The following is a 70532-nucleotide window of genomic DNA, read 5'->3' as shown; positions in this document are numbered from 1 at the left end:
GCCTCAATGATTGGGGGTAGGGGTGAGTTATTTCAGCAAACAAAACCCTCAATTAGGGGTTTAAATGAAGACTTGGCATAAGACTTCTAAAAGATGGCTGACCCCTGCCCCGTAAATATATTTTTTTTTCTGCAGCAGCCCTTGCCACCACTCCTTCCCTCTCTTCCCTTCCTTTTCCTTCCCCTTCTTCCAGACTCTTCTCTTAATTGTACCATCCTGCCACTCCCTTGTCCCCATCCCCACCCCCAAGCCCACACCCACTCTTTAACTGTTTAGTATAAAATCCAGCCCACCAGACTGAGGTTTTCTTCGACCCAAATGTTATTTTCAGAAGGAGCCATTGAGGTTGGGGTGTAATTGCAGCGTTGGGCCTCTGCAAGCCAAGCTGAAAATAATCAGCGAGGCAGATGGGGTGGGAAGAGTGTGCGGTGGCCACTTCCACCAAAGAGCAAGAGAAACCCAGTGGGGTGAGTCAGAGAGAGGCGAGTGCCAGGCTGGGCCTCCTGGGCTTACAGCCGGGAGTTGAGTTAAGGAGAAACTGCCCAAGGTGTTGGGCCTTTGACTGAGACCAATCCAAGGTGGTTCCTGGCTGCACATCACAAGTCCACATTTCTTGTGACAGCTACTAAGCTTCTCTTGCTCTTCCTCAGTTGGGCCATAGAAGCCAGTACTCCAAATGGGCGCTTGGCCATCCAGTTGGCTCACCCATCTCTAGAGCAGGGTTTCTCAACTTGGGCACTACTGGCATGTCAGCTTGGATACTCCTTTTGTTGTGGGGAGCCATCTTGTGCGTTGTGTAGGATGTTTAGCAACATCCCTGGCCTCTACCCACTGGACGCAGTAGCACACACACACACACTTACACAAGTCAGGACTACCCGAAATGCCTCCAGACACGCCAAATGTCTTTGTCTGAGAGAATCACCCCTGGTTGAAAACCACTGGTCTAGAGTGATCCAGGCCTATTAAAGGGTCATGTCACCTGTCCCCACGGTGGCCTCATTGCTTTGCATTACATCTGAATGAGCGCTGATAGAAACTATTGGCCAATTCCTAGTTCCATTGACAACTGTTGAATACCTCAAACCCAGCACAAGTGCCCAGGCACTGGACAAGGTGTTGAGGATGAAGTGGCAAGCAAGACAGATGTGGTCCCTCATGGAAGTGACTGAGTGATTAAACAAGCCTGAGTTAGAGGCTTGTGAAGAAAAGCCCTGGGGCACTACAGGAAAATCGAAGAGGGCTTCTCACCTAAGTTGGAGGAGGTTGTCAAGAAAGGCTCTTAGAGGAAATGAGGAATTAGCCAGCTGGAGATTTGAGGGTGAGGCAGTGTTCCATGGAGTAGGCACAGAGTGTTCAGAAGCGCTGAGTTAAGAGAGAACGTCATACATTCAAGGGACCCAGAGAAGTCTGTCATGGACCAGGCTGAGGACAGTGGGTAGTTGTTTTCTCCTCTCACCCCCAAAACTTGCTTTCCTTGTACTCCTTCTCCAGATTTCTAGCACAAGCAAATAAACTTAGGATCATATTTAACTCCCCCCTCTTCCTTGGTGTTGCTCAACCCCCCTCAGTCACCCAGTTACCAAGTTCTGTCGGTTCTGCCACCAAAATCTCTCTGCAGACTATCTCCTTGTCTCCTTTCCCACCACCACAGCCCTGATGCAGGCTCTCTTCATTACTCAGCCGAATTTGTGAAATAGCTTCCTAACGAGTCATCCTCCAGTCTCTACCTCAGAGAAAGACACAGATCTGCCCATGTCTCTGCTGGCTTAGAAACCCTGCATGGCTTCCAGAGGCTTGTCAGACGGGCTTCTGCCTCCCCCACCCCCACCCCCACCCCCGGCTCTCAGGTGCCCTTTGTTAACTGCTTCCAAGATCACTCCCGCCCTCCCACTCCCTAGCCACACCAGACCACTAGCCACACCCTGTAGGCCTTCACGCCTCTGTGATTTTGCTGTTCTCTTTATCTGAAAGGCTCTTTCCCAACCAAAATCATTTGGGGGAATTCCCACATATCCTTTAAGACCCAGACAAAATGAACTCATGATATCCTTTATCGCTTCTTAGAAGCCTTCTCTTAATTCTTCCCTCTGTTTTCACTGGGATTTATATATTGCTGCTAGTTTACCATTTGTTATGTTGACCCATAGTGACGTATTTAAATCTGTCCCTCTCCTAGAGTCAGAGGGCCTCAAAGGCAGGCAATGCAGTGGACCCTGCTGGTTGATTACCCAAGACCCATTCACCCCACTTCCAGCTTCCTAAGGAGTATACAAGGCACAGTGTATTATTTAGCAGACAAGCTAAGTTGCCGTAACAAACAGACCCAGAGTACAGAGGCTGAAGCAAGCCCATATGCCTCAAGGGAAGCTGACCCCTTGCCCAGCTCCAGGGGTGGGCCCACCACCCTTCTCAGGAATTGGTTCGGGAACCTGGGCCTGAACTAATCAGTGTGTGGTAGAGACTTCTCTGGTTCCCTAATATCCGCTCTCCCCTTCTTTAGTAACATTACTCCCAGTTTGGGGCCGAGCGGATAGCTGCCTGGTAAGGACTGCATTTCCCAGCCTCCCTTGCAGCTTGATGTAGCCACAAGTCTAAGTTCTCACCAAAGGACTGTGAGCAGACACGATTGTACCACTTCTAAGCTATGCCTTCGCAAAGAATGTGCGTGTGCTCCCTTGTCCTTCCCCTGCCCTTCCCCCCCTTTCTGAGAGGTAATAGAAATTGGAACAGTCTCCCTGGACCTAGAGAGGGAAGCCACATTTGGAGGATGGTGGAGCCCACCTATCAGTCTTGAATGGCTTTTTTTTCCTAACTCTTCTATGATATGAAAGAGACATAAACTTCTGTTTTGCTTACACTTCTGTTTGGAGTCTTTTAGGCCTGTGACCTAAGGGCCAGTGAGATACAAGGAAAGGTTTAATAGGGGTTTCAGGGAAAGATCTCTCTTGTTTTTATGAGGGAACATCGTGGAGCAACCTTCTCTCTTTCTCTTCCTCTGCACATTGCTGGGCCTGGAACTATCACAGTGCTCTTGCTACCAGCCTAATACATGGGCTACAAACAAGGAGGGCAGAGCTGAGAGAACCGCAGGGAAATGGAGCCAGAGTTTCTGGACTAAACAACTCTGAGGTCCACTGTCTTGTCTGCTTGGGTCGTCATAACAAAACACTACAGACTGGTGGGCTTAAACAATAGAAATTTACTTTCTCATCATTCTAGAGGGCTAAAAGTCCAGGGTTGGTTTCTGGTGAGGCCTCTGTTCGTGGCTTGCAGACAGCCACCTTGTCATCGTGTCCTCATATGGCCTCCTTCCTGTGTGCTTGCAGAGAGAGAGAGCAGTCTGTTGTCTCTTCCTCTTCTTATAAAGACACCAGACCCATCGGATTAGGGTTCCATCCTATGACCTCTTTTAACCTTAATTATCCCTGTCCCCAGATATAGTCCCATTGAGGTTAAGGCTTCGACATATGAGTTTGGGAGGAGGTCACAATTCAGTCCATGACACCCACTCTACCTCTGGGCTTCCAGTTTTGTGAGCCAATAAATGTCCTTTTGTTGAAACCAGCTCACATTACTTTTCTGCCACTTCTAACCTTACGTTGTTTCACTCCTCTTGGGCCTAGCACAGAAGAGGTCTATAAATATTGGTGGAATAAATGCCCAGTCACTATTCTTCTTCTCTTAACCTGAAATGACAACATCACAGATAAACTATAAACATTTGTCTTTCTCTCTGCCGCAGCCTAAACACCTAAAGCAGTAGCATGGACCTCATCTCTAGAAAATTCTTCACAGACCCAGCTATAAAATCAGAAAGTTGAATTAAACACACTCTAGCCTACCTTCCAGCAGAAACACCCCAAGTCCCCTCCAGCTGTAATGTCCCATGGCTCTGCCCGAGGCTCTCTGTGTCATTCTGTGTCCACACTGAGGACCTTTCTAGCACTAACAATGTACAGTCTACCAAGAGGGCCCTCTGGGCTCCTGCCCCCACCCTCTTACGGTCTAGGGTTCTGTTTGATGCCTTCTCGAGCTCTGGAGTCCCAAGATTCTGTAACACTACGCTGAACACAAGGAAGTTTTTGAGTGGCTACTAGACCTCTTGCCCCGCAGCACAGAAGAGAAAGCCCAGAGGAGGGCCTGGACTGTCACAGCCTTGTCCTTCCAGAAGAAATCAGAGGCTGACTCTGCTGAGAAGCAGGCAGGTAGGGGCCTCACAGTGCTCAGACCTACATACAGTAGATCCTGCAGCAAGGACACTCGAGTTCCTTGTGCCCATCGCTCAGCCATCCAGACTGCCATCAGTGGTGCCCAAAACAGGGCACGTGCCAGTTCCAGGCAACACACTTTCTTCTTTCAGCCATGAGAACTCCACTCGTACAGACTGGGGAAAGGGCAGCCTCATTACTCAGCCAACTGGAATGTGGGAAAATTAGACCTCCGGGAAAATGACCAGTGAATGGACCCTGGTCAGCCAGGACCTTGAAGGTCCAGAGGTGCTTCAGCAGCAACTCCAATCCTTTCTTCCCACTCCTTTTGAAGTTACCATCTATAGGACACTCACCATGTGCTGAGCACATATATTAGCTCATTTTCTCTTCACAAGGACTCTGTAGGATGCATCATTGCTAGCCCCATTTTATAGATAAGTGAATTAAGGCTTAGAGAGGTGAAATGGCTTGCTTGGAGTGACAGAGAGGGATTTGACCTCAGGTTCTTAACCAGATGCTTGCTGGGAGACCTTTGTAATTTGACGGCATCTTCTCTGGTTTTATAACTTAGGCGGGCCTGGGGGAAAGGCATGGTGAGACCCCAGACCTGTGAGGTCAGTGCCAATGGGGAAGAAGTTAAGACCAGAGAGAAACACAGTCACTGGAGTAAAGGAGAAGACTGGCAAAGACCAGCAGGCAGTCAGAGTCAAGTACAAAGAGTGTGGCCAGCTCCGTCAGTTAGGGTCTACTGGACCCAACCAGGGTGGTCAGGATCTCCCTGGGCAGAGCGGTGATGTCTTAGTCTGTTCGAGCCGCTATCACAAAATACCGTAAACTGGGTGGCTAATAAAAAACAGGAGTTTATTTCTTTCCGTTCTGGAAGCCGGACATCCCAGATCAGGGTGCCAGCATGGTCGGATTCAGGTGAGAGCCCTCTTCCAGAAGGGGCCAGGGAGCTCTGTGGGGTCTCTTCTAAGAACGCTAATCCCATTCATGAGGCTCCATCCTCATGAGCAACTCCCAAAAGCCCCACTCCTAAAACCATCACAGCGGGCATAGGATTTCGACATATGAACTTGGAGGAGACACAAACATTCAGACCATAGCAGACAGGAAACTCCCAAGCATGAGGGTGGGCAGAAGCTCCATCCTACAGCCAGGCCTCTAGGGTGCCCCTTGGGTGCCAGGTAAGGTGACCATGAACAGAATGGAGCGGCCTCCAGCAGGACCTCACGGACCCCAGACCAAGAGCCCTGGCAACTGGCAGGTCTGAGTCTACAGGATGTCTTCCTGCCCAGCGAGATCCATTCTGCCCCTCATGTTCTCCCAGCCTCAATACGATCTCAGCTGGGCCACTTCCTCCCCGTGTGGCCAAGTCACCTAATCCCTCTGGACCTCAGTGCCCTCCTCCATATTTTGCGGGAAATAGAGTACCCCCTCTTGGGTTGTCATGACAACGAAATAACGCCTAGTGCCATGCCTGGCACAGAGCCAGTGGTCAGTGACTGGGAGTAGCAGTCATAACTGTTGTTAATAATAATAATAACCTGGGCAGCAATAGAGGAATTGGTGACCTGTCTGTGAGGGTCTTCAGAGAGCAGGGGCAGAAGAGATAAGGTGGGGCCCTGTTTGGAGCAGTCAAGCCGGAAAGCAGCAGCATCTGGGGTTCTGCATCCAGGGGCCACCTGCTGGTCTCCCCCCTTGGAGGACTGGCACCCATTTCCCTGACACCTCAGACTCAGTCACAATTCTTCCTCCAGCTGGTCCTCGGACACTCCAGCTGCCACGGTCCTAGCAGGGGAATATTCAATGCCTGAGAAGGGGATGGAGGTTTTGTCCCTCCCCTGCCGCTTCCAGGTAAAGGCCGGATGCCAACAAAGGGCTGGGGGGTGGGAGAGGCGGAGGACGATGCAAGCATCAGGTGCCTCCACTGGGTGTTTGCTATATGCCAGGCTCTGTGTGAAACACATAGACACTTCCTGTGTCCTCTCGGGTTTAATCCTCCAGCCACTAGAAGAGGAGGTATGTGTCTGTTGTCATCATCATCATCAACAGAAACATCCCCATTTGATAAAGGCATTGAGCCTCAGAGAGGTTAAGGAACTGCCAAGATCCCATAGCCAGAATTCAGCAGAGCCAACATTTCGACCAACTCCACCTGATAGAAGACTTCAGCCTCCCAAGGAGGAGTTAATGTGTCTCTCTCGGCCCATGGCTCTGGCATCAAGAGGGCACTGGTCCTGGCATTTGAGTCAAGGAAGTAGGCGGCCCACTGGGAAATGGATCGCTCACAGAGCTCATCCATGACTCAGCCTGGGCCTCCAGGCCTGTTGCACCTTCGTGATGTTTGCCAGATGTTGCAGGCTTGAAAATGGTGGTCCACCAGGAGGTGGCTACTGCTGCCTGGCGGGGGGTGACCCCATACACACAGACGCGTGTGGACACACCGGCCTGACCCCCACCTTGGCCCAGGAGAGGACAGTGAAGGGATGTTCGTTTGGCAGGTGAGTGGGAAGGGCTGGGTGGTTCCACTCTCATCCCCCTCCCAGTTCTGGGGAGATGCTCTGATGTTTTCCTGCAGAGCTGGCTATGGGCCTGGAGGCTTTTACTCTCCGTAAAGTCAAGAAGAAAGGACACTGGGAAACTCCTTCTCCAAAATCCGTTCAGACTCGACCAGCCTCTCTGAGCCTCCGAGCCAGACGGTGGCTGATGCCCTTGTGGACTCACACTGAGTAAGGACAGGCTGCCTCAGAAACCTCATCTCCAGATCCCACCACCTCCTGGAAATCAACCTCCCAATGACCCCAAGCCTTGCTCCAGGCTCTGAGTCATGCAGAATGGCTCCCTCCTAACAGCCCCATGCCGTAGCCTGGTGTGGCTGCAGGAGCATGAGCCTTGGGGTCATCTGAGTCTCAGTCCAGACTGATAGGAGCTGTGAGAGCTGGGGCAAGTGAGCCAACACTTCTGAGCCTCAGTTGCCTCTTCTATAACATGGAGGTAATAACTATACCCACAAAAGGTCTAGTAAATGGGAGTGCCCCTGCCTCTTCCCTTTATTCCTCCTCCTCCTGGACCTCCTTACCTCCACTGACCACATAAGCACCTAGCTGCAGGCCCTCATTTCCCAGCATCCTCCCAGCCTCTGAGCTTCTCAGGAGACAGCGGTTTTGCCACCCTTTGCTTGTGGCCTGCTGTGGGCCAGCTCCCCCTGAGAGCAAAGGCCTCAGAGCTGGGCGACTGGGGCCGCACCCTCTTTGTAAACACTAGCTGGGCACCAACTGACCTCAGGAGGGAAGTGCTCGGCTGGGACCCTCCTCCTTCGGCCCTGCCTGCCACTGTATGTTCCAGGGGAAGCGCCAGGCCAATCTGGCACCCTTGTACCCAGGCCGCCTCTGTCCTGGAAATAGGCATTTGGAGCCAAACCCTTGGTTGAAGGTGGAAGGAAGTTAACAGGCCTGAGTGCTTCCCTCCTGCCCTCCCTCAGCCCCACCCTGGCCGTCCCAGACAGAGCAAGTTCTCTCTAATTTAAGTGTTTTTAATGATCATGACAGACATACATAAAGAAGACTTTACTGTTCCTTTTTGTTTCTTAAAAATAAAGACAGGAATTAAGTATAACAAAATATTAATCATTTTAACTCTGGGCAGTGAGGATGTGCGTGTGTTATTGCTCTTTGTAACATTCTTTTCTGGATTGTTTAAATTTCTCTAAATAAATAAGATTCATACAGGTTTATTGGAAAAAAATTCAAAAATGCCAAACAGTATAAAGAGAAAAATAAGAATCACCAAAATCTCTACTTTGGAATCAGACCATTATATATTGGCTTATCGTCTCCTGGTCTTTTTTCTAGCATGTATTTGTATCTTTTTTTTTTAACTGAGATATAATTGGCACATAACATTGTATTCATTTAGGTTCACTTTATTCTTTTTACAAAAAAAAAAAACTCTAGAATTATACTGTTTAATAACGTTTTTCCCTCAACAATATATTTTGAACAGTTTCCCATGCCCTTGAATATTAATATTTACTTAATATTAGTAAATTCTAATTTCAGTCTTCTTTTCAGTCTTTTTTCCATGTAATCATGAATAAGGTATATTTTTTAGGATTTGGACCCATATGGATCATACATTGGGTCATTTATACCTTTTATTATTTTTCTTTATCCTAAAAGTACTACTTCTGTTGTAGATCGGTACAAAATACAGATAAGCAAACAAAAGTACATGTGAAATACTTGTAGCTTCACCATCCTGAAATAACCTCTGCTAACATTTTAGTTTTTAACCTTCCTGTCCACTTTTCTACGTACATATGTAAATATATGTAAACACACATTTGAAAATAAAATTGGAATCATACAATTCATATTATTTTGAACCTGCATATTTTGTTTACTTAACAACATACCTTATATTGATTGTAATTGTTTCAGCTACAAATGACAGAAAACCCAAATTTACAGTGGCTTAAACATGTTCATTTCTCTCTCTAGTAAATGACATCCAAAGGGAAGGAGCCCAGGCTGGTACAGAAGCTCTGTGACCATTAGGGACCTAGGTAGGCTTCTTCTAACTGGGGGTCCCCATCCTCAACAGGTGCCCCCCCACTCGGGACCCAAGACGGCTGCACCGGGAGGAAGAAGCAAAGAAGGAGTTGCCTCTCCTCAGAGGACACTCCCTGGAATTCACATGCATCACTTCTGCTTATACCCCACCCACCAGAACTCAGCCCCATGGCCCCTGGGAAATAGGATCTTTTCTAAGTAGGCGTTCTATTACTACAGCAGAAGGGGAGAGTGGATGCTGGGGGAGCACTGGCCTCTCTGCCACATTTCACAAACATCTTTCCAGTGCATATAGCTTTGTATTCTGTATTTTTCTCTTATGTTTTTGGTGAACACTTTACCACATCATTAAATATTCTTCAAAATTCTTCATTTTTAATGGCTGCTTAATAGTCCCTAATATGCATATAGCATTGCTTATAGATCCAGTGCCTTGTTACTTGATACTTGGGTGTTTTGCTCTGATAAATAAGCCTCTTCTACGGTTAAAACTTGTCGGAGGAAGAGCTCCCAAGCTTTCCTCTGTACCCTGTGGGTGCCCACCCAAGGCATTTGGCTGGGGGCGTCAGGGTAGTATCTGCCTTAAAAGCTGACTTATGGGCCTGAGTTTGTTTCTACCCCCAAAAATGGAGCTTTTTGGCAACTGCTGTATCCCGCTGTTCCCACTGCAAGGGAAGTCACCGGAGTGGGCAGAGCCAAGTGGGCAGCTCTGCTCAGGGTGGGGGTGCGGGCATGGGGGATGGGTGGGGGTAGGGAGTGAGTAGGACGAAACCAGTGGACTCTCAGAGCCAAGGGAGGACCTGGCCCTGACGAGGCTTGGGGGTTCTCAATGGGGCCTGTTTCATTTTTCATTCAAGTCCAACAAATGCTTTCCGAGCTTCTACTCAGGGCCGTGCCCTGCGCAGGCCCTGGGGATGTCTCAGAGAACACGTGGTCCCTGCTCTCCAGGAACTTAGTCTACTTTAAATTCTCCAGTGTTAGAGTTCAACATGGAGAGTTGCCTAAAACACAGAATCCTAGGGCCCACACCCAAAAATCTGATGCAATAGATGTTGGTGGGCCTAGAATCTGCATTTCTTTCAGTCTCCCCAGTTGACCCTGATGAGGGTGACCAGGAACCATTTTGGGGGAAAAATGTCAATCAAGGCTCTTGGAGAAAATCTCTTATACCAGGCGAACCTGGAGCCTCTCTCTGCTCAGTATGTAGTTTGTGCCTTGACTAAGCCTCAGGAGATAATAAAATAATGAGGGTGACTGCCAGACACAACTGAACCCAAACCCTAGTTCTATCCTTTGGTAGCTGAGTGACCTCAGACAAATTCTTTAACCTCTCTAAGCTTCAGTTTTCCCATCTGTAAAATGGGGATAATCATAGCGCTTCCCATGGGAAAATAAACATTAGTGCTTAGCAGTGTCTGACACTCAACAAATTCTAGATATTATTATTTAACTAATTTAAATTAATTTATTAATTAAAATTGCCTCTAGAAAAGTAATTACAGCGAGGGAGACAAGGTATATAAAGCTTCTTATACGCTGCCTGACTCATGGTGGAGGCGCTCAATAAATGGTTATTATTATTATTAACATCCTCACATTCATTTTAATTCTAGGTTTTATCATCTCTGCAGCTGTACCCACCACACAATTTTGTCCTCCCAACAGAAATCATGGACAAAGCCGTGGATTCATGGCTTTAAAATGTGGACTTCATGTCTGCCCCTAGTGCCCCAGCATGAAAGAGACTTTTTCAGGTCCTTCTGGAAGGATGTCCAAGAGGCAGATAGGTAAGCATGAGTGGGAACCTCAGGTCCCTACTTTCAACTGCCTGCTTTTGGGGAAGCCCAGGCCTAGAGCTGGGCCATTCACCCAGCCCCAAGGGTCAGGACTGTGGAAGCCCAGGGCTGCTGTGAGGTAAGAAGGAAGAGGCAGGTTGCTATTGATAACTTCCTTTTCAAGTGCTCATGGATGACGTGGTTACCATGGTGATGCTGGTGACTGAGCACCAGAGCCTCCCTTGAGTTGTGAGTCAGGTTCAGCTTTATTTATTAAAAAGGAAAAGCAGCACCCTGACCTGTGAAGGACAAAGCAAAGCTCTACACGGAGGCCAAAGGGTTTCCCACTGGGGGTGAATCGGCAGCCCTGCTCAGGGTCCACCAGCCTCCTGACATCAGCTGACCCAGCCGGCTGCAAGGCCTGGAAAAGGCCACAGAGGTAAATGGGGAGGCCAGCATCTCAAACTGTGGCCCAGGAGGGGAAGCACAAACAGAACCCACACTGCCACTTGGAAACCTCTTACTAGGGAGCAGATGCCATCTTCCCAGCTCTGAACAAAAAGCCAGACTCTTTCAGGGGACTCTGCCCCACTCTGGTATGGGAGTCCACAGGGCCCAAGGAAATGGGTCTCCAAGTGGAGACCAGGACCTGGTCCAGAGACGACCAGTGTTGGCTCACCCACCCACCAGTGTGCACACACTAGTAGTGCCCTCTGTGAGGGGCACGGTCCTGGAAGGACAGGGGAGGCCGCAAAAATTTTCTCCCACAGCCTGAACTGGGAGGTGGGGCTCCTTTTCCCAGAACTCCTGCAGGAAAAGCGGTAAAGGCAGTGATGACTCCAGCTGCAACAGAGATGCCTGGTGGAGCGCCCGGCCTCGTGTCAACATGCCATGGGGAGGTCCATGGTAAGAGCACCAGAGACATACTGGAATTTTCCTGAGCTTGGACACTGTCCCAGAATCCCAGACCTATAGCGGCAGGGTTCTTCAAACCTGCTCGTTTGTTTGGGTTCACTGCTGATCCCATTGACCGATGTCCTGGTGGTCCCACCTGCTACCCAGCTCTGGACTCCAAGCCCTTGTCTCCACCCACTGCCCTCATCAGTGAGCAGAATGTTGGGGGCTGAAGTCAGGGTGGATGGATGTAAGTCTTCTTCTGCCCCTTATTAGCCTTGTGACTGAGCCTCTGTGCCGCCAGCTATAATACACAGGTGATAATCATAATAACATGTAATCCCAGGGTAGCTATGAGGATGAAATGCAATAATATTTGCAAACATTTATCACAGCGCATGGCTGGCACACTGTAAACACTGGAGAACCGTTAGCCATTGTTGACTTTGCGCGGGACCATATCACATCCGCCTGGATAACAGCAGCAGCCTCATAATTCCACTTGCTGATCCTACCTAGTCTTGCTGGCCTCCAATCTGTTGTCCACACCACAGCAGAGTGGTTTATGGAAAATGCAATCCTGGTCATGCCATCTTCCTCTGTAAAATCTGCCAGTGGCTCCCATTTGCCTTCAGAATGGCTCTTAGCATCCTTTAGGGGCCCTACGAGGCCCTGCAGGAAATAGCACTGGGCTACCCTCTCCAATCCTACCCCCTCACCATGCCTTCACTGCCTTGAAAAGTTTTAGCCATTCCCAACTGTTAGCAGTGCCCCAAAGGTGCCAGGCTCTGCCATACCTTCAGGATTTTGGCATGCTATTCCCTTTGCCCAGAATGCCCTTTTCTCTTTTTGTTTATCTAACAAACACCTACTCATCCTTCAAGACCCACATTAAGAACCCTCTATAGTGTGAAATGTTCCTGTCCTTCCCTCAATGCAGAGCGGACCACTCCCTCCTCTGAGCCACTCTGGTTCTCTCCATAAAGACATTTATCACTTTACATTGCAATCGTTGCAGTTTCTGCCTGTGACACCTTTCAGCTTCTTGAGGGCAGCACTGATTCTAATTAGTGTCTGTTTCCCTAGAACGTACCATGGTACCGTAACAGTCACAAGAGATGACGGACTGAATGAAGACAAAAACCCTGTTTGTAGAAGAGGAAACTGAGGCCCACCTAGGAGTAGTGACATTGCTAAAGTAGAGTCCAGAAGCCCTGTAACTCCAGGCCCTTCTGATGGCAGGGACTATGGACCATTCATCCATCCATCCATCACTTATGAAGCACCCATCATACACCAGACACTGTGTTGCTTCCTCGGGTACAAAGAACAAGGTGCAGTCCTGGCCGTCAGGAGCCCACAGGCAGGTGGGATAGAATGACAGGTGTACAGACAATCCCCACACCTTCCACTGTGAGTTGGGACAGAGGCTATAGAAGGAGCTATGGGAATTCCAGGGGCCCCCATATGGATGAGGGGGAGAGAAGCCCCTGTTTCTACGTCTTCCACTCCCTCTCCCCAAAGTCTGGAGGTCAAGTTCCCATAGACCACCAGGCCAAGGCAGCAACCCTCTAGGTGCTGTCACCACAGGTAAACAGACATACACACAGGCTCACACGTACCGAAGGCAGGTAACACGGGCATGCCTTGCCCCATGGGGCAGGACAGCCACGAGGACACATTTGTGCCCCTAAGCAGTGATGTCAAGAGCTGTCCTGGGAGTGAGGAGAAATGAAATCAGACAGCAGAGCGTTTCCTGACACTTCCCACCGCACAAAGTCCTTCCGGATATCAGGTCTCACTGGCCCCCCACCAGGTGGGGTCCTACAGGCAAGGCAGATGTTGTTTTCTCCCCCATTTCCAGATGGATAAACTGAGACTCAGAGAGATCTCAACGACTTGCCCGACCTCACTGCCTGGCCAGTGGAAGTGCCAGAACCGATCCCCAAGCCTTTGCTGGACCTTCAGTCTGTGCCAGGCCCTCTGCTGGGCAAGGGGACACAGAGGCCAGTGGGACACAGTCCCTGTCCCTTGTGGAAGACAGCAGCATAGCTGCCATCCTCAAGTCAGACCGCACCTGTGTTTAAATCTCCATTTCTAGCCATGTGAGTGGAGCTGGTTGTCAGTCTCTGCCACTTACGTTCTGAGTCCGTCTCATGCTCAACCCCTCCAATCGCTCCCATCACACGCAGAATGAGCTCCAAACTCCTCAGCAGACCCCGCAAGGCCAGCTCCTGCCCTCTTACCCAGCTCGCTTCCTCTCACTGTCCACCCCTCATCCTACGGGCCTCCTGGCTGTGCCTGGAGCAAAACAAGATCCCTCCAACCTCTGACCTTTGCCCCTTCTCCTCCTTAGTCACGTGACTAACTCCTTCCCTCCCCTCAGGTCTCTGTTTCCTCACAGAAGAGGACACCACTGAGTCCAAAACGATGGCCCTGACTCGAGACGATACTTTTATTCGAGGCCGTATCTTTACACTATAGAACATGATACTACGTGTATTTGACCATTTGTTGATGGCCTGTCTCCCCTTCAGTACAGATGGGTAGGAAAGTGCCCACTTTGTTCACTGCTACTTTCTCAGCGCCTAGAGCAGTGCCTGGCACATAGTAGGAGCTCAGTAAATCTTTATGAACATGAATGAATCAATAACCCTCAGTTTCCTCCCCTTTGAAATGATACCCATGGCACACAGTTATAAGGACTGAATGGTGTTATAAATGGAAGACGCTCAGCCTCGTGTCTGGTGCTAGGTTGGCACGCAAGAACGCTGCTGCTGCTGTCGTTATTGTGCTCACAGCCTCGTGGGGGAGACAGGTATAAAAATAAATTACACAATGTGCTAACAAAACTCTTACTTCGGAGCCGTCTCCTCCCCTTTGGGGCGGCAGCCCCTCCATCTGCCTGAAGGTCAAGGCCCAGAGCTCTCGCCCTGGCTGCTGAGGTCACCCTGGGGGTCTGTCTGGCCTTGATGGCTGGGAGACCTCTGGGCCCCGCCTGGGCTGGGGGCAGTGGGCAGAGTCCAGACTGGCCCTCAGAAACCCTTGATTTCTCCCCTGGGAGCAGGCCCCACATCAAAGCCGATCTCACAGGGGCGAGGCCTCGAGATAAATGGAAGATTAAAGAAGGCGAGGTCTCCACAGGCCACAGGGAGAGGCGGCCGGCTGCCGACCACAGAGAGGAGGCCCTGACACAGCCCTGGTGGCAGCCATCGTGGGGGGCAAAGGCAAGAATGGAGCCCAGGCCTGGGCAAGTAGAGTTGGGGAGGGGTACCTTAGCCCGAGCCTGGCCCCTCACTATTTCCCTTTGGCCTGTCCCTCCAATGCATGCCTACTTCTTAACCCTTTCCCAGCCAGGCAGCAGCAGCGATATACGGAGGAACCCCTGAGTCTCTCTTCAAGAGAGTTTGTTTGGTCATTGAGTTCAGTCATTGGGGTTTGCTCCCTCCAGTGAGCGAGCCTGTAATGAGGACCTCCGGGCCCTGGTCTCCCTCCCTAGGGAAGGTCTGTAATTAGTGCAGGAGGCGAGGCTGGGGAAGCTCAGACAATGTCATTTGAACCAGGATGAGACAGGGCTCAATTGCTAGTCTGTATTTTTTTCCCCCCGGTGCCATTTCATATACAAAACTCTGGCAAGCTTAACCCTTTCTTGGCTGGCCTCTGATGCTGGGGCTGGCTTACCATCTTTTCCCGTGCTTAATGGGCCATCCCCACCTCCCCGACATACACACCCCAATTCAGGTGAGCCATGGTTTCCAACTTCCCTAACATCCAAGCCACCTGACGATCAATCATCCAACAAGCCTTCACTGAGCGTCACCGGATACTAAGCACCAAGGGGAGGGGACCCAGAGGAAAGTCTCCCATCATACCATCAAAGAGATTACAATCCTTTGAGCAGTGGAGGCACGGACACCCCCAAACAGGTGGCAAGAAATGCACGACAGAGACTTCCCTGGTGGTCCAGTGGCTAAGACTCTGCACCGCCAATGCAGGGGGCCTGGGTTCGATCCCTGGTCAGGGAACTAGATCCCACATGCTGCAACTAAGAGTTCGCATGCCATAACTAAAGATCCCACATGCCGCAACTAAGATCCCACGTGCCACAACTAAGACCCAGGGCGTGCAAATAAATAAATACTTTTAAAAAAGAAGAAAAAGTAAAAAGAAATGCATGACAGGTTAGAATCAGGCGGTGAGGATCAGCGCAGGCCAGGGAAGGAGGCCACGTGGAGGCAGAGCCGACAGGATGAGCTCAGGGAAGACTGGTGTGTGGTAAGCACTCTGTAAATATGTACTGAGGGAGCCATCTTCCTGGAGCAGAGCATTTCTGCAATCAGAGTCTGAGGGCTGAACCCACAGGGAGAGGGGAGGCAGGCAGAGCCTCGGCAGCCCCAGGTGGACACAGGTGACAGGTGTCAGAGTCTACTGGGATAGGCAGAGGCTATTGCTTCTTCCCACAGGCTCCTGAAGCACTCATTCTGAACCCCTGAACTACAGTTCATCTCACACTGGACCACCACCTGTCTGATTACCCCACCGAACTTCCAGCAACCTGAGAACTTTGTCTATTCACCTCTGGTTTCAGGTGCCTAAGCACTGAGCCTGGCACTCAAGAGATACTCAATGAATGCTCCTTGAATCAATGGCTGGGCTTGGATGAGAGGGTGGAGATGTGGGCAAGAATCCACCTCCACAGCCTTTCCCAGAGGGGAGGCCAATTTTGGCCCCACTGCTGCTGCAAATCACATCACAATCTCCCTAACATATAAAGAGCTTCTAGAAATCAATAAGATAAGACCAACCACCAATTTTTTAAAAGTCAGAGAATGAAAAGCGTCTACAGAAAAGGAAACATAAATTGTTCGAGGACATCTAAAGAGACTCTCAACCTCACTAATGATAAGAGAAATGCAAACGAAGCCACTCAGAAGTTTGATAATATCCACTGTTTGAGAGACTGTAGAGAAACCAACAGCTTCATATACTGCTGGTGAGGGGGTAAGTCGATATGAAATATTTGACAATATCTGTCAACATTACATATGCACATTCTCTTTGACCCAGCAATACCACTTCCGAGATTTTATCCTACATATATACAGTGCCTGAACAAGGCTATCATTATAGCATTATTTGTTAACAGTAAAAAACTGGAAACAATCTAAATGTTCATCAGTTGGGGACAGGTAAATAAATTATGGTACAGTCACACAATTGGTAGCTACGCACCTACTTAAAAAAAAAAAAAGAGTGAGGAAGTTCTCTATGTACTAATGTGGAAGATTTCCAAAACAGATAAAATGGTGTGGGGGGGAGATGTAGAACAGTGTATTTAATGTAAATTTATTTATTTTATTTTTGGCTGTGTTGGGTCTTCGTTGCTGTGCACAGGTTTTCTCTAGTTGTGGTGAGCAGGGCTACTTTTCATTGTGGTGTGTGGGTTTCTCATTGCGGTGGCTTCTCTTGTTGCGGAGCACGGGCTCTAGGCACGTGGGCTTCTGTAGTTGTGGCTCGCGGGCTCTAGAGCGCAGGCTCAGTAGTTGTGGTGCACGGGCTTAGTTGCTCCTCGGCATGTGGGATCTTCCGGGACCAGGGCTCAAACCCGTGTCTCCTGCACTGGCAGGTGGATTCTTAACCACTGCACCATCAGGGAAATCCCTAGAACAGTGTATTTAATATGCTCCTTTTTGGTTAAATAAAAAAGAGAGAAAAGATGTATATACATATGAATACACATACACACACACACACACACACACACACATACCCCACTGAAGGATGCCCAAGAAAGTAATAAAATTAATCATATGCTGGTTGAAGTGTGGGAACTTAGTGGTTAGGACATAGGATGTAGGGATGAGAGGATTAATTTTCATTATTTTATATATATATATATATATATATATATATATATATATATGTATAGTTTTTTTTGCAGTACGCGGGCCTCTCACTGTTGTGGCCTCTCCCGTTGCGGAGCACAGGCTCCGGACGCGCAGGCTCAGCGGCCATGGCTCACGGGCCCAGCCGCTCCGCGGCATGTGGGATCCTCCCGGACCGGGGCACGAACCCATGTCCCCTGCATCGGCATGCAGACTCCCAACCACTGCGCCACCAGGGAAGCCCCATTATATATATATATTTTTTGAGTCATGTGATGCATTATCTATTCAGCAAATTTAAAAAGACAAAACAAAACCCAAAACCCTCTCCCTAGGTATTGGGGGTTCCAGGTTTCTTCCCAAGTTGCTGAGTAGACAGGATTTCACTTCAGCTGGCTGACCCTCCATCACTGTCCCTCCCCAGTGCCTGCCAGGTTTTCCTGAGGCCTTGGGTCCCCATAAATGGTGACTCTCATCCCAACTCGTACCTTAAGAACACAGACTATGAAGTCAGACCAAGTCACTGTGTGACGTTGAGCAAGTGTCTTCACCTCTCTGAGCCTCAGGAAAACAGAGTAATCATGTTATCTATCTCCAAGCCTTGTGGTAAGGCTTAAATGAGAAAATGCAGAGGAAGGGCTTAGATAGATCCTGGGACATGATAAATAGTACTGTATAAATGTACCAGACTCACTGTTCATATTCTCTGTCCATATTTTTATTGGATTGTTGGCCTTTGTCTCATTGATTTATAGGAGCTCTTTATAGATTCAGAAGATTGAGATGCGCACTGCAAACTGGCGGAGCACTGAAGGGCAACGGGTCCACAACAAATGGCAGTTTGTGAAAACCATTATTTCTATGATTATTTCTCCTCCAGGCCATGCAGGCTGTGTCTGAAGGCATCGCACACAGGAGACCTCAGGGCTTATCTGGAAATGAGTCTTTACTCATTGGCTCTGTGTCACTGTCAGTGTGACGGTGTCCCCTGGGTTGACCGACATTGTCATTCTCCGCTACGGCTTTCAGAATAACCACACCCCTTTCCCCTAGATTAGGCTCATCCTTTGTGCCTTCCCCAGGGGTCCCCAGGTTTGGGCAGCACAAGCGTGATCCCCTGTAAGGAATGAATTCACTAACAGGTAAGTATAAGGCCTCCCTGGGGAATCCCAAAGTCATCATCCAGGGGCTCCCCACGGGAGACAGACTCTAGGTGGGCAGGTCTGAAGGGATATAGCGAGGAACAGAGGTGCGGAATATGCAGCACTGGAGCTCCTTGCCCTGATCCTTGGACCCTTGGTGCTTGCTTGCCATAGAGCTGAGAAAAAATGTGGCTCCCCTGGGCCCAAATCCATTCCTTTCCTCCGGGGAATTGGTCCGCCCTTCAGTTCTGGAGGCTCCAGAAACGTTCCTCAGAGCATCTGGAATATATATTCACTTTAACTGGTGATTGCCAAGACCAGCTCTGCTGGTTTTCTGTTTGTTCTGCTTAGCTATGGGGCCTAGGACTGGTCCTTGAAGACTGGGGATGCCCAGGACCCCCAGTGCCCCCTCTTTGTGCATGACCTGGGATGGGAATCCCCACCTGGACCTGCTCTTCAAGAAGCGGAGACTGGGGCTTCCTTGGTGGCGCAGTGGTTAAGAATCCACCTGCCAATGCAGGGGACGCGGGTTCGAGCCCTGGTCCGGGAAGATCCCACATGCCATGGAGCAACTAAGCCCGTGCACCACAGCTGCTGAGCCTGTGCTCTAGAGCCCGCAAGCCACAACTACTGAGCGCACGTGCCACATCTACTGAAGCCCACGCACCTAGAGCCCGTGCTCTGCAACAAGAGAAGCCACGACAATGAGAAGCCCGCGCACAGCAATGACAAGTAGTCCCCCTCACCGCAACTAGAGAAAGCCCGCATGCGGCAACGAAGACTCAATGCAGCCAAAAATAAAAATAAATAAAATAAATAAATTTATTAAAAAAAAGAAGCAGAGACTGGATGAGGGCCAGTGAGAGTTAAAGGCTCCTCCCAACTCCTCAAAGCCTCCTGCTTGCTGTGCATCTTGTCCACTCCTAGAGTCTGGCACAGTGAAAATATGGTCAAACTGATCCAAGCTCAGATTCCCAACTCTCTTGCTTAATACCTGTGTGACCTTGGACAAATAACATAACCTCTCTGAGCCTCACCTTCTTTCTTTTTATGGTTAATTGTTTTTATTTTTTTAAATGTTTATTTATTTATTTGGCTGTGCCGGGTCTTAGCTGCGGCATGAGGGATCTAGTTCCCTGACCGAGGATGGAACCTGGGCCCCCTGCCTTGGGAGCGTGGAGTCTGAGGCACTGGACCACCAGGGAAGTCCCCTCACCTTCTTCACCTATAAAAGTAAAAATATTTTTGTATTTATACCTGTCTCACTTCAGGGTGTATTAAAGTTTCTTGAGAAACCCTACAGACAATGGAATTAAATGGCTATTAATAGAGGGAAAAGGATATGGAGAAGGGGGATTAAAAAGCTAAGATGAAGCCAGGGATGCAGTTAGTTTGTGAAATGCACCCCCATGAGACCCTGTTGCAAGAGGTGGGCCCCAGCAAACTCATCTCTGAGCTTCCTGACAGCCCAAGTAAAGAAGGAAAGGCAGTGAGCTATAAAATCCAGAGTGTCCATTAGATAGAAAATAGATAGAAATTCCACCTCTGGGAATTCCCTGGCGGTCCAGTGGTTAAGGCTCCATGCTTCCACTGCAGGGGGCACAGGTTCGATCCCTGGTGGGGGAACTAAGATCCTGCATGCTGCCCGGCACAGGCAAAAAAAAATAGACCCACCTCTCGGAAGCAGCCAGCGTTTCTGGGCCCTGAAGTCAAAGAAAAAGTTCTCACCTGGGCCTTCCAAAAAAGGGCAAGTGGGGAGGGGAGGGTGTGTGCAGCAAGGGTGATACTATCTCCTAGGCCTTTCTGTGTTTGAAATAAAATAAAATGCCTGACGGTGACCCTCAGAGTGGGCTGCTATGGTAGGTGCTTCAAATGCGCCCACTTCCTTTTTCCTACTCAGTCCTCCATCTTCTCCCAGGTAAGAGTATCTGTGAGATCTCTCATGCACTCGAGCAGTCAGCTATTTAATCATTCAGCAAACACTTACTGAACACCTACTATGTGCCGGGCTCCGGATCAGGCAAACATCCGAATCACCCTAAACCTAGCTAGTATCTTCCCCGCTGTCCCCAGATTCTTAGTCTCAGAAGCCCTCTCCCTCCCCCTGCCACCCACCCTTTTGGGTCTCAGGGCTCTGCCTCCTCCCAAGTGTGCCCGTAAACCCCAGGGCACCCCGCTCCTGTGGCTTCCCCCTCATTCCCCACATAGCTTCAGGCTGTTCCCTCCGACCACCACATTCATGGAGCTCAGCCACGTGCAAAAGCACAATTAATATTCCACTCAGTCTCCCCCAGCCCAGCTGCCTATTGGAAGAAGATGGAAACCAGATTTGCAGCCGCACGCTCTGGCATGGATGTGCACAGGGGGGTGGGCCTGCTCTTCGGTGTGAACCGGCACTCTCTCCTCCAGAGGATTGTACATGTGCACGGATGGCAGGAGCCCCACATGTAGGTCCACACCTCCAGACACGGGATCATCCACCCAGCGGCATGTGTGCGCACAGTCACACCACCACAGGCAGCACACTCAGTTCCTGGCCAAATCGATGCCCAGAGAACACATGGGCTCCTCACACACAAGGCCTATATTTGCTTTCTGGGCAGAGGGAGACAGAATCATAGCGGTTCAGAGCTGGTAGGATGGAATTTCAGAGACTATGCTATCCAAAACCCTCCTTTGACTGGGAAGAATCTGAGGCCCTGGCTTAACCTGGGTGGCGATCAGTCCCCGCTGAAGTGAACCGTGCCTGGTTGCATTTTAGCAAAGCCTTTGATTTAAACGCCTGATGCTGCCTCTCCGCTTCCTGGTGACGGGCTGTTCAGCCTCACCAGCCTTGGAGGTTGGGGAAACCGAGGCTACGGGGTAGGGTGGGGGTAGATCTACAGTGCAGTAGATCACAGGCAGAGTCAAGCCTCTGACTTTCCATGCTCCTGCCCTTCCCACAGTTCCAGCTCTGCAGCCCTAAGTGAAGCAGGATTGGCAGGGGAGTGTCCCCGAAAACATGGGGGCTCACTGAGGCAAGAGGAAAGACTAGCCTTATTGACTTTCCTCCCTTGACTGTAGACTCAGAGAGCGAGGGAGATGGAGGACATAGTATGCCTGAGTGTATGTCTTAGGGGTTGGAGCCAGCAGCCTGGGTTATAGAGGCATCTAGAAGCAGAGTTGGTGCAGGTGATTCGAGGTGGAAGAAAGAAGGGTGAGATCAGAGCAGGTCCGAGAGCAAAGCAGGAAGCGGGTGGAGCTGTTCCCCAGGCAGCAGGCAGACCAAGGGCCAAGGGGTGGGCCTGCCTCCAGTCCAAAGATGGGACAGTAGAGCAGAAATTCAGGGAAAGAGAAGCTAAAATAATTACCAGGAAAAGGAGCTGGAAGGGAAACAAGTGTTTTTTTAGTCCTTAAGGAACTTCAGTCTTCAGAGAATTTGGAGAGGGAAAAAAAATCTATCTTTAAGGCCCTTCTCCAAGGCAGAGTGGCTGGTGATTCACTCGCTGCTGAGGAAGGCCCTGGAAGGCCCTCCCCTCAGCGCCTGCCTCTCCCTAGTGAGCAAACCCAGTTCATCTGGGGTGAGTGGAAAGGGCCCTGGGTGAGGAGCCTGGAGGCCCGGATTTCAGTCCTATCTCTGTCTCATTGAAGCTGGCTGACCTGAGGAAAGCCTCTCATGGCTCGAGGCCTCGGTTTCCTGCAAAATAAAGGAGTGGTAAGTCATATAAACTCTCTGAGGCTCGGTTTTCTCCTCTGCAGACCGGGGATGATAATAATATCATGTTTCATCGAATCTAAGATGTCATCAATTGTACGCTACACCATTTTTTTTGTACTGTACGCTAAGAAGGAAGAAACACTGTCCATTCAAGTATAACATACTACCGATTATAAGACACATTCTGATTTCAGAGGTGTAAGTGTGCATCTCAGAATCAGTGAGTATGATATTTATCTCACAAGCTTGTTCCAAGCGTTAAACGAGGTAATATAAGTCAAGTATTTAGCGCCTGGCACAAAGCAAGTTCTCAATAAATGTCAGGTATTTTTATGGTTCCGGGGGGAGCAGGGAAGGAACCACAGGCCAAGGGGATGGAGAAGAGTGAGAGCTTGGGGCCTGAGGCCCACCCCCGCCCTCTTGGCAGGGTGCAACCCCAGGGACTCCACTTCTAGCCCTGTGGGGGGTACAGGGAGAGCAGCCATGAGGCCCATTTTAGGGAGCCACAAGAGAACAAAGGGCCCCCTTCTGTGCCCCGGAAGTCAGCCTAATCTCCAGGATGAATATGTTTTCATTTCTCAGAAGTTCCTGTTAGAGTGTGCCAAAGCGTTTTTTCCTTTACAATCCAGGCAAACAAGGCAGGTTTACTTTGGGCGACCTTCTCACCACCACCCAGAGCCTGCCTGCCAAGTGTAAACACCCAGCCTTGCACCCTCCTGGAGGCTCCAGGATGGAAGCCTGGAAAATCGGAGCTCCAGGCTTCCTAAAGAGGCAGGTCCTTCACCCTACCTCCCCCTATTCCCTGCGCCTCTCTCTCCACCTGACCTCCAGTGTCTGGGACAGGCAGGAAGCTTACCTCTGTCCCTTCCCTCCTGTGCGTCGCTGTGTGGGTTGGAGCATCTTTATGCGTTATGCTTCACAGCTGGAGCCACTGCTGAGCGCACCAACCAGAGTTTCCTGAGGCCACAATCAGAGGGGCTACAGTCTGTGAGCTTTTCTTGACCTGGTGTATTTCGGGGTGTTTGCAGCACCAATCTGGGCCTCCTTCCCCCGCCCCTTCAGATGTAGAGAAGGGGCCTGAGGCATCTGGGCCTCAAGCTCAGGACTGGCCTGGGGGAAGTAGACCCTCCCTGTTGGGTCAGAACCCAGACTGCAGACCCGGTGAGCTGTCTACTTTCCTCTGCTGGAAAATCTTTAAGAGATATAGATACCGAAGGGATGACTGCTACAGAAGGCTTCAGGTGGGCCCTCTAATCTGAACAGGCACAATTCTTTTCACTACTTGAATAGAATCAGTGAGACCATAGCGACTGTGTATAGGGCCTTGGGGTTTCACATTCATCCTCTCTCTCCCATGTCACTGCCTGCCCCTCCCAGTCTTTCTCTTGCTTTCTCCTCTACTTGCTGTTCCCTCTATCTGGAATGCTTTTCCCTCCATTTTTGCCCCATAAATGACTCCAGCTCTCAGATCACACATCACCTCTTTAGAGAGGGCTTCCTTACCTACTCAATCATATCACACTATTTTATTTCCTTCATAGTCCTATTACTATTTGAAATTATCTTCGTAACATTTTTTTTTTTTTTTTTTTGCCCATTCTTTCCTCATTCACTCTAGAACTTAAGTACTTAATCACGACTGTATCCCCAGGGCCTGGTCTAGGGACTGTTCACAGGTGCTCAATAATACTTGTAGAATGTGTGAACAAACCCCCTGCCATCCTTCTCTACTGTACGTGCCAGGCTCCACACTGCCCATTCCTCTTCTCTCCTCTCCCCGTCCCTTCCCCCCAGGATTTCTCTTGGGACCTCCTGCCTCTCAGACTCCACAGGAGGTGCTGGAACCAGAGTGTCTCCCCAGGATTATTTTCAATGGTTTCCTGGGGTGTTCACCTGGGTAAGAATCAGGAAAGAGAGGACACGCTAATCTTATTTATCTAAAACTGTATAATCTTCCCCAGTCACTTAAGTGGTGCTTATGTCTCTAATTACAGAGCAGGCTGGGAGGAACACAGGCACAATTTCCAGCCAACCTCAGGCAGAGGGGCACTTTTGTTCCTTCTGGGGACCTGCAGGGACTCCAGCTCGGGAGCCAGGACTCCAGACACCTGCAGTCGCAAGCTCACCCACCATGGACTGACTTGTCTGCCCAGCCAGAGATGGCAACCCCCCACGCCCACAAAGGATCAGCTACATTCTCAGTATCTGACTGCTCCCCAGTTGGCCAGAGGTGACACACTTGGGGAAAACTCCCATGGTCTCAGCACCCTAATTCTACCTGGCACTGTTTAGAGAGTGAACTGATTTCTTTTTGGCCCTGCCTAACTTCTCAGAGTTACATTGCTGGTGAACTGGTCCCCAGAGCATGGGCTGTATTCCCAGCTTCTCAAGAGCAAACTCTCCGGGAGGCCCAGGAGCTAATAGTCATATGACAATGTGGAGGGTCAGAACGTCATTCTCCAGAACTATGTCAACTGGATCAGGAGATGGGGGAAAGCCACATGCCTGCCCCCCCGCCCCAGGCAAACAGCTGCTATCTCAGCCTAGCTGTGTGCCCTTTCCCCACCTTGGCACTGAGAGAGCAATTTGGGTGACATCCCTGGCTTAACTGCGATGACATCTCTGCTTCTTAAAGGCTTTTGGTTCCTGAGCTAATTAAAAGCTCCAGACAGGGAGGACACACTTAATCCTATTAATGACTTCTGGGCAGGAACAGTGTGCCCAGCCCGCGGAGGGAGTGACTTTCTGGCCACTTGCATTTGTTCAGGTGCCTGGTGATTGTTTATCAGCCCTTTCAAGAGATTAAGCTGTACTCTGGAGCGGGCCACTTAGGTAATGGATCCAGGGGGCCTGGGAGTGTCCTGTGACCAGGGAGCATGCAGCCAGCCTACATCTTGGCTCACGCAGAGCCCATGACTACTGTTCTCCAACTTCTTGCTCTTCAGAAACACTAGGGGTACTCGATGATTGATGAGAAGAGGGGTCCTTACCTCATCTCTCCTGTCCCCCCCAGCACTTTCACACACAGGAAAGCTGGATACAGTCCTCGCCCTGAGGGATCTCAGAGTCCAGTGGGTTTATAGACACATGAGCAAACAATGACAATACTGTATTAGACTCAGCACATGGAGGTAAGCACACCATGCCCTGTGGGTGTATAGTGATGGTAACTGCTTCAGCCTGGGGGTCAGGGAAGGCTTCCTGGAGGAGGAGACCTGAAAATCTTCCCATTGAAAGGAGATTTGTTGAGGGGCCCAAGAGATGGAATTCCCTGACTTTGGATTTGGTTCAGGCCCTAGCATAAGCCTGGAAGAATAGAAATAACTCAGCTCCCTCGTGAGCTTATGGGAGTGTGGTTGGCAAAGCCTTAAGATGCTGAGGTTCAAGGAACACAGTTATTGGCTCTAGAACAATTTTGCTTCAAGCCCCTATCTTTTCAGAGAAAAAAGATTGGCAAGACTAGCTCGCAGCTGTCTCTTTAAAAGAGGAGGGACGATTCCTCAGGCCGCTCCTTCTCCTCATTAATATGAAATTATCGTGAATATTGATGTGGAGGAGTGGCGCCTCAGCCAGCTGGGCTAACCAGCCAAGGGGTTCCCGGTTTCACAGAGAGGAAAAGTGACAGAAGCCGTGCAGAGGGAGACGCAGAGAGAGCGGAGCGCCCGGCAGTCACCCAGTCTCGGGGGAGCGCTCAGCTCCCCCGCCCCCGGCTCCCACCCAGTCCGGGGGGCTCCTCAAGCCCTCAGCCCCACTCCCGGGCTCCCCATGGAAGCCAGCTGTGCCCCCGGAGGAGCGGGAGGAGGAGGAGTCGGCTAAATGCCCGCGGTGCGCCCGGGGCCCCTGAGCCCAGCCAGCTCTGCGCCGCTGCCCTAAGGCCTCCGCGCCCCCCGCGCCCCCTACCCGGGGCCGCGCAGCCTCTGCCCGCCCCTCCCCCGGGGCTCTGCCCGGGACCTGCCCCCCGCCCGCTTGCCAGCGCTCGGGCCGGAGCTCTGGGCCGGGCGCGCCGCCGCCCTGGAGTGAGGGAAGCCCAGCCGAAGGGGGTCTCCGGAGCCTGCCGCGATGGACGCCGTCTTGGAGCCCTTCCCGGCCGACAGGCTGTTCCCCGGATCCAGCTTCCTGGACTTGGGGGATCTGAACGAGTCTGATTTCCTCAACAATGCGGTAAGATGAAGAGTCTGTGTTTTCCTTCCACCACTCCTTACTCCTCTTCGCGGTGCACCTGGGGCCCCCTGAAGGACTGGACTACACAGCACTGGGCCGAAGTGGGGGAGGGGGCTCGGTGCAGGGTCCCCTTGAGAGACACGTGCTTAGAGCTCTGAGATTTGGTGACTAGATCCCTCGACACCTCCCTAGACCCCGAACCTGGAGCCTCTGAGCTTGCGCCCGTGCACGGTCCTCCTGGAGGCTCCGTCCATGGATACATTGGCCTCGGCCTTCTAGGGGAAGGGAACGTCGAGGCGTCGGGGCCATCGGATCCACTGATACGACCTCAAGAAACACCAATTCTGCTCCCCCCCCCAAGTCTTCTAATCGTCCTCCACCCACCCTGGGGTTCCGGGACCAGACTGGGAGCAAATTGGCGGCGCCCTTTCCTGCGCCCCCTTTAAGACCTCGGTGGCTCTGCGTCTGGTTCTCCGCTGGGGGGCGCACAGGGGAGTGTTCGGGGGCCAGAGACCAGACGCCCCTTGGGGGGCCAGAGGCCGACCCGGGTTTTGAGCCAGACCCGGAAATGTGGGGTGCTGCCCTGGCCTCCCCAGGAAGTCAGGCCAGAGATCCCCCAGGGAGGGACCTCAACTGGTCAGGGCAGCACGGGGTGATCGCTCAGAAGGAGGGAGGTCTTTCTCTAGGTCTGTTTCTCTGTCCCTTATGTCTCCCTGACTGTCTCTCTCTCCCTGTGGCTTCGTGACTGTCTCTGTCTCCGGGCTTGTCCTTCTCTTTCTCTTCCCCTCCCTCCCTAAGGAAACGTGGCTTCTTTCTTCTTCCCTCCCTCCCTCTCTCAGGCTCAGCCCTAAGGCCCTGGGGGGCGGGGGGATGGGCTCGGTAATGGGAGAAAATCTTTGGGTTCAGAAGGGCCTGCCGGGTTGAAATGTGGGCTGCTTGGGGGATCTGGGGGGATTCCCCCACCCCATGCAGTGACCTGCCAGTCTCTCCCTCTTCCCCTCCTCCCCCCCCAGCACACACACACACACACACACACACACAAACACACACACCCCCCCCCAGTGATCATCTCAAGGGTCTCTATTTGCTGGCCTCTAACTCCTGGGACTAAGATAAACCTGGCAGACAAGAGCCAAATGCACTGAGAGTTAAAGGACTGGGCATCTTGGACTTCCACCTAAACTGTTCCAGGCTGCTGGTGGGGAACAAGTCCAGGGATGGGAACCTGAGTCAGGGAGGCATGGGGTGAGAGGTCTCCCGGTCCTCCATTAGGCAGTAGATCCAGGTCACCCTGCTCTCTAGGAAGGCCCCTGGTTCCAGTCAGAGAGAGCACACTTCTGCAGACAAGCCGAGGGGAAGAGGGGAGAGGGCTTGAACCAGCAGTGGGGAGACCTGGGTTCTAGTCCTGCCTCTGCTTCTGCCTTTCCCTGTGAGCCTGGGCCATGCAACCAGCTTTCCTTCCTGGTCCTGTTTCCGTGTCTGTAAAATGGGAAGAGGTTGGATCATTCTTTCTAAGGATGGTCTGGCACAGATCCTAGGAATGAAGTAGCAGGGATCTGGGGTTCCATACGCCCCTCCTGGAGTTGGTAACAGGTACTGGTCAGAGGGAGGGAGTTTGCTGCAGCGTGTACCTTTATGGGCAGAGCCCCCCTGTGAGGTTCCCTCAGCCCTCAGCAGCTCTGAGTTGGACTTTCTTCTGAATGAACTCTGCCGCCTACAGCCTCTTCCTGCTGCTCCATTCAGCCTTGCATCCCCAGCTGCTCATCTGGGCCTTGGTCCAGCACAGGAAAGGAGGCATGATCATGATCAGACAGTGGTATCCAGTACTGGGCCTGGGGGGGGAAAGCCCTGCTGGGAAAGCTCCTTATCTCAGGCCTAAGCAAGGCCAGGTGAGGCAGGGGGAGAGGAAAGAATTTCTAAGAGGAAAGAAAACTCCTGGGCTGGGAATCAGGAAATTTGGTTCTAGCTGTGCTTCTGCCACCAGCCAGCTGGACAGTTCAAACAAGTGACTTTTATTCCTGAGGGCCTTGGATTCCTCATCTGAAAAATGGAGATACAGAAGCTTCCCCATAGTGTTATTATAGAGATTTAGTGAGAAAATTAATTAAAGATTAATGCAGGACGATGCCTGCCAGGTAAGTTTCCATAGTTAACATGCTCTGGAGACTAGATGGGGTAGTAGTAAAGAATACTCTGGTAGGAGTTGCTTTGTGACCCTGAGCAGGTCACCTTCCTTCTCTGGTGCCTCCATCGTTTAGATGTCTAAGGTCCCTCCCAGCTGGGACCCCATACCAACCCCATCCCCAACTCCCTCTTCATCCTGCATGAGGACAGGAAAGTGTTTCCAGGGTTAAAGATGGAAAGGGGTGAAGTTCGTGTGCTTCTCGGTCTGGAAAATGGAGGGTAGGTTATTCACTATCCTTAAAAATCCAGATAAAAGCCATAAAGTCACGGTGGAAACCGTGTGTGCTCTATTACTCTGTACAAAAGGCAAAAATCAAAAAGGATGCTTACCCTGAACACAACTGTGTAAGAAATATGCAATCGCTTGGACAGAGACAGGAGAATGAGTTGCATACTTTGCATAAGCCATGTGTGCTTAGAGGTGGCCAGGGGTGCTGTATTTTTCCTTCTGTGAGAATACCTTCATCCTATTGCAATCTTGTCTATGTGATTCTCAGAGACATCCCTCGGAAGGAGCTGCCCTTCCTGCCAGATGAGGGTGCTTCTCCTCCCATCCCCTCCCCACTCTCCCACAGTTCCTGACGTGGCCTCCCTAGAGCCGTCTTCCCTTGGACCCTGTGACCCCTCAGCCCCTGGGCAGGTATGAGAGAGGGCCTGGTGCTCAGAGAACTGGGATAAAGGACCAGAGGGAGAACAGGTCGTGTCTACAGAGAGAGACACTAGGTCCGTCCTCCGGCTCAGGGGAAAGGATGACTCTGGTTTCTTTAGAGGGAAATGGCTTTGGATCCCAGAGAAGCCCCATCTGGGAGGGTGTGGGGAGGAGGAGAAGGAGGAAGAGGAGTTCTGTTGTCTCAGAGGGGCACAGCAGGAAGCTGCAAGGATGTTTGCCCAGCACACTCATTCACCTCCCAGCAGCTGGTGAGGCCAGGTGTGGGAATGACAAGGACCGGGGGCCAGCCCAGGGGAAGGGGGGTGGTGAGGGCTAAACCTGATCACTGCTCCTCAGGCCCCCAGCCTGGCTTCTCCTGAGCTGAGTAGGGAAGCAGAGAACCACTACCATTACTATTTCCACCACCCCAGCCTTTGGGGGATTTAGGGAGATTAGAGAAGTATGTGCATTTGGGTGTTCCTATGTCTGTGTGTGGGCCTTTAACAGCCCTTAAAAGGGGAGGGGTGCGAGCGCATGTGCCTGTGTTTCTCTTTAAATTCTCACCAACAGGAAAGAGGACCCAAGGGCCGAGGCACTCTGGTCTCCAGGTAGAATCCACTACAAAAGAACTAATAGAGAAAAACTAATGGAGGAGCCCAAATCTCAGCGCTCCCCTTCAGGAAGGGAGATCGCCCCAGACACCTCCTTCTCCTCTAAAACACTAAGTTTGTTTTGGGCAGCTTTTTATTTTGGTTTTGCTCCCCCCACTAGGATGTGAGCTCTTTGAGGGCAGGCGTTTAACTGTCTTGTTCACTGCTGTATCTCCAGTGCCCAGTACAGTGCTTGGCACAGAGGAGGCTTCAACCAACCATTGCTGAATGAATCCTTTTTCCCTAACCCTCAGGCCAGCCCCACATTTTTTAAGGAAGAGGAAAAAGGATGCTCTCTACTCCCAGCCATCAGGGTACTGCGGCCCACACTGTCTCTGAAATTCAGGAAGGTTTCCAATGAGTTATCATTGCCTTGAGTCATCCCTACCCTTGGCACAGACCCCCACAACCCCTGGTGTAGGATAGTCTACAGCTGACAGATGCACAGCAGATTTTGAACTTGTGGCTTAGGCTTCACCCTGAGCACCAGTTGGCTCTAGGGCTTCCATCTTCCCCAGTTTCCCCTTGTCCAGTTTGCGGGGACTCCTGGATCCACACTCACCCAGCTTAAAACTAAGTCTTTTCTAGTCCTGCCGCGGGGCCTTTGCACATGCTATCCCTGACATCTAGAATGCTTTCCAGTTCTCTCCATCTCATCTTACTCAGTTCAAAGGAAGCCTCGTTAGAGAAGCCTCCCCAACCACCTCAAGTGGGACCCCTTATTGTTTTGTTTCAGTCCGTTGTTGTTGTAGTTGTTGTTGTTTTGGCCGTGCCGCACAGCATGTGGGATCTCAGTTCCCTGACCAGGGATTAAATCCTATGCCCTCTGCAGTGGAAGCACGGAGCCTTAACCACTGGACCGCCAGGGAAGTCCCTGTTTCAGTCCTTTGATTTCTTCGTAGCTCATATCTCAATTTGCTGTTATTTTATCAGCTTATTATCCACTTCCTCTGTGAGAAAGCAAGTTCCCTAAGAACAGAGGCCATGTCAGTTGTGTTCATTGCCATAAACCTAGCACAGTACTGTGGCACAAAACAGGCGTTTAGTATAGTAAAACTCAACCATAAAACAATAAGCTGAGTCCAAAATTTTCAATCATACAAAATGTGGAGTTATGTTATTGTAGGATCAATGAAAAGTGGTATTTTTCAGTTGGTCTGTACTATCACAAAAAGCACAAAAGTAAAGATTGTGAAACCTTAGTGCATATGCAGCAAACCAAGCTGAGGAAGTTCCAGAGGAGCACGAGGCAGTCACTTCTTTACCAGCCCCACAAAGATAAGAGCTTTTCCCACCTTTATTTGAGATGGGTCCCAGACATAGGACAGAAGCCAAATTTGGTCACATTGTAGTGTACTTTGCTCTATTTCAAGGGTCTACTGTATTTGTAGAGAAAATGACTTCAGACTCCCTTATAGGCAGTCCCTATAAGGGAAGGGGAGACTGTTTTTAAGAAGACAGGCCTGAGTGTTCAAGAAGTGTACTGATAATTCCAGAAGGGGCCCTGGATTCTCAGGTTCTGGCCTAGCCAGCCCTGAGGGTGATGCGGACTGGGTCCCACAAAAATGCTGCCTGTGTCCCCATCTGCTGTGAAGTCCCTCCGGCTTCCCTGGACCAGCTGGGAATTCACTTGGTTATTTTTCAATACATACATCCGTCCTTTAACAACTGGGAACTAAAGGAGCGCCAGTGTTGGTCACTGTGCAGAATGACCTCCAGCCACTCACAGCCAAATGAGAGAGACAGAGAGGGAAGCAGACAGAGCAGCACCGCGGGGTGCCATGATGCAGCAGAGCATGATGGGAGCCCAAAGAGGAGCCTCCAGCCGGGCTGGAGATCATGGAAGGTTCTCAGAGGAGGTGACCTCCCCACCCTCCCTCTCCAATATCACCATCCCTATAGGCAAAGGAGTTATTGGAAGGTATTTCGGCAGGGAGGACTGGGGCCGTGTCCCTTTTACTGAGCCTGTTATATAAGCATCACTGGCCCCTGTGCAGATGAGAAAACTGACACTTACAGAGGAGGGGACATCTAAATGCTGTTCTCGGGACAGGGTCCCATGGAGTCAAGGAAGAGAAATCACCATCTTCTCTCCCGCTCTTGTTCTGGTTTGGACTTTGCCCTCCAGGGCAGGAACGTTTGGGATCTCAGATATCAGAGGGGCTCCGCCGTCACGCTCACTCACTCCCATCCTTAGGGCACCATGGATGCCTAGAGCTTTAAGGGCAGAGCCAGCACGTTGCCTGGCCTGTCAGAGAAGAGACCACACATCCCATCCCCTGCCCTCTCCTCATCCTCACTCTAGGATGCCACTCCCCGGCCCACCTGGGAACTTGGACCTTTGCTCTCTGCAGTTTCCAGGACTCCCCAGGAGGGTCTGTTTCTGTCTGGCCTGGCCGCTGTGCCAGGACAGGGGAGGACGAAGGCCAGCCCCGCTTTGTGTCTTCCCTTCCCCATACGATGTGCCTCCTGCAAGTCCTGGTACCAAAGCCCTCTCAGAGCATCCCTCTGTGGGACCTGGCTTGCTCTTGAACCTCCCTCAAGAAACCAGCTCCAGATGCTGGAGAACAGGCTGTTCTTCTGGAAGTCTCAGCGCTCCAGGGGGCAGGATGGAGGAAGAAGATTTGGGTGGAGTTAAGTCAAGACCATGAGCATTGCTCTGGCTGGAACACGAAGTAACCCGCTTCAGCAGGCAGAGCAAATGGTAGAACTGGGGAGCAGGACTGGGCAGAAGGTAGGCATGAGGATGTCTGGTTCTGGGGAAGCTGGGAGGGGCAAGAAACAGCCCAGAACTCTGACCATCAGAGAAAATAGATCAAGGGTGATTTCCTTGTCAAAATCCTGATCCTTATGAACTGGACATACCACATCATGAGCGAGGCCAACTTGACAGCTGGAGGAATATTGGGCTTCTCTGCTGCCGGGCTGAAGGTGCCTCTTCTCCCAACTCTCCCGGGACAGAGCCCTCACTGCAGCTTCCTTGGCCCTTGGCCCAGGAGCCATTTCACCCATCACAGAGAGGCTGACACATCTGGGCTGGGCTGTGTGGTCTGACAGAACAGCTGGACAGCAGCAGCTGTCCCCCTCTTCTTCTTCCAAAAGAATAACAAAAATGAAAGCAGCAGTGGAGTAAGGCAGGCTCTTCAGGCCCTCACGGAGAGCCAGGAGGCAGTTTGAAAGCAGCAATTGAGGGGACTTGCTGGGGAGGCAGACAGGCCCAAGCCTTTTCCCATGTGTTCCCTGCTGCCTAGAATGTTCTCACCTCTCCTCACCTCAGCTCCCTAACTCTCTGTGTGACCTTGGGCAAATCACTTCCCCTTGGTTTCCTCATTGCTGAACTAGACTGAGAGTTCTTTGAGGGCAGGGAGTGTCAGGCAATTGTTTTTATCTATTCACTAGTTATAGCTATAGTGACTGGGTGCTCAGGAAATGTTTATTTATTGAATAGATGGAAGGAAGGAATGAGAAGCGGTGATGGATGGATGAACGAGTGGGTGGATGGGTAATGGGAGAAAGGACACTCCCACACTTCAGCTTTGATGGTACTTTTCTTTTTTTAGGTGGATTTTATTTATCAAGTAGCGACTCTTAACCTAAATCCTACATCTACCTTTCACTCTATCATGATGGCCTTTTCTTTTTTCTTTTTTTTTAATTTTTATTGTAGTTGATTTACAATGTTGTGCTAGTTTCAGGTGTACAACAAAGTGAATCAGTTATATATATATATCTCCATTCTTTTTCAGATTCTTTTCCCATATAGGTTATTACAGAATATTGAGTAGAGTTCCCTGTGCTATACAGTATGTCCTTGTTAGTTATCTGTTTTATATACAGTAGTGTGTCTATGTTAATCCCAATCTCCTAATTATGGTGGCCTTTTCTATTATGAAATATATCATGCACATAAGAGAATATATATAATGCATGTATATGAATTACAAAGTGTAATAAAATGGATACCTGGGTACTCACTACTCAGCTAAAGAAATCGACCCAGCTCTCAATATCCTGGGCTCTCAAAGTTGCATGAGCTTGGGGAAAAGTTGAGCGGTAGACTCTAAATCCATTCCACTCTGGGCAGATTCTGAACAGAAATTCTCCTGAGACCTGGTGTCTATTCCCAGACCCCACCTGACCAGACAGCAAGTCCACAGGTCAGAAGGCAGATACCCCGACAAGCGCTGGGGAGCCAAGCCATACCTGAGGTGGTGTGGGGTGACCATTAGTGGTTGGTTTTAGCCCTGCCTAGACCTGGGAGCAAATCCTGGCTCTCATCATTTGTCATCTGTGTGAGCTTGGACAGGTGCCTTAACCTCTCTGAGTTTATTTTCCTCATCCATTAAGTAAGGATGACTGTAGCACACAGGGTTCTTACAAGGACTCAGTTAGACAACTCTTGCAAAGAGCCTAGCACAGTGCATGGCACACGGCAAGCCCTCTACAAACAGTAGTTGTTGCTGCTGTTTTCATTCTGATTGTTGCTGTCCCTGCCCAAAAGGACGGTCCTCAGCATTGGACTGCCCTTGGAGGAATGTCCCATCTTCATCCCTTTGTTGACCCCTAACCATAGGGATTTTATTTGCCTACCTGTTGGACCTCTCTGGAGCTGAAAGGCTGTTTTCTTTGGGTAAAGGCAAAAGACCCCAGGCCTCTTCTCAGGGCTATGTCTTTCTGGGCATCAGGAGAGGGATGGCCAGGGATGAGCAAATCTGGGGCCCCATGTGAGGACACAGTGCCTGGAATGGGGGACCATATTTTGTATCTGGCCCTAGGTGCTGGGATGGGACAGCAGGAAATCGATCATTATTCCTTCAACATCCAGTGTTGTCATGTGTGCTTAAGAGCACAAGCTCTGCAATCAGAGCTTGGGTTCAAATCCTGGCTCAGCCACTTGCTAACTGAATAAACTGGGTAAGCTACTTAACTTCTCTGTGCCTCAGTTTCCTTAACCATTCAATGGCAGTACTAATAGTAGCTACCTGATCTTCTGAAACTTAAATCAGGTACTGCATGGAAGGAACTAGAACAGTGCCTGGCATATAAATATTAGCTATTATTGTTATTAGGTATACTGTATGCCAGTCCCTGTGTGAAGCCCTGCAGAAGGTTCGAGGATGAAATCCATCCTATATCCTACCCTGGTTAAAGTTTAGAAGGAGAGATGGGTCCCATTGTGGATAATTAGAGTTCAAGGCATCATATTAACCAGTGGCTGATGAATGCTTCAGTGGTATAAGATGGAGAGGACTCCTCCAGCTGGGTGATCAAGGAAGGCTTCCTGGCGGAAGCAGCACTGAGTTGGGCCTTAAAGGCTGATAGGAGTTAGAATGAGGAGATAAAAGGCAAAGGCCTTCCAGGCACAGGGAATGGTACCAGCAAAGGCCCTGCAGCCATGGAGCTTACAGCAGATTTGAGGAACTGGGAGCAGTCATCCAATGAGGCTGGAGGGAAAGGAAAGATGAGGGGTTCCAGCTATAGTGGAAAGTTGAGATCAATTTGTGACAAACCTTGAATGCTGTGCTTAGGAGCTGAGAGTTTTTTCAGCAGGCAGAAGGGAGCCAGTGATAGTTCTCAATGATAGTTCTGAGCTGGACAGGGCAGTGGTCCCAGCTCCCCTGAACCGTGTCAGTGCTAGGAGGTCTAGAGTCCATTAGGGCATCCCAGCTGTCAGCCTGTCTGGATGATCACGGCCTCTCCCCCAAGACAGCATTGTGGGCTCCTCTCTGTGCCCAGAGCAGGCCGAGGCAGCAACTGACCCCAGGTCCCTTCTCTCCTCTGATTTCTACCCCCTGCCCTGATGTCACTCTCACACTGGCCAGGAGCACCAGTTCCCTTCTGGCTCTCTCATCCCCAGCACTTGGGGCCAGGCTGGCCTGGGGAGGCCCAAGGCAACTCCACCCTTGCGGAGACACAAGCTGTCCCTCTTTGGGGCTGAGAGCTCCAGTCTGAACCATGTCGTGCCTCCTGGCCCAACCCCAAGACCCTAATGGGGTTCCCTCACACTCTCAGGACCCTCCAGTATCAGGCAAAGCACGTCCCCATTGATCCCAGCGGCCTAGAAGGATCTGAGCCCTCCTTCTGAGCCCAGCCCAGCTTGGCACCTCCTCTCCTTGGCCCTCCCACCCATCAACTGGGACAAGATACCCAAAGCCCCTTTCATCATCCTCCCGGAGAAGAGGCCCAACCCTGCCCTCTACCACCCCAAAGCCTTCACCCCTTTCTCTCCCAGGGCTGCAAACCAGTTCCACATTTGCGATCTGGCAGGCACTATCTGCTCAGAACTTTCCCCTCCCAGTTAGCTCAGGCTTCCATCTCCCCGCCCCCGCACCCTTCATAGTCAGACCAGGGGGTCTGCAGAAGGGGAAGGGCTCTTGCCTCTGGTGACCCCTTCAGAGGTCTGAGAGGCAGCTGGACTGTGGCAAGGAACCAGAGGGACAGTGGACACGAGGCTCTCCCAGGGAGAGATGAAAGAGGAAGGGTAGGAGGCGGGGCAGAGGCAGAACTTGAGCAAGCATATGAGGGGATGAGGGCTTGGGGGTGGTGAGGGAAGGAGTGAGGTGGTTCCCAGCTCAGCACATTCCTGAGACATCTGGACGTGCTGGAAGGGCCCCAGCTGGCCTGCATGGCTGTGGCTCCAGCTTCTCTGCTCTGTGATGTCAGGACCCAGCATTTCCCCCTCCTCTCATAGTCCTGCTGGCCTGGGGTCCACCTTGGGGCTGAGGTGGACCCTCAGCCTGGGGTCTCCTCCCTGGACCTCTCACCTCCAGTAAGCAAGAAGCCCCTAGGGCAGTGGAGGAAATGCCTGAGTCAGAGGAGGGCCCGGGCCTGATGCAGGAGGCAGCCATGGAAGACCCAGGGGTTTGCCCATGCGACTGACTCAAGGAGATTCCTCCTTTGGGCTGGTGCCTGCCCCCTCCCTTCTCCTTGGAAGGGAGATGGAGACAGAGGAAAGACTCTGGGAATGGCTGCTTACCTTGAGCTGTGTGATCCTGGGCAAGTCCATTCCTTCCCTTGGCTCTCAGTTTTCCTCTCTGTAATAATAATGATAATAATAATAATAATAATAGCTACATTTGAAAAGAGCCTTCTATGTGTCTTGCATTGTACAAAGCACTTTACAAATGTGGTCTCATTTAACCCTCACAGCAACCTCACAGGTGGCGTAGATATAAGTTCCCCTATTTCATAGCTGAGACAGAGGCTCAGAAAGGTTAAGTAACTTGCCCAAGGCTACACAGTAGGCAGCAGAGCCAGGATTAGAACTGGATCTGTCTGCCTCTCTTGCTTATAACCATTGAACTACATTGCTTCTACAAGTAAACGGGGATGGACCTAATGATGCCAGAGTTCCTTTCAGCTCTAAAATTGTAATGATTTCTTTTGGCTATTGTGGGGCTCTTCAAGAAGGGCAGGGGCAGGCATTAGTCACACACTGGGTGGGGGAAGGAGGGCAGAGTCAGATGGCTTTGAAGCATCAGATCGGTCAGGAATCTTTGGAGGTCCCCTCCTTGGAGCCCCAGGGAAGTCCAAACCCCAGGGGCTGGAGTCACAGCCTGATCCCCAGCCGAGCCCAGGGGTCCCACACCTTCCCTGAAGGAAGGGAGTAAATAAGGAGAGAGAATGCAACTTCTTCCAAAAATAAAACCTGAGGACAACTCAGACAGGCCCGGGACCGCTGAGGAAGCCAGAGGCCGAATGCTGAGTGCACAGAGGAGAGGGAAGAGGCCAAGGGAATTCCAGCCAGAGCCTGGTGGCAGGCTCCAGCCCAAGAGGGCCTTCCAGCTGGCCAGGGGCCGGAAAAGCAGCTCGGCCAGTTGGCCACTGGGCTTCGTTTATCCTCTGGGACCTGGCCTAACCCTGGGGACAGTTCCTCCAGAGCTGAGTTGGGGGCTGTGGTCCCCAGGTACCTGGTCCGGCTGGGGCTTAAGAGCAAAAAGGCCTTGGGAAAGTACAACCCAGAGAATGGGTGCAACGGGCCCCACCAGGGAGGAGCCGAGGGAAGGCGTCCAGGCGCATGGAAACTGCCTGGGGCAGAAGCAGGCTGGCAGCAGAGCGGAACTCAGGGCAGTCACTCCTGGAGGCTCAGCTGCAGAAGGAAAGGCCTCAGTCCATTTGCTCACTGGCACATTCCTTCATTCGCCCACTCAGTCACTCAGTCACTCAGCAAAGAGCTGAGCACCTACCATGTGCTGGGACCAGTGCTAGGCTTTGGAGACACAGATGAGAATTGGACACAGCGAGACACAGAGGTGACATGGCTGGATCATTTCAAGCTATACTAAGGAAGTTGGAAACTAGCCTAAGGACAGAGGAAGTCATTAGTGGATAGTGAGCAGGGGAGTCACATGGTCATATTTATGTTAGAAGATCCCAAGGTGGAGAATGTTCTGGAGACAGATCAGAGTTCAAGCCTTGCACCTACCTTCGTAAATGTGTGGTCACACCACTAGTCAGGAAGCCCTTTGGGAGCAGGAACTGGGCTTTGTTCATCTCTGTATCCACAGGGTTGGGCACACAGTAGGTCCTCAGTAAACACTGAACAAATTCACGAGTGATGAATAAGTGGATGGGACTAGATGCTCTTATTCTCCAGAGGCCCCCCAGCGCCAGCCCTGGCACTTAGTCTCCAGTGTCCTGAGCTGTCCCACAGGGATCCTCCAGCTACTGCCTATGGACCAACATCTCCAGCAGCCAGACCCTGGGCTGCTGTGCCCTCAGTGGTGCCAGTCACAGCTAATCCCAGCCCTGGGCGGCGGCACTAGCGGCCATCGCTTCCTTCTGCCCAGACAGTACCTGGCACCCACCCCAAGGCTGCACCACAGCACATGGGCCGCCCGGTCAGAAGATGCCAGGGGCTGGCTGGGAACTTGTAGGCCAGCTCTTCACTTTCCTGAGGGACCTGTGGTCTGGCCAGGGAAGGGCTACCACAGTGTCAGGAGGGGGAACTGGAGAGCCAGACTAACAGGGCTGGGGGCTGCAGAGACCGTGGACCCTGCTCTGCACAGCGGCAGCCTGTGGCGGGCACCAGCCTGCCCTTTCCTCTCCCACTTCTTTTCTCCAGCACACAGGCACGGAAAAGCTCAGTTCCCATGGTACCTCTTCCTCCAGTCCCAGCCCTCACCGTCCCAGCCCCAGGCAAGCCCGGGACTCCCAACGCTCCCTCGCTGGGGGTCACATGACTCAGGCATGTGGCTTGGCACAGTCAGCATTCAGCGCTGTGGTGCTGTGAGATGTTGTGTGTGTTTGTGTGAGAGTGTGCATGCCCACGTCTGTGACCGTGACTGTCTCGGGTAACTGCACGTATGTGTGTGTATGTGCGCACATGGGAGTCTGTGTCTGTCTGATCACATCTGAGGAGTGTTTCCTTGTTGGGTCTGTGTCAGTGCCTGCCAGTGTCAGCCTATGTGAGCCCAGAGAGTGTGTATGTGCATTAGTATCTGTGCCAGGCTGTATAGGGAACAGTCTGAATGTGTCTAAATGTGGGGATCTTATGTTGTGTGGTGTCAGGAAGATGGTGTTTCCCTGTGTAAGAAAGAACCTCACAGCCCACGTCTGTGTAGCATGTGCGCACATGCACGCGTGCGCGCACACACGCACACACACACACACACACAGGGAAGCGTTTCTGCTTATTTGGACTCGGGCTCTGTGGTGAAGAGTTTGGTAGGGGGAAAATATGAAACCTCAGCAGCCGCCTTCCCCGGGCCTGTGGGGAATGGGGGATGAGAGTGAGGTTGGAGGCTGGAACAATGTGCTTCCCTTCACCCCTGTGCCCTGCCAGGAAGGCTCAGGGAGGGGCTGGCTCCAGGGATGAGGAAAACTGGCTCTGTCCCTTCACAGTCCCCAGAGATGCCAGAGCAGAGGAAAAGAGGCCACTTTCTGACGACTAGTCCACTCCACCCTATGCCTGCCACCCCTGCCTCAGTAGGAACACAGACTCTGTGGGGGAACGGATGGGGCAACAGGCCTGGAGAGGAGACACCACCTGCCCCTGCCCAGGTCTCACAGCACAGATGGCTCTTGAACAGGGGCCTCCTACCTCTGAGTCTAGGGCCTTCTTTCCTTCCTAGGACAGCCTTCCAGTCTAGCTCTGGGAAGATGCCTGGATCTCCCCCTATCCCCAAATGACTGGATGGTGATGCTTCAGGACTAGGAGGACCACTGGGTACCCAGGGGCCCACCTCCCTTCCCCAAGCCCCTCCCTGCTCTCTCTTGACCCTACCCCCCACCCCTCACCGCCACACACAGGGCACAACAGTGACTCAGACTGGTTGCCCTTCAGCTAGAAATGGGGGCAATTTTCTAGTGACCACGAGGCAAGTAACCGTCCCGGAATGTATGGGTCAGTGGAGGAGGTGGGGGGGGGGGCTAACCTGCGGGGGAGGGGAAGGGGAAATGTGAGAGGACTCTCCTCCCATGGCTCCCCAGAGCTCACTCTCTCGGAAGGAATGTCCGGGCTCGGCATTCCCCCCACTCCTTATCCCACAGCTCAGCCTGGACCCACTCCGGCCTCCTCCCTCCTTCCCCCAAACACAGACTGAATCAGCCTGGATTGGGGGAGGGGGAGAAGCCCGGGATGCGGGTGCAGGCGCCGAGGGGTAGGGACCAGAGAGAAAGGGGCGCTCTCAGGCTGCGGCAGGTGGGGAAACCTCTTTCCCACACACACCCTCAGGTGACAGCCGCGTCCCCAGAGCTTTTCCTTCTCTCTGCATCGACCCCCAGGGAGGAATTAGAGGAGGGGAACTGAAAGGAGCCTCAGACGGCGCTATTACCGCCCTGGAGTGTCCCACCTCCCCCTACCTGGGACAGAGACTCCCGTTGCCCCATCAATGCGCCCAAGGTAGGATTATTCGAGGAGGGAAGGAAGTCGCTGAGCTGGAAGAGCCGCGAAGGAATTTAAGAATTGGGGCCTGGCCTCCCCTCTGTCTTCACTTCCTCGGGCTCCCGGTGCAGGGTCGAGGCCACACAGCTGGTAAGGGTCTTAGGGCACCACAGAACTGCCAGGCGCACCTGAAAGCTCAAAGGGGCCATTTCTGCCTCTGCCTCAGGTGCAGAAAGGGAGACAAGACAAACACACTCTAACCTTGCGCAGCTCGCGCCTTCGGCGGAGGCCGCGAGCCCTCCCCCGCGCGAGCAGTGCCCTCGTCCCGCCCCCTCCCCGCGGCTCCAGCGGCGGGTGTCTCGCAGCCTCCTCCCATTGGCCACGACCTCCGCAGATCCGACCAATGAGCATGCTGGGTTCCGGCGCGGGGCGGCCCCCCGCGCGCCGGCGTTAACCTTTCTTGGGCCACGTGGGGCCGACTGGACACTCTCCTTTAAACTTAAAGGGTCGGCGACTGGGACCCGGCTCCGGGAGGAGATGCTGCGGAGGGGGAGGGGTGCGCGGGGCTGAGAGCCCGAGAGCTCGGGACCTGTCCTCCAAGAGAGGGGAGCCGGCGCCGGCTGCGCGTGGCAGCCGGGAAGGAGCTTACATTGGCAAGACTGTTGGAAAAAGTCTTCAACAAGGAGGGAAACAAATCATAATATTTCCTTCTCTGGCTTCCCACCCCAGTTGCTTGGAAAGGCAACCCCGGTAGAACGCTCACCCCCAGTAGAACCCTATCCCCCTCAGAACGTTGATTCGCTGCCCCAATCGTTTTCCATCAGGTAGTCTGAAACCTGAACTTTTTGTGTGTGAACTGGAGAAAGAGCTGGGTGTGGTTTTGGCGGGGTGGGAGAAGGGACAAGGGGCCTTGCTCAAGCTGAGGAGGCCTGAGATCTCCAGAGGGGGCTTTCCAGGGCTGGGGGGAGGGTGGGTACAGAGGAAGAAGAGAGGACAGGAAGGAGAAGTTGCTCCACATTCCTGTGCAGCCCCAGAGCTGCGGATAACCTCTCCCTCAGCATCACCAATTCACTGTGTGACCCTGGTAGGTCCCTCTCTGGACTTCAGTTTCCTCATTAGCAAGTGGGGAGAGGGGGTGTGGACCATGGGCTTTCTCAGGTCCCTTCTGCCTCTAAATTGATGGTATAAACCAGCCATAACTGGGCTGCTCTGAGGGGCCAGACACCAGATAGAAATAGGGCTCAAAGCTCTCTAAAGGGAGGCCCTCTGGCACGCTCGCATGAGCAGGAGGTGGGCCTGGGGATGATGGGACATCCCACCGTTGCCCCCAGAGGTCCACCCAGCACACAGGGAAGCCCTGAGCAAGGAGGACTGGGTTCTCTGAGTGTCCCCCACCCCCAATCCGCCTGCCCCTTGGCCGCCCTCCCCTTCCACTTGGCTCCCACCCTCTGGAAGCTCTGTCCTGCTGGGCCTTTGCTGCTGTCTCCAGCAGGTGGGGTGGGACTGCTCACAAAGCAGGGACCAACTGATCTCCCTCAGCAGGTGCCTGCGGGCACCCCAAAAGGGGTCTCCGAGACGGACCTGGCTCATCTGCCTGGAATCCTTTAGGGACCCCGGCCCAGACTGGAGGAAGCTTCTCTCCTCTCCCAGGCCCGGGGGAAAGGGCTTGGCAAACCCTTATCGCCTGAGAAGCAGCTGCCGCAGAAATACCTTAGCAGCTGACTCACTAGGCTCTTCACAACCCCCTCCCACTGGGCCTCACACCAGGCCTTTCAGAGACCCTGAGAGAGAGAGAGAGAGACAGAGACAGAGACAGAGACAGAGGGAGAGAGAGGGCGCCCCCAGGTGGGCTGACCCAGACTCTGCTGAGGGTGTAGCTAGCACAGTCCAGACTGTGGCCGGCTAGGTGGCTGGGGGACATTGCACACTGTAAATGGCCTTTGGCTGAGATCACAGTCTTGGAGACTTGTTCAGCCTCTGACTTCCTGGTACTGCCTCACCCCAGGCACTGATGGGACGAATGACATACTGATGGCGTTGCCCTCTGGGGTACAAGGCGCTGTCCCTCCACCAATAGCTGTTGAGTGTCTATCCTGGGCCAGGGAATGGGACCCAGCAGGTAAACAAGTCCAGACCCTACTACCTCAGGGAGTTCACAGTCTGACAGGCAGGCAATTCCCGATGAGGGGAACGTCTGCTGCCATTGGGGGAGGACTGGGGTGTGACTGTGGTTGTGGATGCTTCCCTGCTTTCCTTGGCTCCCTGAGCCTCGGTTTCCCTACCTGTCAAATATAGATACGCAACTTCCTTGTCTCCTTGGGTAATTGTAAGGATTAGATAAGACAATGTGTATGAAAGCACTTCAGAAAGTTAAAACCACAAGAAAAGTGTAGGATAGGGATGGTAAGTTCTGACAAGCCGGGGAGAGGAGAGAGTACTTAAGACGATGGGTTTCTGAACTCATTTTATCATGGATTCTCTGATCCATGCTTTGTTTGGGGGGAGGACCAAGCCACCTCCCTGCATTGGCTCCAGGCTCCATTCACCTCAGGCCCAGAGTTAGGCTTTTGATAATAACAATGGCTAACAGTTATTGAGCACTCACTGCATTCTAGGCCCTGTTCTCAGTGTTACATGTGTTTGCTGTACAGATACATACGTGTGTTATTTGTATACATGTGTTATATGTATTTCCTCATTTTATCCTCATAATCCTATGAGGGTAGCATTAAGCACCTAACAAATATTTGATCCTCATCACAACACTGTGAGGTAGGAACTATTATTTCCCCCTTACAGATGAGGAAACTGAGACCCAGAGAAGTGAAGTAAACTTAGCAAGGAGTGAGCTAGGAGTCAAAAGCAAGCTTATCTGCAGAGCTTGGGCTCATCCCCTGCCCCCCAAACACAGATGCTCATGTGGCTCTGAATCTTATTCTCAGACAGAGGGCTTTTCTGCTCATCCCTTCCAGACTAGGACAGGCTCCAAGTATTCCAGGCCAGAAAGCCAACAACTCCGGACTCCAGAAGTCAGTCCTTACCCACTCACCAGGTGGGACCCCAGGGCCAGAAGCAAAGCCCCAGCAAATTCATTCAGTCAGTAAAAAATGAATGAACAGGGAGCTCCCCTGGCGGTTCAGTGGTTAAGACTCTGTACTTCCATTGCAGGGGGTGCAGGTTCAATCCCTGGTCAGGGAACTAAGATCCCACATACTGTGTGGCGCGGCCAGCAAAAAAAAAAAGAATGAACAACATTTCCTTACATATTTATAATTCTTTAGAGAGAAAAAACAAGCACCTCCTATGTGCCAGCCACTGGATGCTTTACTAATAAGAGGTTTGTTGAGTAGCTACTATGTACCAGGGACTATTCTAAGTGCTTGACATGCATTAACTTGTTTAATCTTCACAATAACCCTAGCAGATAGGAACTATTATCATCCCCACCGTACAAAGGAGGAAATGAAACATAGAGACATTAATCAACTTTCCCAGGATCGTGGAGACCAATATTTTTCAGACTATTTTGTTTCTGAGAAATATATTTGACATCCTTCCCAAGAACACACACACACACACACACACACACACACACACACACAAAACTGAGATTAAAAAAATCTACCAAGTATTTAACTTCCCTATGTGCACTCTGATATTTTTCTACTCTATTTTGTTCTGTTTTCTTTTTTCTTAAATTCTGGTCGTGACCTACTAAATTGATTTCACAACCCATTAATGAGTCACCACCCACAGTTTGAACGGCACTGAGTCATAGCTAGAAGCATCAAGGCCAGGATTCAAATCCAAATGATATGGCTCTGGAGCCTAATCTCTTGGTATAAAGAATGGCTGGGAAAAGGGAGACACTGGAGGCATGTGGACAAATGGGGACTGTACTAATGAGGGGGGCAGAGTCCTCAATAATCTCACCACCTTGCATTCTAGCAAAAGAGAATACAAAAGTCACTGATATTGCCTTTGGAATGCAAACTTGCTGGCATAGATACACTTAATCTTTAGTACTTAGTCCTCCCGTGAAGGAAGTAGGGTGGACTGAGAAACAGACTTGGGCAATCTAAGTGATTTGACCAAGGTCACAGAGCCAGCACTAAAGCCCTGTGTCCTATCACCTGGATTCTTTCACACCATCCAGGACTCACCCTTGAGGATACTGACAGAGAGGCTAGAGACGGTGGTGGAGGTGGTGGTGGCAGTAATGTGATGATGGGGTGACAGTAGTGATAGAAATGATAATAGTTGGTATGATGATGTGGGCTGGGGAGAAGTTGGTGTTGGTGGTGGTGGTATTAATGATGGAGGGAAGAGTAATGGGGAGGTTGTGGGGACAGTGGTGGTGGTGGCAGGGCTGGTGGCACCACCAGAGCAGCATCTGCGCCCCCTTTCCAGTGTGAGCTGACTCCCTCCTCTCCCCTCCCCCTTTGCTAGCACTTCCCTGAGCACCTGGACCACTTTGCAGAGAACATGGAGGACTTCTCCAACGACCTGTTCAGCAGTTTCTTTGATGACCCCGTGCTGGACGAGAAGAGCCCTCTACTGGACATGGAACTGGACTCCCCCACGCCGGGCATCCAGGCCGAGCACAGCTACTCCCTGAGCGGTGACTCGGCACCTCAGAGCCCCATTGTGCCCATCAAGATGGAGGATACCACCCAAGGTAAGAAGGGGTGGCGGGGCCCAGGGTACCAGACCCGAGGAGGGACACCAGACCCAGAGGAGGGACACCAGACCCGAGGGGGCTCCCACAAAAGCCTCTCAGAGGAGCCCCCCGCCTTTTTGTTCTTCCGCAAGTCAGACCCAGAAGGGCATTTCTCAAGAGGGTCTTTGGCTGACTTAGGTCAGTGATGTGCAAAGGGTGGGTCCCAGACCAGGGGCAGCACCTGGGAACTTGTTAGAAATGCAGATTTTCAGGGCCCACCCAGACCTGCTGGATCAGAAACCCTGTGGGGAGGATCCAGCCTTCCAGGTGATTCTGATGCATGCTTAGGTCTGGGAACCAGCCTTAGAGGGAACAGCTGGGGGGGAGGGGAGGATTAAACAATAAATGTGGACAAGTCACCCAGACTCTAGAAACTTACCACCTCCTCACACTGTGATGTCCTCTGAGATGTTACCTGGGCGAAACACCTGCACCCTATTTTTTTTTTTTTTTTTTTTTTTTTGCCACATCACACGGATCTCAGGATCTCAGTTCCCCGACCAGGGATCGAACCCGGGCCCCGGCAGTGAAAGCCCGGAATCCTAACCACTAGGCCACCAGGGAACTCCCCTGCACCCTACTTTTATTGCCAAAGGTAGGGTTCTCTAAAGCTCTCCTCTCCCCCACCTCCCTCCCTTTTAAGCAAAGTGCCCTTTGAGTTTTTCCTATCAGGTGATCAACATTTGAGAACTCCAGACTGTGCCCCACCTAGAAATGGTCTCTTTGGGCTCCATCATATTTGGACATATGTCTTAGCCTTGATAAGCCTCAGTTTCTTCATCTACAAATGGGAATAACAATAAACATTTCTGTAGCACTCCCCAGGTCACAAAGTACCTTCGTGTTATCATCTCATTGGTCTCTCACAACTCACAGGTGAGGTCAGAATCACCTTTATCATACTCCCCATTTGTCTGATAAGGAAAATGAGACTTCGGGAAAGCTGAGTTATTTCGGTTACGCACACAGAAAATGCAGAGCAGGGACTTGGGAGCAAGCAGGCCCCCTGATTCTAAACCTCACACCCATGCCACCCACCACACTTGCCAGCATTAAGGGGCGCTAAAGGATACTGGCTTTGGTGTGCATCCCGGCGCCTCAACTGGCTGCTGTGTGATCTTTAAAAAGTTGCTTAACCTCTCTGGACCTCGGTTTCCTCAATTACAAAATGACGACACTAGGTATCTTGAGAATTCTGGCCAGGATTAAAAATATATATATGAAAAGTACCCAGCTCAGTCAGTGCCCAGCTCATTTCATATGTGTGTGTGTGTGTGTATGTGTGTATATGTATATATATATATATATAAATATATATAATTAGCGACTATTTCCTTATGTATATAAAAGTCCTATTAAAACTATCGTGTCTAGAACCATGAACAGGGCTCTTATTCCTCTTTCCCTTTGGAGGACAATGGTCTTGAGTGAGTACTTTAATCTTCTCAACTATTAAATGGGCAGAAGAGCAGTGCCCGCCGCCAGGGTTGGTGGGAGAAATACACAAATTCATATGCAGCAGGAGCTTAGAATTAGACTCAGTGCAAGAAGTGTGAGCTGCCTCTGAGGGTCTTTGCGATTCCCCAGGGGCAGAGACGGGACTTTGTACCCGGCCCCCATCCAGCCGCTTGAGGGCAGGGACACCTTCTGGGGCTTTAAGTGGCTCCAGGGCTCGTGGCTGTGGAGGTCTCAACTTCCCTGTGTGCCCTGGCCTCAGCCCAGCCTCTGGAGGTCACCTCGATGGGTGTCAGGCCCCAGCCTGGGGAAGGGTAGCATGTGGGGTGGACAGCCTCCCAGCCCGGCAATTCTTCACCACCCCAAGTCTATTTTTAGAGCAGTTTGTCTGTGGGTCCTTTGCAGGGGGCAGCTTCCCGGAGGCCAGCGGGCTGGCCCTGTAATTTGGGAAGATTGTGGGTGTTCTTGGAGCCCAGGGGCAGCCTGCAGCCCAGAACTGAGGCCCTCAGCCTCCCAGCAGGGTGGGGCCTAGCCTCTGAGGTGGGATCAGGCAGCTGCTGACCCCTCTCCCCACCCACAGTGGGTTCCAAAGGCTAGAGTCCCCTCTAGCCCACCCATGCTGGCTCCTCAGACCTCTGCCTCACCAGAGCCAGGTGCTGGGGCCAACAGGGGCAGGGCTGCACCCATCAGGAAAAGGCGGGATGCCCAGCAGCCCTGTGACCCAGGTGAGGCCAGGAGGCCCACGAGGTGGAAACTGCCCTGGGAAACCTGAGCATCAGCCCTCACTCCCCACATGCCCCCCCAGGCACCAGGTCCTGTGGATTCTTCCTTCTAAATGTATCTCCAGTATGTTCCTTCCTCTCCATCCCCACTGCCACTGCCTTAGCATGTGCATCACCTTCTCTCGCTGGACAATTTCAACAGCCTCCTGCGGGTCTCCCTGCCTCCCTCTGCCGGGCCAGTCTGCACACACAGGCAGAATGATCTTTTTTAACATTACAAATCTGAGCATGCTTAAAACTCTTCAGTGCCTCCCTGTTACCTTTAGGACAAAGTCGCAGCTCCAAGGCCATGCCATCCCCGCTGGCCTCTCTGACCCCATCTTCTCCTTCCCTTTGCGTTCTAACTGCACTAAACTGCTCGTGACTCTCACCAGATGCCCAGCACCTAGCACGGTGCTCAGCAGATGTTTACTGAATAACAATAATTGTATTCACAATAGCTGCCATTTATTGAACATTTACTTCTTGTCTGGTACTTTTATAGATGAGGAAGCTAAGGCTCAGAGACGTTAAGCAACTTACCTAAAGTCACACAGCCAGTCAGGAGGGGTCTGTTGTCCAAGCCCACTCTGTAAACTGCTGAATGAAGAAGATGCCCCCACCTCTTCTGACCCCAGCCCACTCCGCCCTCCTACCTCACAAGCGCCGCCCCCTGCCCTTTTCCGCCTGCCTCCCAGTATACCCTAGCATCTCTCCACAGTCCTGTCCAGAGCAGCTCCAAGAGGCCAGGAGAGGGGCTGAGCCCTCTGCTCTAGGAGTCCCCTGAGCCTGGGTCCTGCCCCCTTCCCTAGATATGGAACACGGAGCGTGGGTGCTGGGACACAAACTGTGCTCGGTCATGGTGAAGCAGGAGCAGAGCCCGGAGCTGCCCATGGACCCTCTGGCTGCCTCCTCAGCCATGGCTGCCGCTGCCGCCATGGCCACCACCCCGCTGCTGGGCCTCAGCCCCCTGACCAGGCTGCCCATCCCCCACCAGGTGAGCCTGGGGACTGTTAGTAGGGGCTGAGGGAGGGAGGAGGGATGATGGGTCTCTGTGGGAAGAGCAATCCAAAGCCCTGTGCACACAGGGTCTCTGTGAACAGGGAGCAATGTGACCCTCAGGGCTGAGAGTCGGAACTCCCAGACCAGACCCCTGCCCATCCCTTGAGCCATCCCTTCACCATCCTAGAACGGGCTCAAACCACAGCACCCTCGGAATAAGCTGGGGCCCTCACTGTGTGCCGAAGAAAAATGACAGGGACCCAGGCAGGGCTGGGCATCAGGGGCCCAGTCCAGGGTCTCAGGGAAGGAGACAGCCCAGGCCACTTAATTTTCTCAGAGTGTCTGGATTTTTAAAAAGGAAGAAACACCTAAATGGAAAGATAAAAATTATGCCATATTTCAATTGTTTATATTCACGAGATGAGTATTTTTAACCCACACCCTCATGCCAGCCCTCACCCCAGTGAATGTATAGATAAGAGCAGTTGGCTGTAAATCCAAAGTTGACATCCCAGACCCCTGGCTCCTGGGAGACGCCCTGCCTGGGTCCCAGCTCTGCTCTCACTTGTGCTCTGGGCATGTTGCCTTCCCTGTTTTTTCCTCAGCTTCCTTCTCTGTAAAATGGGAGCATGAACTACTGCTAAGGGGGTCCTACCCCTGAGTCTACAGCATGAGGGTTACCTTGAAATCCCTAGAGTCAAGGTTTGGCTGGCACTGCCCCCTGCTGGCCACGCAGCTCACCTGATCAAAATGTACGGGACCAAAAGTGAGAAAGGTCAGCCCCTCCTACTCCACCAGGGACCTGAGGATTCAGGGCTGGCTGCAAACGGGGAGGATCTTTGCGGACCACCTCTAGGTCTGGCTCTGCGACTCCTCAGCCCTCGCCACAGCAGGAAGGGAAGGCATGACGGCAGCGGCAGCCAGGGTCTTGGAAGCTGTGCGCATGCCTCAGAGAAGGAAACTGAGGTGGAAGGGGTTAAGCAGCTTGCCCCACATTGCACAGTCAGAAGCAATGGAGCTGCATTCCAAACTCAGCCGCCAGACCCCAGAGCCCACACTTTCCACTCTAGTGAGGCCGAGACCCCCTAGTGGAAGGCACAGGAACCAGGAGTTGGTATGACAATGATGAGCGTGGGACCCACATGAGAGCTGTCACCCTACTGCATCGCAGTCCCTTCATCTGTCACTGGAGGCCTGAGCTGGGATGTAGACTAGGGAATCTCCAAGGTCCCTGCCAGCCTTAACCTCCTGGGATTCTTACTCACCTGCCTAAATTCGGGATTCTGGGTCCCACCCACGATATCATGACCTCTCTGCTGGCTGCAGACCTGGAGGGGAGAGATGGCCCTGAAATCCAACACCCAACACAACGCCTTCTCAAAGAGATCACCCCTTGTATGTGTGTTGGTCCTCGTGTGTAGGAAGCCATGCCTGTTGATGTCCTTTCTGGAACAGCAAGTTGGGATGGCATAAAGAAATAGGAATGCGTGTTTATTTAAAGCATTAATCTAATTCTATCAGTCCCGTGCTTAAAAACCCATTAGGGGTTCCTCATTGTTTCAAACTTCTTTGTCTGGATTCTACTCACCCCCTCCCCACACCCTCCCCCCAGATCTTCTGGTCTTGTTTCTCACCACTCCACCTCTGACACACACCCCTGCACTCTGGACACCCTTAATACTTGCAGTTTCCAGATCTAAGCTGTGCTCTGTCTGGCCTCTGTGCCTTTGCAGATGCTTTTCCCTCTTCTTGGAATGCCTCGCCCCTCATCTACACACTGCCCCACCCTTTATCTGGAATACTCCTATTTATACATCAGGACTCAAACTTCAGCTGCTCAGGGAGCTTTCCCTGGGCCCCCAGCCAGTTAATGCCTCCTTCGTCTGTGCTGTTGTTACTGCTTATTGAACAACTACAACCTGCCAGACATTACCTCCCGTCCTCATGGCAACCCACATGGGCTCACAGTCAGTGTAGGGTCAGCCTCCACCAGAAAGATGGCCCTGGCCTCAGAGGCCACAGGAGGCCCTCCTTTCTCTGAGCTTAGAGGCTAAACGATGCTACTTGGCCACCATTCTCTTTTCTTAGGTCTACTTGACTTCTCTAAGCATGAGAACTTGCCTCTGCTCCTCTGGAATGTGCCTGGAACCCTGGGCCCAGATACTTCCTTAATGCTGCAGGGCAGACCCCCAGGCCCAGGGAGAGAGGGAGGTCGGATGGCATGGTGGGGACGGGGCCCCCAGGGCAGCTGACGGAGCTGGACCTGTCTCTTCCTCAGGCCCCGGGAGAGATGACTCAGCTGCCAGTGATCAAAGCAGAGCCTCAGGAGGTAAACCAGTTCCTCAAAGTGACACCAGGTAAGTGTGTCCAGAGAGGGACTCTTCCTCTCCAGTCTTGGGCAGACCACATTCTTTACTCCCTTGGTCCGGCCCACCCATCTCCCTCGACACCTCCCACCTCTCCCCAGAATATTCTCTCCTCCCCACCCTGCCCATTCTCCATCCCTCCAGTCCCCTTCTTACACAATCTACAGCTGTCATCACTACTATCAACACCTTCTCACCCCTCCCATCATTCATTCATTGAAGTCCACTCTATAGCCATCAGTCCATCCATCCATCTACTTATTTATCCATCTATCTGTCCATCCATCCATCTATCCACTTATCCATCCATCCAACTAGAGTTCACTGGACATCTCCTAGTCCCAGGAGCTGGGGAAGCAGAGAGAGAAGACAGTCCCTGTACCCAAGTAGATCACACAGTAGTGTGAACCACAGACAAACCACCAATTATACAGCAGTGTATGGATTAAAGATGGCGGATCCCCAGGAGCCTTGAAAGCACATCCCCAGACCTGACAGGGGAGAAGAGAACAGAGGAAGCTTCTTGGATTGACCAGAAAGAGAAAGGGCTCACTGAATCTTTCCAATCCCACCTCATTAATTCATCAAACATTGATTAAGCATCTACTGTGCTTGTTCAGGCCTTGGACTAAGTACCACAAGGTTTAGAAAGATGAATAAGGCCCAAGTTTCACCCTCCATTTGGTCCCAGCCTCTGAGAGAAGATACAGAATTAACAGGAGGTAGAAAGGGACCAGTGTGAAAACACCTTACATTGTAGAGTGCCCTTCAATTCATAAAGCGTGTTCCCATACATTAGCCCATTGCATCCTCCTGGCTCCGTGCAAGGAGTCCTTTCACCCCCATTCAGCAGGGAAGCGAGGCTGGGAGAGGTTAAGTAAACATAACTATAGGTCACACAGTTGTGGGGTGCCACAGTCAAGACTTGAACTCAGGTCTCTCTGAGTCCAAGTTCGGTGGTCTTTACAGTCTAGCATCCCTAAGAGGCAAATGAGAGCCAAAGAAGGGAGAGGCGACTCCTGCAGGAGGCAGTCATGGGTCGAGCCCGGAAGGATGCCGTGCTTCCTCCTGCCAGCCTCAGCCCGGCTCTGCGGTGCAGTCAGCTCCAGGTTCCCGCACCTGGACTTAAATCTGGGCATTCTGTGCTGGCCTGGGAGCTCTCCCTGCAGCAAGGCTCTTGGTCCTCTTGGCTCCGCCCAGGCCTCTTCCTGACCACCTGCAGGGCGTCAATCTTCCTGATGCTGTGGCCTCAGAGAGGCAGCACAGAAGGCATGCTGGGGAGAGCAGTGCTCCTGGTGGGTCTGCTGAAAGCCCAGTGCCTGCTGTCCTGTTACCCTGAGGATGAAAATGGACACCCTGGGGTTTTGCAGTGGAAAGAAAGGGACAGAGGCTGCGGCTTGCCCAGCCTGATCCCCACGGGTCTTGCTATGGGCAGATTCCAGTCACCTCCTGGGGCTGCCAAGTTGAAGGCTCAAAGATCCTGAGCCCTGTGAAGTCAGGGGTAGGGGAGGGACCCCAAGAATCCAGCCTCTGTGATATCCCCACCAAGAACCAGGCTTAAAGGAGCCAGGCTTCTGCAGAGTCAGAGATGGGGTGGCACCCAGGAATTGTCTTCTGGGACATCAGCTCATCTTTCTGACATGGCAGAGGGGCTTCCGATGTTATAGCAGTCAAGGCCCCAGAAGCCAGTCCCACAGTCATTCCGGGCTGGCTTAGGCCCGTGCTATGCTGAACTCTGTGCGACCAGAGCTGGGGCGCCACCCTGCTAACCTGGCTTCTCCTGCTCTCCCCAGAGGACCTGGTGCAGATGCCTCCGACGCCCCCCAGCAGCCATGGCAGTGACAGTGACGGCTCCCAGAGTCCCCGCTCTCTGCCCCCCTCCAGCCCCATCCGGCCCATGGCCCGCTCCTCCACAGCCATCTCCACCTCCCCGCTCCTCACTGCCCCTCACGTAAGCAGCTGGGGGGTGGATTGACCCTAGAGTCAAGGAATTGAGTGCCTGATCCCCACCCCCATCAGAATTCAGAGAGGTGCCTGCCCGGCAGATGGGAGTGACAGTCTTTTAATCATGCCTTGGGGTAAATAGGAAACAGGTAGAGAGGCCTGCCGAACCCACGCTATTGCAGAGCCAGGACTAGAACTTGACATTCCTCACCTTCAGGGGGATGGCCCAGGCTGCCCCCAAAGGGCACTGTTTGGAGAACAATGTTCAGGAGGCCCAGAATCCACTGGGATGGGTGTGGAACCTCCCAAGAGGTGGTGGGTGTCTGAGGTGGGTGCTGTTTAGGGGGCCCTGGACAAGTAAGCTTTGAAGCTGTGGGTTCCAGGATGGGATCTCGGGACCACCCCACCCCCAGCAATATACGGAGGGCCAAACATCCAGGCTCCCAGCAACGTCCTGAGCACTTGATACATGTTATTGGATTTAATTCAGATCCGCCCCTTTTTCAGATGAGGAGACCAAGGCTCAGTGAGTTGAGTGCCTTGCCCAGGTCACGCGAAGAGTGAATGGCAGAGCTGGAATTTGAATGCAGGGCTGTCTGGTTCCTAACTATCGTGTCCCCCTTCCCACAGAAATTACAGGGGACGTCGGGGCCACTGCTCCTGACGGAGGAGGAAAAGCGCACCCTGATTGCTGAGGGCTACCCCATCCCCACGAAACTCCCCCTCACCAAAGCTGAGGAGAAGGCCTTAAAGAGGGTCCGGAGGAAAATCAAGAACAAGGTAAGCGTGAGCCAGGCCCTGCCCCTGCCCTGGGGCTTCCCTGGTTCGGGGGGGGAGGGCTCTGCTCCCTTGGTGATGCCAGCCCTGAAGTTGGGGAGCCCCAGGAAGCGGATATGTGCTGTGGTAACTCCCGCTTGGGGGCTTCCCCCTCTAGATCTCGGCCCAGGAGAGCCGCCGTAAGAAGAAGGAGTACGTGGAGTGTCTAGAAAAGAAGTAAGAGGTCTTGGGCAGGTGGGTGGCTTGGGTGGCCTGGGCCCCACTCCCCAGCCTGGCCTGCTCGCCCCAGCCCTCTCTCACAGGGGCGGGGGTGGGCACGGGGACTAGGATGCTGGTGGGCAGGGCTAAGGGGGCAGCAGTGAGTCTGGGGGCTGCCCCCGAGCCTGTGCCTGCTTGGCCCCCGCAGGGTGGAGACCTTTACATCCGAGAACAACGAACTGTGGAAGAAGGTGGAGACCCTGGAGAATGCCAACAGGTGGGTGGTTCCACCTGCGTCCCCCGGCCCCTGCCCTCCTGCAGCCAGTGCCTGGCTATGGCATAGCTCTGGGAGGAGGAGAGAGGAGAGGTCACTGAGTGCAGAACCCCAGAAACAGGGACTCTGCAGCCTGGGACCCTCAGTTTCCCATCTAGATACCAGACAGGGCTGGTAAGGTGCTTAAAAGTGATGATACGGACCAGCACAGCAGCAGCCCCCGGGAACTTGTTAGAAATGCTTATTCTCAGGCCTCATGCCAGGCCTATTGAATAGGAACTCCAGGGGGAGGGTTCAATGATCTGTGTTTTAATAAACCCTCCAGGTAATTCTGATGCATCCTAAAGTTAGAACCTACCGGTGTACATGCTTGCCACCCGAAGCGAGTTTCCCAGACCAGCAGCATTAACATCACGTGGGGGCTTGTTAGAAATGCAGAATTTCAGGGGACATCCCTGGCGGTCCAGTGGTTAAGATTTCGCCTCCCAATGTAGGGGGTGTGGGTTCGATCTCTGTTTGAGGAGCTAAGATCCCACATGCCTCGCGGCCAAAAAACCAAAACATAAAACAGAAGCAATATTGTAACAAATTCAATAAAGACTTTAAAAATGGTCCACGTCAAAAAAACCTTTAAAAAAAAAAAGAAAGAAATGCAGAATCTCGGGACTCTCCCCAGACTTACTGAATCAGAATCTGCATTTCAACAATATCCTTGGGTGACTCACGTGCACAATTAAGCTTGAGAAACATTCGTATGGAACCCGCACAGGGCCTGGCATGCAGTAGCCACGGAAAGTCACAGCTCTGGGTGCCATTTTTGTGACCCTGGAAAAACTGTTACGTACACCTCTCTGGGCCCCAGTTTCTCTGTCTAAATGGAGATGATAGAAGCAGTATCTCCCAGGATTCATGTGACGATGCGATGAGACCTAGCAAGTAAAGGGCCGGCACTGTCCTTGGCATTTGAGAATGTTCCATTCATGTTAGCTTTTCTTCTTCGTTTTTTCTTGTTATTATTCTGAATTCTTGATAGTGACCAGCCATGAGCCCACAGTAGGTTTGTGAGAGTAATAAGTGTTGGCTGGGAGTAATTAAAATAACAGGCAACAGCTAGTATGTAGCAGGGGTTCAACAGAAGGCTTTTTCCTTCTTTCCTTCCTTCTCCCCCAGCTTCTCCAGCGGGATCCAGCCACTCCCCTGAATGACCTGGAGAATGCCCCCCTGACTCAGGGATGGGGGGCGGGAGCCCTCACCCCTCACCCCCTTCCTCTGGCCCAGATTCCTCCCTAGTCCCAAATAGGCCGAGGCCCTTGGAGCTGTTTCGCCACCTGCTGTACATTCTGGGAACTGCAACCCCACCAACCGGCTGGGTGGAGGAAAGAGAGAATTAAACATTTGTTCACCAAGGGTGGGCTGGGCACCCTCTGTGGGTACCCAGAGGATTCGTCGCCGGGAGGGACCCAGTCCTTGCCCTCAGGGAGCCCATAGTTAGTGAAGGAGGCTGACATAGACATTCATAAATAAACGAAGTGTTACAGGTGCCGTGATAAAAGCAAAAACAGCAACAAAATTAACAAAACTGGTAGCTACCATTTCCTGGACACTTGCTCCTCACCATATACCAGGCAGCTGCCAGATGTGTCCTTCGTATCAGCTCAAGGTGCCGTGGATACAAAGGAGGGAGGGTCAATTTAGCTGTGGCTGGTGCAGGGTAAGAAAAAGAAAGGGGCCTCAGCTGAGGTGGTCCAGGCTCGCCTCCAACCCCCCCTTTGGCCAGGAGTGCGTCGTGGGGCACCCCTGAGCCTCCATAGGGTGACCCAGCCACACCACAGAGGAGCCACGTGGGAGGTGACCTTTTCTGTCTTGACTGAAACGGGCACCTGGCGTGGAAGCCATGTCTGGAGGCTGCCCAGCTCCTCCCCGGGAGAGCTCCCTGAGGTAGAGATGCCTGCTGGGTCAGAACCTGCCGGGTGACCGCTGTGCCCTCCTCAGGACCCTGCTCCAGCAGCTGCAGAAACTCCAGACTCTGGTCACCAACAAGATCTCCAGGCCTTACAAGATGGCTGCCACCCAGACTGGGACCTGCCTCATGGTAGGTGCTGTTCCCTCACCACAGGGCCACAGGAGGACAGGTCTTCCCCAGGCTGGCTTTCTACGGGTGGGGGGCGGGCAGAGCTTCAAGGGCCTGGCCATATTGTGGGCGGTGTCACCAGAGTAAACCATCCTAGTACCTGGTGCACTGGCTCCAGCAGACCCCAGCCTCTTTCCCCAAGTCCATGGAACCTTCCAGGACATGACCTTCCCTGACCAGTTCTAACACGGTGCGGATATGTAGTGACTCACGTGAACTCAGCTAGAGGATGGCAGGGCGAGTCCCGTGAGGAGGCAGCTTCTGCAGGCCCAGTGGAGTGGAGTGATGGGCCTGGGGGGATGAGGGGAAGTATGGACCTGGTTCTTTCTGGAATGGAGGGTGGGTGCCTAGGCTGTGGCTCAGGCCTCTGTTAGCCCCTCTTCCACATTTCCTGGAGCTGTACAGCCTGTTGCCTCCTGGCTAATCACTCCCCAGGCCCTCCGAGATCCTCAAGCTCTCAGGTGGCAAAGCCCCAGTAGAGGCAGGGGTTAGTTTGGGCTCCGTGACTCTTAACCTCCTCCTGCTGGCCCACCTTCCTGGGAATCCTGCTGGGAATCTGGTGTGAAGATACGTTCCCCTCCCTTGCCCCAATCTCAGCCTCCTCCCACACCTACCCCTTCCTTCCCTTCCTGATTCCTCCACCCCATAGGTGATAACCACATTGGCCAATTCCCCCTCTTTTCTAGCCCTGCCTGGGGTGGCCCCCCTACAATGGGCTGATATGTCCCGACAGCCTCTACCTTCTCCTCCACCATGTGCAGGAGGTGGTTGGCTCTGGCAGCAGCTTTCCTGGAAAAATATTGAGCCTTTTGCCCCCATTGGCTCGGGGGCAGGGGGAGGATTGGGGTGGGCCAGGGTTGCAGCCCCTCCGCTCTCTCTCCACTACCAGGTGGCAGCCTTGTGCTTTGTCCTGGTGCTGGGCTCCCTCGTGCCCTGCCTCCCTGAGTTCTCCTCCGGCTCCCAGACTGTGAAGGAAGACCCCATGGCCACTGACAGCGTCTACACTGCCAGTCAGAGTGAGTGCTCTGAGCCAGGCTGCCTTCCCCCCACGCCAGCCCCAACTTCAGAGCAGAAGCCAGACACAAGAGAGGAGCCAGGTTTGGGGCTGGTGCCGTCTCATTCTACCTCCTCATTTTGCAGATGGGGAAACTGAGGCCCCCAAAGGGTCTATGATGTGTTCAATGTTAGTTATAGAATTAAGACTACAGTGAAGAGCCCCTGATTCCCAGCCCACCCAGGAGTGGCTTGCGGGGGTAGGTTTAGGGAATAACAGGAATGTTTCCACCCTAGCCCCCATGTATTATGGTGCCAGTTGGTAGGGACATCTGCTAAGCACCATCAGTATTTTACAACTGGGATAGGAAATCAGTTTCAGCTCCAGGGACATTTTCCGTAAGATGGTGGTGGCTGCCTGAAGCACTGTGTTAAGAAGGACTCTGAGGCGCCACTCAGGATCAACAGGAAGGAGTGCCAGGATCCACTGGTAATGTCTGTCATGGGCAGAGGCGGGGTAGTGGTAGTGTGAGCTCAGATAGCTACCATCCCACAGGGGACTGTGAGGATTGTTAAGAGCATAGAGCTTCAGAGTCAGTCATATCTGCCACTCACTAACTGCGTGACCTCAGGCATGTGTGTTCACACTAAATTTCAATTTCTTTATCTTGAAAATGGGAGTTACAAGTTCCACACTTCCTGAGCACATTTGTTGTGAAGACTAAATGACATGGTGCACAAAGGCCGTTAGCACAGTGCCTGGTACACAGCAGGCACTTACTAAATGAACACAATCGCTTCCTTTTTGATGAGCTCACAAGAGGAGAGAAAAGATACAACACACAGTGGCAAGGGGAGAACTGGTATAGGGTGCAGCAAAGAATAGTATGGGTTTCCAGAAGCAGAGGATACTTCAGATAGACCTGTGGAAGAACTTCCAGACAGTCCCTCATCATTTACCAGGAGCGAATTATCCAGCAGGGCAGGAGGAGGAAGAGGAAACAGATGGGAGGTCAGAGAGAGAGGAGCTGGGGAGGGGTGAGTTTCAAGAAGGAGGGATACTTCAGGGAGAATGAGCTAAGCCTGCAGGGCCTTGAGGGGAGGAAGCTGCGTGGGGAGGGTTAGGGGAAGAGGAAGCAGAGGCGGGGAGTGAAAACCACTCCCTGGACCAGAGCAGCCTGAGAAGGAGAGAACAGGACAGTTAGTTACTAAGGGAGGTGGGTGGCAGGGAAGTAAGGTCTTGAGAGCCACGTGTCCATTTTCCCAAGGCCTGAGGGGCCTATGTGTGTTGGGCGGTACAGGGAACCTTGGAGAGGAAGGAATGGAAATGGGGCGGCGGGGGGGTGGGGGGCCTGGGGTTAGGGGGAGAGGGAGGGAGTGTTGATGGTCAGGGCTTCCCTGGTGGTGCAGTGGTTGAGAGTCCGCCTGCCGATGCAGGGGACACAGGTTCGTGCCCCGTTCCAGGAAGATCCCACATGCTGCAGAGCGGCTGGGCCCGTGAGCCATGGCCTGTGAGCCTGCGCCTCCGGAGCCTGTGCTCCGCAACGGGAGAGGCCACAACAGTGAAAGGCCCGCGTACCTCAAAAAAACCCTCCGAGTGAGCGCAGTGCGTTTCAGGCCCAGTGTCCGCAGGGCGAAGAGGAGATGACCTCTGGAGCAGGCTGGCTTACAGAGCTGGTGCACCGCACAGCTCCAGGGGCTCCGCTCACATAGACTGTGAGATCCGGGCCCTGAGAGTGAGAAGGGCGGTGGTGGGTCCTGGAGTCAGGCACACCTGGGTTTGCATCTCACCTTCAGTGCAGACTAGCCTGGGACAGCGTGCCTGCCAACCTGGAGCCTCAATTACCTGTTCTGTGAAATGGAGCTAAAAATATCTCATTCCAAGAGTTTCTGTTAATGATTTGATATAGGTTAAAGGATGCCTGCCATGCCTGGCGCACGATAGATATCCAAAAATTGTGTTTTCTTTTTTTTCATTTCCCTGAAGGGCAGACTAGGGCCTAGAACGGGAAAAAGATTAATTCAAGGTCTCACAGAAAGTGAGTGGTACAGTAGGATCAGAACCCAGGTCTCAGATGCCCCAGCCCAGTACCCTCTGCTTAGGAAGATCTAACTTTCTCTGAGTGCAGTTTCAATCACTCTATTATCTCATTTAAACCTCACATCAACAGGAGGTTAGCCCCCGTATTCCTATTTTACAGATGAGCAAACTGAGGCTCAGAAAGGTGAAAGCAAAGGCATGACTTGCCTGCAGTCACACAGCTCAGAATTGCTAGAGCTGGGATTCAGATCCAGGCCCGTAAGATTCCAGGGCCCAGGTCCTTAAACACCAGGCCCTGAATGTGGCCTGGATGGGGAGGGAGCCCCTTGGCACCGTGGCTCACCATGAGCTCCTTCTCCAGTGCCCTCCCGAAGCCTCCTGTTCTATGATGAGGGGCCAGGCTCGTGGGAGGATGGCCGCAGCGCCCTGCTGCCCGTGGAGCCCCCGGATGGCTGGGAGATCAAGCCCGGGGGGCCGGCAGAGCAGCGACCCCAGGACCACCTGCAGCATGACCACCTGGACAGCACCCACGAGACCAGCAAGTACCTGAGTGAGGCCTGGCCCAAGGACGTCGGTGGAAACAGCACCAGTCCTGACTTCTCCCACCCTAAGGAGTGGTTCCACGAGAGGTGGGTGGGTGACCCCTTCCCTTCCTGGGGTCCCAGGCTCCCCCCGCCCTCTGCCTGCCTCTGGTCCCCATGTCCTCAGCCACACCCTCCCAAGGCCCCGTCCCTCCCGTGTCCAGACAGCTTGCAGAGGGGCGAGAGGGTCGTCCCTGGACAAAGTCACCCTTGACTTCTCTTCTCTCTCTAGGGATCTGGGCCCCAACACCACCATCAAACTCTCCTAGGCCGTGCCAAGACCAAGGACACAGGACGTACCCTCTGGCACTCAGAAGAGGGGTTGTCTTACTCACTAACCCGGATGCGGCTAGTACCCCTGCCCCCTGGGGTCCATCTTCCCCCCAGCCCACCTTTGCCCCAGATGTTGACTGGGGCCTCTCCTCTCCCCGCACATTTGGACTGTCCCCTTAGGCCAACCACTCTGTTCTCACCACCACTCCACAGCCATCCGTCCTTCTCAGATAAACCACTCACTGGGTTACCTTTCTCATAACGACCAACAGGACCACTGCCTCCCTGCCCCAGCCCCGCCACACACACACACACACACACACACACACACACACACACACACACACACACGTCAACAGACCGACACACCCCCCACCCCTCCCCCCACTGTACAGAGACCAAGAACAGAAATTGTTTGTAAATAATGAACCTTATTTTTTATTATTGCCAATCCCTAAGATATTGTATTTTACAAGTCTCCCTCCGACCTGCACCCCTCCCTTGTTTTATATTTTATGAAGTTAGTGCGGGCTTTGCTGCTCCCTGGCCCAGGAAAGAGGGTCCCCCCCACCCCTCACCTGGCCTCCCCTTGCCGCTGCCCAAGCGCTGGGCCTTTTTAATTGCCAAACTGCTTCACCCAACAGCTCAGCACATGCTTTAAGAAGGCATAAGTAAAAAAAAAAAAAGATGCAGCATCAATTCCTGACTTTGTGCCTTTTTTCATCGTTGGGCTGGGGGCGGGGGGGTGGGACTGAAGGATGAAGGAGTAAGAAGGGTAAGTTTATTTTATATTCTGACCGGAGGTGATTGGGGGTGAGGGGTTTGAGAAAGCGTTTGCGTTGAGTTCCCTCTTCCAGCCAGGCGAGAGTTCAGACTAGATGGTCAAAGAATTCTGCAGCAATTCCCCCACCCCAAGGCTCCTCCAAGTACCTACGATTGCTGAGTATGGAAGCAGAAAGGCATATAAGCCACCAAGATGGCCTTTAGGGGGTGGTGACTGCGATAATGAACACCTAGGGTGGCCAGGCACTGCACCAGGCACTGTACACGCCATACTCAGGTTGGTCCTCCTAAGACCTGCCAGTTTCTTGGTTCTTGTATCCTTTGCTTCGGCTGGATTAAAAGCACAGACTTCGGAGTAAGAACAGCTGTGTTTGGCTACTGGAGCTGCCACTTGCTAGCTATGTGCAGTGGGCAGAATTCCAGTATGACTCCAAGGTTCCTGCCCCCTGGCACACACACCCTGTTTCATCCCTTCCCCTAAGGTCTGGAGGGGACCTGTGAATGTGAGGGGATGTCACTCCCGTAATTAGGTGACCTTTCATGGAAAAAGTAAAGGGATTTTGCAGGTGTAAGTAAGGTCTCAAATCAGTTGATTCTGAGTTAATTAAAAAGGAGGTTATCCTGGGTGGGCCTGACCTAATCAGGCAAGAGCCATTAAAAGAGGGACTGAGCCCTTCCTGAAGAGATAGTCTCCTGCTGGCCTTGAAGAAGCAAACAGCCATATTGCTGTGAACCACATGGAGAGGGTGGCCTCTAGGCGCTGAAGGCCTCACGCTATGGTGGCAAGTCATCGGATTCTGCCAACAACCTGAGCAGCTTGGAAGAGGGCCTCAGCTCCAGATGAGACCCCAGCCCAGCCAACACCTGGACTGCCACCTGGTGAGAGCCTGAGCACAGGACCCAGCTGAGCTGTACCCAGATCTGAGCCATGGACACTGAAATCATACATGTGTTGTTTTAAGCCATGTTTGTAGTAATTCCTTATGCCGTGTAGGAAGCTAAGACACTACATAACCTGAACCTCTCTGAGCCTCCACTTCTCCGTTTATAAAAAGAGGATATAACTAAGATTCAGTACATGAGGCTGTTGTAGGGATTCAATGAGGTAAATCATATAAGGTGTTGAGAACAGGGCCCAACGTACACTGACTCTGAGAAAGATCAGCTGTGCATTCAGAGGCAGTGTCAATACAGTGAGCTAAGAGCCAAGCTAAGGGTGCTATTACAAGCACAGAGGAGGGTGCCTCACCCAGACAAGCAGTAAGGGCTTCCTGGAAGAGGTGACATGAAGGACTGTTGAAAGTAGGCAGGAGAGAGAAAGGGGCATTCCAGAAAGAAACAGCCTGGGCTAAGGCCTCAAACGTGGGAGAGAGAGCAGGAAAACTTCAAGAAACCCTCAAATAGTTCAGAACAGCCAGAAAGTAAAGGGCAAGGATGCTGAGAACTGAGGCTGGATAGTGATCAGGGCCCAGATCCAGAAGGGCCTTGAATGCCTTGCTCTGGCATTTGGACTTTATCATGCAGGCATGATACTTTCATACTCGGAAGAAGGGGCCTGGTGGTGGGATGGCGCCTGGGCCAGCCGCCCACCAGAGGAAAAGATGGACAAGACCAGACAGAACTATGGAGCCGCAGAATTGGCCTTCAAGGGACTTCCCTGGCAGTCCAGTGGTTAAGACTTTGCCTTCCAATGCAGGGGGTGCGGGTTCGATCCCTGGTTGGGGAGCTAGGATCCCACATGCCTTGCGGCCAAAAAAACAAAACATAAAACAGAGACATTATTGTAACAAATTCAATAAACACTTTAAAAATGGTCCACATCAAAAAATAATCTTTAAAAAATAAAAAGAATTGGCCTTCAAGCCCCATCCTCTATCCTCCTCCCACAGCCTCATCTTGACCACTTGATGGGGACCTCATTGCCTGCTGCGGGGCATCAGTTTTAACTGCTAGAACACACAGGCCTTTGCAGCAAGGCCATTAAAGTCTGGGCTCTGGGCCAAAGCTATGATTATTATTAACAATAACTTTTAGCACACCCCCTTTCCTGATTGATTCATCCATTCTCTCTATTAGTCATTCAACAAACTGCCTTCAAAGGTCCCCCAGGCTTGTGGAGGAGGCTGGGGAGTAAACCAGTCATCAGAGTCAGTGTGATGGAGGGGTGTACAGGATGCTAAGGAGATGCAGAAGAATGTCATGTAATTCAGATTCTGTGGGTCAGGGAGGGCAACTTGGACTGAGTCTTAAAGGATGGGTAGGAGTTGGCGAGGTACAGAAGGGGTCAGGGTGTTTGGGGTGGAGAGAATGTCAGGTGCAGACACAGAGCCATGAAAAGCAGGGCCAGGACCCGGTTGAGGCAAGGGGGGTGATTAGCCTGCAAAATTTAAGGAGGCGCTTGTATAGCCCTGAGAGTGAGTACCTCCTTAAATTTGGCACCCTGGGAGCCCCAACTTGCTTCACCCTCATCCCGGCCCTGATAGAAAGTAGGGCCCTTGCAGGGATCTAAAGAAAGAACATTTTATCCTGAAGGTGATAGAGAGCCGCTGAATATTGTTAAGCTGGAGATAATCAGATTTGCCTGTCCTGGGGCTCTGCAGCGGGTATAGTGAAGATGAGACAGATTCTGGAGATAATTAGAAGGAATGATCAACAGGCTTTGACATCAAATTGGCTGTGGAGTGCAAGAGGGAGGGTGGAGCCCGGCATGACATTTAGATGTCTGACTTGGAGGCCACGGTGGTGGTGGATGAGACCTTTCGCTGAGACAGGGAATGCAGGAGGAAGAGCAGGTTTGGAGAGAAGAATTCGTTTTATCGTATCTTGCATTTGAGCTGCCTGTAGAATGTTCACATTAGCATGCAAGTCTAGGGCTTGCCAGAAAGGGATCCCAGGCAGATGAGAAAATTGTCAGCATCCAAGTGGTATGTTAAAGTCTTGGGTCTGGAGGCTTCCCTGGTGGTGCAGTGGTTGAGAGTCCACCTGCCGATGCAGGGGACACGGGTTCGTGCCCCGGTCCGGGAGGATCCCACATGCCGCAGAGCAGCTAAGCCCATGTGCCACAACTACTGAGCCTGCTCTCTAGAGCCTATGAGCCACAACTACTGAAGCCCGGGTGCCACAAATACTAAGCCCATGTGCCACAACTACTGAAGCCCGCATGCCTAGAGCTCGTGCAACAAGAAAAGCCACCGCAATGATAAGCCCATGCACCACAACGAAGAGTAGCCCCTACTCGCCACAACTAGAGAAAGCCGGCACGCAGCAACGAAAATCCAACACAGCCCAAAATTAAAAATTTTAAAAAACCAAATATTTACGGAGTATCCCTTATGTACATGGCACCTTGCTGACCTTGGAGCACAAACAAGACCCAGCTCCTGATAGCAAAGGGCTTGAAATCTAGCATCTTCCCATTATTGAGTTGTGACCATCCGCCAAGCATTGGACTGAGAACTTTACATGTCCAATTAGGAATCAAAATAATCCTAAAGGGTGAGTATTTTTATAGATGAACAACGTGGGGTTCAGAGAGGTGAAATGACTTGACCAAGGTCATACATCTAGTAAGTGGCAAAGTGGGTACTTGAAGACAGGTCTGTTTGGCTTCAGAGCTTATGTTGCCCCTCCAGCTCTCCAGCTCTCATCCCAGCACAGCTTCCTCCCTCCTTCCCCACAGCGCAGCTTCTTATCCTTGCACAAAATCCAAGCACAGTGGGGCGTCCTGGAGTCCAGGGTTTGGCAAGTTGGTCAAAGCATGGTCATCTGCGGTCACCACCCTATGCCTGTCCATCCCAGGCAGTCTTCCCCACCTATGTTAGGAGGCAGGGTTAATCCCCTCGCACAAGCCACCTGTTGACATCCCGCCTCCTCAGCGCTAAGGGGGCACATCCCCAGTATGGCCCCAGTGATGGAGCTGCAGCTCCGCCCTCTGCTGTCAGCCCTGGCAGCTGGCCTTGCTGCAAACACGTGTGATGGCTTTCACGGGGCTAGTCATCCTGCTCAGGTTGCCACAACAAACCCTTTGTTACACCTGGAAACCAAAGCTCTAGCAGCAGGGAGAGCAGCTGTGGGCGATGCCTGGAGCTGGGATGGGCCAGGGCCAGGTTCCAATTCCAGAGGGTGGACCACCCCAGAAGCCATCTGGCCAAATGGGGCACCTATTTGATGTGGGTAACAGGTGCCCCTTGGGGCATTGGGATGGAGGAGACAGGCTGGGAATTCACCTCCAAAGGAGCCCGAGTCTCTCTGTCATCAGAGTGACAGTTAAGAGCATGGGTCTGACGTCCATGCTGCACTTTTGTATGCGACCTTGGCAAATTACCGGACCTCTCGAAGCCTCAGCATCCTCAACTGAAGAATAGTACCCACCCTCCTAAAGCTGCTGTGAGGGGTAAATGAAAGCTTGCACATGAAGGCCTTAGCACAAGTTATGCAGTAAACACTCAAAAGGCATTAGCTATTGTTTTCTGAGCGCAGAGACGATGGCTGCAGTCGTTCCATGGAGAGAGTTGCAGCTGGGAGAGGCTGCAGAAGGTGGTCAAGCGGGTCGGGGTGGGAGCGAGGGGGGCTTTCATTTTTCCCTTGGATTCTTGGGAAGAGGGCAGAGCCACAGCTAAAAAATAATGCAGTCAGCAACTGGTCCTAAGTGGGGAAGGTGTGAGGACAGAGTGGAGAAGCTTCACTTTAAAAAGGACTGAGCGGGGAGAGCTTCGAAGGAAAGAGCTGAACAAGAAACCAACCGGCAACCCAGCAGCTAAGCAGCTGTGAGGGAATGTCAAATCCAGCTAGAACTACCATAATTCTTGGTATAGGAGGCCTGGGTGTTTGGAAAATTAGCAATCCTAAAGGCAATCTCAGGGGCGAAGATGTGGGGAAGGAGGAACTCCCAAGTGCCCCAGCCCACCCTCTTCAGCAACAGGGCTTCTTTAGAACTTGGCTTTAGGGAGGAAGCTCCCCTGTGGCCAAGCTGTTTAATGCAATTCCATTTATACCATTCATCCAAGATGGGATTGCTGGACCAGGAGAGAGGGGGGAGGCAGAGCTGGGGCATCTGCCTTTTGGGAGTTTACAGATGAGGGAAACGGGCAAATGTGAGGCTGTTACTGTGTGGCAGGCAGCACGAGGGAGTGGAAAAGGGCATGAGTTCTGGGGTCAAAAGACCTAGATTTAAATCCTGGCTCACCACTCACTCACCTCACCTGAGCTATCTTGAGCAAATAGAGCACTTGAATGACATCTCAGGGTCCTCATCTGTAACATGGAGGAAGTGATAATACCTACCACCCAGGCTTGTGGTAAGAATCAAATGAGATGTTAATTATTGTTAGAGGGTGAAGGGGAATGCCCAGAGAGGGGCCCAGGAAATAGTTATGGGGCTGAAGGAGGGAGACAGCATCTGTAGTGGAGTGCCAGGAAGGGTTCATGGGAGATGTGGCACCTGAGAATGGCCTTGATGGATAGACAGGATTTCAGAGAAGGGGACATATTCCAGGCAATGGGAACAACGTGAGCAAAAGCACAGAGCAGGACAGCCACTGTAGGGCTGGCGAGAGTTGGAGGAGCCTTGAGCAGTACAGCTCTCCCTGCTCTGTAATCCATTCTCTACCTCTGAGAATCTGGTCCTTCCCACCTTCCTGGGCTCACAGTCAGTGGGAAAAGGTAAGACAGACTAGACTAGACACTGGGTGCAGAGGGCAATGGGGTCTGGGAGGAAGAAGAATGCCTTTCAGCTGGAGCCATCCAGGGAGACTTCCTGGAAGAGGAGGCATTTTAGTGGATCCTCAGAATTTGAAGTACAGCAACAGAAGGAGATTTCAGATGAACAATGCTGTACAGCCCTGATGCCAATTCCCAGAATAAGGAACACAGATGAGTGGAAGGAAATGGATGGAATTGGAGGATAGGATGTGGGAAGATCAAGGCAGGCCTCGAATGCCAGGCTGAAGTATAGGCAAGGGGGAACCACTAAATACTACAGAGGGAGAGTAAATGCTGCGGTCAAAGGTTGACTTCAGAAAGATGAGTCTGGGGTAGTAGATAGCAGGCATTAGACCTGAGAAGCTAACCAGGGTCCCACCATCATCCAGATGTAAGGCTCAGGTGAAGAACACCCCAATGACAAGAGGAGATGATGCAAGGAGGAACCATGGGATTTCCAGTGGGAAGAAGACCCCAAGGAGACCTAGTCTTTCCTTCCGGAGTTGGGTCCCCCCCTCTCCCGACCCAGGAGGCTGATTCAAACTTCTGGGAGACTCTGGCCCAGGAGCCTCAGGGGGGCAGGTCACAAGAGGCAGCTGGGCCTTGAGGAGGCTGCCAGGCTCCAGGGTCCGGAAGCTCTCCATCCCACACCCACCCCGAGCTGGGTCCCTTTCCCGGATGGGTTGAGAAGAGCTCTAGGCCTAGAGGCAGTGTTACCGGCAATCGGGTCCATCCCCACATTCCAGGCGTCCGAGAGTATGTTCTCCTTCCTGTGCCCCTTCCCCAAATCGAATTGGGTCTGTAAAGTCCCGTGGCGCCGACGGGGTTAAAGCCAGCTCGTGTCACCGCCCCCGCCACCCCACCTGCCCGCCGCAGCGGCGAATGCCGAAGCCGGAAAGCGCGGGACAAGGTGGGTATATCACAGCCGCTGAGTGACGGGCGGGGCGGTGATTGGCCGCTGCCAAGCTGCAGGGTACAGGGGAGGGGGCGCAGGGGTGGGCTTTGGCGGGCGCCCAGGGCTGGGTTCGTGCCCGCCGCCGGCTGGGCCGGGCTCGCTCCTCCAGTGCCCGAGCCGGGCTGGCTGGGCCGGGCGGCGCCCTCCGCACCGGACCCCGCGGGCTGGCGGGTGTCTCTAAGGTGACACTCCGGTGCGCGTCAGCGGCGGTGGCTGCAGGCGCGCGCTCATCGCCCGGGCTCTGGCTCCGCTCAGGCTCCGGCTCCAGCCGTCCGGTGGCCGCCCCAGCGCTCACCACGCAGCACCCCGACACCCACCAAGACCCCCTCCCGAGGGGCCCGGGAAGATCCCCGCCGGCCTTTCCGAGGCGCAGTGTCCAGCAGCTGCCGCTCCCGTCGTCTGAGCCCCGGCGTCGGGAGGGGCGTGCGGGACCCGGCGCTTCCCTCCCTCTCCGCCTCGCGTTCCCGGGCCCAGGAGGAAGGGAGACTGAACTTGAGCAGGGAACCCCGAAAGGCCGCAGGAGCCGCGGGAAGAGGGCGGCCTGAGGATGGCCGAGGGGCCGGGCGGCGGAGGGCCCCGCGGGGACGGGGCTGGCGGAGGCTGCCGCGCAGCCGAGGAGGAGGTGGTGCGGCGACGCTGCCGGCGGGGGGCGGAGGCCGAGGTCTCGCAGCAGCAGTGGCTCGAGGCGCCCCGGGGCATGGCCGCTGGACCCCCGGTGGAGGAGCGGTTTCGCCAGATGCACCTACGAAAGCAGGTGTCTTACAGGTAAGAATGCGGGCAGAGGGGAGCCTAGCGCTTGGGACCACTCCCCTTTTCAGTCAGCAGTCATTGAGCGCCTGCGGCTTGCCTGACACTGCTCTAGGCCCTGGGGATTCAGAAATGACTACCAAGGGGTCTCTGCCTTCTGTGTCCAAGGGGGAGCTTCTGGGACCCTTTCTCTAATGAACAGTGAAAGCCCTGTTCATTCAACGTGATATTACTGATGCCCGCTGTGTGCCAGGTACGGTACTGGGCGCTGAAGGGAAAAATAACCAAGACATGATCCTACGAACCTCTATCTGCTGGGGAGAGCCAGGAGATGCTCCTGGCTCTTCTTCTAGGGGAAAGAGGGACCCCCTACTCATTCAATAGGCCTTACTTGAGCTTTCCTGTAGGCTGACCCTGTGCTAGGCACTGGCCTGTGGAAGTGACCGAAATGATGCTCGCTGCCACCATGGCTGAGACCCTGCTGCCTAGAGAAGGGGAAGGAATCCCCTCCTGGACCCCTCTGCCCAAGCAGACCTTCACCGGCATCCCAGTGGCAGACTGAAACTTGCACTCCCACCCGAATCTTCTTAAACGTCTTCTGCCTGTGAAAGATTCCCAGCCTCCCAGGTCCCACCACCTATGCCCAGAGGAATCAGCTGGAGTGGGCCCCAGAGACCACTTTTATGATTTGGGATGGGGTGGGGGAGGACTGCCCCTCAGTAAGGGTGCGTACGTTACACAGAGGAGGGATCTGACGAGGGCGGTGGAGGCAGGACAGGGGCGGCCCTCGCCATCCTCTTCCTCTCCCAGACCACAGCCTCAACCAGGACTTGCTGCCCCTCTAAAGCCCCTGGCCCAGAGGGACCTTTGAAGGGTCCAGCAGGGACAACGAGGTGTCTGCAGTCCTTGAAACCATCGGCCTGTTTAGAGAGGACAAATTTCCTGTTTACAGCCCGAGGACTTGGGATGTGTCTGAGGCTGCCCTGCTACGTGGGGCTTCTGGGAGGGTGTTTCATAAAACTGACCCAGTCCTGGGAGCTTGAAGGACCCCACTATTTTTAATGGCTATGAGACCATCGGGCCTCCATCACTTGGGGGAAGATGAGAGAGAAAAGGAGGGGACTTTTCCACCATCATGAAGCGAGATGCTCGGAATAAACGGGCAGGAAGTTGCGTCCCCATGGGCCCTACCTTCACTGTCTGGGGCCTATTAGGAATCGGGAGACTGAGCTACGTTACTGAGTTCTTCTAGAACACCGTGCTGAGAGAAGGGCGTCGTCCGTCCCCTAGCTGCAGAGAGGAGGGCCCCTGAAAGTCCCCTGGGGGAGGAGAGAGTACAAAGAGACTGATGGGTGATGGGGCATAGAATAAAAGAAATATTAGTCTGGGAGTCGGGAGGCCTGGCTTGTATTCTCACTCTGCCGGTGACCTGTGTGTCCTTGAGCTAGACAATCTCTCTTTCTCTCTGGGCCTCAGGTCTTCACCTATGACATAAGAGTGGGACCCAAGATCAGGAACAAAGAGCATCTGGAGCTGAAAAGGAAGCCAGAGTGCCAGAGTGGGGTAGAGGCTTAGAGGGATGGGGGCAGAGAATAAGCAAAAGGCTGAGATAGAAGATGCTGTGTGCGCACACTCACACACACGCACACTCAGAGATAGCCACAAGGGCTGGGGTTCCCCCAGGGTGGTTCCTGAATGGAGGCCCCTCCACAGCCCAGACTTGAGGCCTCTAGTCACTAAGGATGCAGGGTCACCAAGCTGTGGCTCCTCTCTGACTGTGAAAAGATCAGGAGGCCTCCGGGTCACCTGTGTGAGGGCTGCAGAAGAAGCACCAGGGCGGGTGCTAGCTGTCACCCCTGGACAGATCAAGTGAGGCACCTCCTCATACCTTGCGGTTAGGCCAGAAGCTCCATCTTAGGACCAGAGCAGGACAGAGCGTCAGGTCAAGAACAGCACCCTGGGTAGAGGGGAGAGGAAGCCTGGGAAAGAGACAGAGCCCTGGGCTGCCCAGGGGACCCCAGTGGAATGACTCAGCCCTCCCCTGTGGCTGCCATCCTAAACAGCCTTGTGACCAATGCTGCTCTTCCTCATACAGGCCGCTGGGGGCTGGCAAGAGCCAGGCCCACGGTGGCCCTTCCCACATCCTCTGCCTGCCACAGTTCCACGCAGCTCTGGCTTGCA

General features: G+C 52.7%; 1 protein-coding gene across 1 annotated transcript; it reads left to right on the top strand.

The window, feature by feature from the left end:
* The first annotated feature begins 25780 nt into the window (after nucleotides 1-25780).
* Nucleotides 25781-60865, top strand: CREB3L1 (cAMP responsive element binding protein 3 like 1). Its single transcript, XM_027114871.1, has 12 exons — nucleotides 25781-26342; nucleotides 45100-45328; nucleotides 48399-48583; nucleotides 50867-50945; nucleotides 52748-52905; nucleotides 53529-53678; nucleotides 53833-53891; nucleotides 54082-54150; nucleotides 56140-56239; nucleotides 57168-57294; nucleotides 59674-59941; nucleotides 60126-60865. Exons 1-12 carry the CDS (start codon nucleotides 26241-26243, stop codon nucleotides 60160-60162), a joined length of 1563 nt encoding a protein of 520 aa, XP_026970672.1. The 5' UTR covers nucleotides 25781-26240; the 3' UTR covers nucleotides 60163-60865.
* Nucleotides 60866-70532: the final 9667 nt, after the last annotated feature.

This window comes from Aethalodelphis obliquidens, unplaced genomic scaffold, assembly GCF_003676395.1.
Source record: "Aethalodelphis obliquidens isolate GAN/ISIS:26980383/991018 unplaced genomic scaffold, ASM367639v1 scaffold14, whole genome shotgun sequence".
Lineage (NCBI taxonomy): Eukaryota > Metazoa > Chordata > Mammalia > Artiodactyla > Delphinidae > Aethalodelphis > Aethalodelphis obliquidens.
This window is presented reverse-complemented; position numbering and strand designations above follow the sequence as displayed.

What these genes read in the sequence shown, in the direction of transcription:
- CREB3L1 (XM_027114871.1), top strand. Translation starts at nt 26,241, where the DNA reads ATGGACGCCGTCTTGGAGCCCTTCCCGGCCGACAGGCTGTTCCCCGGA. An exon ending in GATGGAGGATACCACCCAAG is followed by an intron (nt 45,329 to 48,398) that starts GTAAGAAGGGGT and finishes CCCCTTCCCTAG; the next exon opens with ATATGGAACACGGAGCGTGG. An exon ending in GTGGAGTGTCTAGAAAAGAA is followed by an intron (nt 53,892 to 54,081) that starts GTAAGAGGTCTT and finishes TGGCCCCCGCAG; the next exon opens with GGTGGAGACCTTTACATCCG.